Genomic DNA, 72,089 nt, shown 5'->3' with positions numbered 1-72,089 from the left:
GGGTATGTAACATTTTTTGGTTTGTGTTTTTGAGTGTGATGGGCACTTCGGCAGATTCATTGAGAGATTCGCATTGAAATGGCCCCTAGAAAGGTCGTACACCATCTCCCCATGAACATTTAAAAATCTCAGTTGCCATACTGACTTCTATATAAAATCCCTGATCAGGAGTCCTGTACTGTCTTTCTTCAACTGTCTGCAGTTTCCTTTACCTGATTTTTACCTCTGAACACAGAGTTCCACAGCTGACCAATCAGAGAGAAGGGGTATAAGCAGGCAGGAGCTTGCCAGCCACACAGGAAAGCCAGGCCCCACAGGGAGATTGGCAACCCTAGAGAACTTTTAGGGGAAGACTGGGAAGTACATTTTACCTCAGGACACATTCAGTGACTCCCAATAGCAACTGCATACAGTTTAGAATGTTGAGGGTAAGGATCAATCAGGCCACATATGCAAATAACCTCTGTGTTCTAACTGTCTCTGGGGGAGGAATGAGGTGTGGAACGTTGTGAGCCCCAATCAGCTCGCATATGCAAATGACCTTGAAAGACTTGCCCAATCAGGGAAGAGTGGCTGAGCTCGCAGTGGGCTCGGATGCAAGCAGGCAGTAGCCTGCCAGCTGCACAGGGAAGCTGTACCTCTTTCAGAAAACACATTTAACCCCTTTTTTCCCTTAGGGGGCAAATTTCTTAAAATCCCTTCTTAGTGGGTGTTAACATTATGAAAGGAATGTTCTCCCCAAATTTCATGTTTCTAGGTCCAGGGGGTTGGGCTGGGCGTTGATGAGTCAGTCAGGACACTTGTCATATATATAGACAACAAAGATCAAATGTACCCACAGAGCAGACAGGTGCTCATAGCACCACTGTACTTTTCACATAAGACTACAGAGTTTAAACCAAAGACAATTAGCAACTTTTAAACCAAACTGTGAACCCACCCTGATTCTCAGCAGGCAATCCAGTGTTGTTTTTATGACTCTCTCTCACTTCAATTTAATTTGTTTCAAGAAACATTATGGTGCCATTGTATTTTCACAAATATAGTAGATATAGGCAGACTGTGAGCATTGAAGTTAGCAGAGCGATGTGATTGATAGCCTATGTGTGAAAAATGCTCTGATTCTTTAAGTATCAGGTTGCAGCACAAGTAAGTCTGACCCAGGCTCTATTTGCTTCACTAATGGACATGTGGTAACCATAGGAAAATCCTGCAAATGCCAGCTCCTATGTTATACCTACCCATTTAGAAGACCACTTCATATATCTTTGTGACCTTCATAGCTTATTTCAGGATATGTTTGTTAGTCTTTAAGGCACTATAGCGTTCATTGCTAGTCCTAAAAGGTTACACAATTATGGTCTTAGCAACTCTTCAAATTTGTACGAGTCTGGAATCACTTAAAGTCTTATGGTTTCCTGGGAATACTGGGAATTTTAGTTTGGCAAAATGTTGAGAATTCTCTGATAGAGATAATATTCAAAGCTCCCACTCAAAGGACTGCTATTCCCAGGATTCTTTGGGAAGAGGGTTGTTAATCTAGTTTAAGTATGTAGTGTAAATGTGTCCTAAGTTATCTTACAGGAAAAGGAAATGAAGTGTATATCTGATTCACAATATATCCCCTGCTCACAAAGGCTAGCATGTGCATGTACTTTGAGCACACTATGGCTCTTGATTGAGTAATTCAGCTATAGAAATACGTTTTTATAATACATTCATTGAAGCTATAATATTTCAAGTGATTTTCACATTTCCATCTGATTTACGTTAATGATTAAAACAGATCCAGGAATACTGAGACAATTAAACCTTGAACATACTGCTTTTGTTAGAGTCCATTTCTAATAGGAGCAAATTTGATCGATCTCATAGTTTTCAACTATTGCCATTCAATCCCTTATCTTAAATATAAACTCATATTTCTAACCAATTCTGTTATTTTTTGAAAGGAATTTATTACTTCTACTTGTAAGAGAGGTAGCCTGGATTTCTCATCATATAGCATTTCCTTTATGAATTAATTCTCTTTATCCACTTTCATAAAAGCTCTGGTACTCAGTACAATCTTTAATAACTTCAATTTATTCAGAATACAGTAGTTAACTAGGATCTGCTACTGTGAGCACATTTCACCAATATCTAAGGATCTTCATAGTCTCTCAGTGTGTGCTGGGCACAAATCAAGTACTGGCTATGATTTTTAAAACACTAAATGATTTGGCACCAGGGTAGCTGAAGCACTGCCTTCTCCTATGTGAACTTGCCTGGCAACTCTGATCATCTGAGAACCTTCTGTGTGTGCTTCCACCTGCTAAATTTAGGCAAATAGTTACCAGAGAAAGGGCCTTATTTGCAACCCCAGCCGGAATGAAGAGACAGACACAGGCTTGGAACTAAAGGGCCATTTATTAACATGACCATAAACATAAACCATGGCAAGGGCTAACTAAGAGGTACAGGTCAAGCCACAGGATCACCCCTGGACCTCTGCCTTGACCTGTCTGGGCGAGCCCCACAGCCATCCCTGGAATGGCTGCAACCTAGCCAGCCAGGCAAATGAATCCCCCACATCAAACACCTAATGCCCCAGCTGTACAGCATGAGGGAAGGCCTTGTCCCTGGGGATCCCCGCAGGCATCTGCCTGTGTTATGGTAGCCATCAACAAGCATACTGCACTGTTGGCAGACCCTGTTCCCCACCCATGGGGAAGTGCCTCTGGGTGCTCACCGGCCCGCGCCCTATTCCCAAAACTCTCCTACCACCGCAAAGGTCAAGCCTCTGCTTAGACCCTCATGCAACACAGGTGGCTTAAAGCCAACCAAAGCCCTTGGCGCAGGTCATCAAGAAAAATCTCGTTGCCCTCCATCGACAGGTGTACACCGTCACCTTGGCAGAGGTGGGCAAATTCGGCCATAATTCTCAGGTGTGGTAAATAAATTCCCAAGCCATCCCCCAAGGTTTTTTTAATGGCACGATTTGCCTTACACCAGGCCCCCTTGATTGCCCTAGAATCTAAGGCTTCCCACCAAACCCATCTTAGCAGCATCTCAGACCAAAATATAAACACGCCCGGCCATCGGCTGCTTATAACCCGCAGGTCTTCAGCTACCTGTAGTGACAAGGGCTTTCCCTGCACTAAGCCCAAGTCATTACTACCGAGGCGGATGACCAAAATATGTCAGGGAGGACCCGTCTTCCCCTAAACAGAAGTGGCAGTAGGGCCGGCCACCAAAGGCCACGCCATCCCTGCCATTCAACAGTGGCCACAGCCCTCAAGCCCAGCTGGGATCCAACCAGAGTTCTCCTGGCTTGGTAGGCCACCCAGAACACCATGCTGTGTCCAAAAATCAGGATTCTCTTCTTTCCTTGGCCCGACACCGCACCTAAGGAAAGAGCTATTAGTATGACCACTTAAAACTGAGGCAGCGGGTGGATGTAAGTCCTAAATGCACCCAACCTCCACCTGCCCACATGCTGAATCACCCAATGAGGATACCCCATGGCTGCTGCCATAGAGGCAGCCCCAATCCTAAAGGAATGAGTGCCGAATTTGACCCCAGACAAACCAATTCTCTTAAGGACCCTCCTTGTGACAACCCCAAACTGATACTTAGTTAATTGGGTGTGATCTTCATGGCAGAACAGCACACCGTGGCCTTCCCTATGGAGCCCCACACATTCCTTAAGGGCCTTAATGGGGCAAGACTCCTGATCCTCACTGGGGACTATGAAAAATTAGTTTCCTGCTGCCGCTGGTCAGTCTTGGACCGCCGAATCCTAATGGAAACCTTATCCCTCACAAATTTGATTCTTGGGCTGCCAAGGCCCAGCCAGACACATCCCTACGTGATTGGGACACCAACTCACTGAACCAAAGGGGGCCAAGGAATACCATCAAAGAAGCAGCAGAAAAAGCTTCCTCTCCTGCTTAGAGGAACAAACTTCCCCCCAGGCAGCCCCCAAGCCCCTTAAAACTGATGGGGAGATGGGGATGCCTAAGATCACCATGCGCCCCAGCCTCCCGGGCCCATCCTTCTAGCATTTTACGGACCCTAAAATCACCCGTGTCTTCTGGTAGGCCACGCGCTTTGCTCACAAAGGCCAAGGCAGCCACCTGTCCCCTAATGGACCTAACTGAAAGACCCTACTACACAAAAGTGCATAAGGTGTTCAGGTGGAATAGGCCATAACTGTTGAAGCCCAGTCGCCTTTCTGAACCCATTAAGCTGCCCCACCACATGGTCGTAGGCCCAGCACATGCTAGGGACTATGGATTGCCCTGTTTACGTCTGCCGTCAAACTGCCAAAGCTCTTGTGGCATCTGTGTTGGGTGCTGATCGGCCCAAGGGGCAAGATGCCAGAATCGTTCTATCTGTTGGTGAGACAAAACATCTGCCACACCATTGTTAACTCAGGGAATGTGTCTGGCCTAAATAAAATGTTTAATTGGAGGCATTTTAGAGTGAAGGCACACACCAGCCTCATCACCCTAAGGGATTTAGATGGTAAAGAGTTGACCACATGCACCACTGCTAAGTTGTCACACCAGAAGTGGACCAAGTGGTTGGCCAACTCTGTTCCCCAAAGCCACACAGCCACCAATAAGGGGAAAAAAATCCAAGAATGGAAGGTCTTTGGACAATCCCCATGCCATTCAATCTGCAGGCCATTGGTCAGCACACCAGTGGCCCCAAAAGTAAACGCCAAATACCATAGCCCCTGAGGCGTCAGAAGTGACCAAGCATGCTAGACGTCTAGGTCTTAACGCATGCCCCTACTGATCCTCAAACTATGATGGAGCAACCACAAGGTCCCCTTAGCATCACAAAGCTGTCTGAGGAAGACTCTACCTGGGGTGACCACCTTACAGGCAAAATTTAAATGGCCAACTAACTGCTGCAGTTCCAGAAGGGAGACTTTACCCTTACTCCTACAGTACTCTAACCAGGCTCCTAAATCCTCCAACTTTTCAAGGGGCAACCATAAGGTTTGCTGCCCCGTGTCTAATTCAGTGCCCAAAAATGTTAATACCACGGAAGGATCTTCCATTTTCTCATGCCGCAAAGGAACCCCCAGTTCCTCAGCCAACAGAGACCCTCTGGAATGTTGTCATTCACTGAGCTTCCTTGAGGAAAAGTCAAGTGGTGAATAAGACAGAATTCACTAGGCGACTTTAGGAACCACCCCAAAGGAGAAACCCTCAAGGAAATGACCAGAAGGGCATCAAAAGGCCCGCAAACCGTACCTTCAGTGCATTCCTTCAGGATTCTAGTCCGAACCACTTCTTCCATGCCAGCCACTGATCGAAGGTTGGCTGCCATGAAAGGTGTCCTACGGCCCTGAAAGGGGATACGGAAGCCAAACTTAAACCCAAAAAGTAAATATGTGGTGTCACGATGCCTTGGGTCAGCTTGCAGCAAGCGCTCAAGTACCCTCAGCTGTACTGGGCTGGTCCCCTTTTCCAGCTGACTGCTGACTGCCCCCGCTCCCAGAGCGTCTACTGCCCTGCTTGGCCTTGGGGCAAGCTGCATACAGATGAACACCAGCACAGGAAGGGCACTCATGCTTGTATTTACAGGCCTTCCTGTTGTACACCCCTTTGGACATAAAGTTCCCGCAAAGCAGCCAGAATTGAACCTGCTGCCCCCGCAGGAGTGCGGGTACCTGATGCTTGTGAAGCCCAGAAAATCAGGTGACCACTGTCCAACATATCACCTAGATTAGATTTAGCACACAGCTGCTGGTGGATTTGGTCCCATGAAAGGCTTGGGTTCAAGGCCACCCACACGCGAAATTCTTCGTCGTATCCCTTCAAAATCAGTGTATCTCCTGTAAATGATGTTCATGTACTGGAAGAGGAGGAGAGCCCTCCAGGGCTGCACGCTCGCCAATACCCCTGTGTAAATAAGAAAGCTGGGTAACCAATGGGACCAAGTCCAATCAATCTATCTCTGCCTAATCTTTTTCTTGTCCCTCTTATCCAGATTGTCTTTATCCTTCTTCTCCAGCTCCCTTAAGAGAAGGGTGAAGATGTCCACATATTCCCCTTTTATAATCTTGTCCCACGTGGCCTGTGTTAAGTGATCCCCCAGAGGCAACTCCATGTCCCCAAACGGCAATGTCCTATATAAAACCATGCCATACATGGGGGAACCATAAGGAACTGGGCCCCATTGAGGGGCATAACCATAAGGCCACCCTACTGCAGAAAATGGGTAGGCCTGGCTATCCCCACTAGAACAACCCCCTAGGACAGGTGTGAACTGGGCATGTTGGTGACTCAGTGACCCAGTGGTGAAACCAGGCCAAGCAGGTAGACGCACTGAAGGCCAATCCTGCATGGGAGATAAGAATGAAGATGTAGAAGCTGCAGACTCAGCAGCAGCTGGTTGACCCCAAGGCCAGTTACAAGCTGGCTGTGGCAGAGCTGACTTACCCAGAGGTACTGCTGGTTTGACTGCTATAGCCAACTGCTCACTGTCCGTTGGCCACTCCTGCTCGATATCCACAACTCTCTCAGTCGATGCTATTGGCACATGGCTGCTGCTGGCATCACCCGCTGCCTCTCTTGACGACCTGGTAATCTTGACAAATGGGTCCACTGTCAAGTCAACATGACCAGATTACAGCAGCCTAGGCTAGATCTGCTACTTGCCATCAATTGTGTGAATCTGGTAGAAAGATCAGATCACATCTTAGACCAGGGGTGGCCAAATGGCGGCTCGCGAGCCGCATGTGGCTCTCTGAGCCGTACTTGGCGGCTCCTGGAGGTTTGCAACCCCCCCCCTCGCAGGAACGCCAGTCACTCTCCCAAGCATCAGGAAGCACTGAGGTGGGCTCAGGATTTCCTACTTGCCGTCTGCACAGCTGCCTCCTCTGCAGACAAGTTGGAAGATCCCAGCTAGGCTGGCGTCAAGGCTCATTTGGAGCCAGAATGCAGCGTTCCGGTAGGTCTAAAAAGAAGTCACGTGGGTTTTGGCTCCGCCCATGTAATTTCTTTCCCTCCGAGTGCAAACAGAGTGGTGCTGGCCTGGGCTCCAAAGAAAGGCAAGGTGCTTGGATTAATTCTGCTGCACTCTTTTGCTTTCATTTCTGACTGGGGTGGGAGGGAGAAAATGAATGCCGGGTGGGTGCTGGCCTGGGCTCCAAAGAAAAGCAAGGTGCTTGGATTAATTCTTTTGCTTTCATTTCTGATTGGGGGGGGGAGAAAATGAATGCCGGGTGGGTGCTGGCCTGGGCTCCAAAGAAAGGCAAGGTGCTTGGATTAATTCTGCTGCACTCTTTTGCTTTCATTTCTGACTGGGGTTGGGGGGGGGGGAGAAAATGAATGCCGGGTAGGTGCTGGCCTGGGCTCCAAAGAAAGGCAAGGTGCTTGGATTAATTCTGCTGTGCTCTTTTGCTTTCATTTCTGACTGGGCGGGGGGGGGGAAATGATTGCCAGGTGGATGCTGGTCTGGGCTCCAAAGGAACTAAAGCTGCTTGGATTAATTCTGCTCTGCTCCTTTACTTTCATTTGTGACGTGGGGAGGGAGAGAAAATGAGTGAGTGAGTGATGTCACTTCCAGGTCAAAGGTAATCTGATGGCATTCCCTAAGCTCCACCCCTTCCAATGATGTCACTTCCAGCATACTGCGCCAAAACCCCACCCCTTCCTGTGATGTCACTTTCAAGGCACTTCCTCAAACCCGCCTCTTCCTCTGAAGTCACTTCAATGTATCATGTCTGGCAGCTCTCTAACATCTGACATTTATTCTATGTGGCTCTTACATTAAGCAAGTTTGGCCACCCCTGTCTTAGACTATTGTGCCCTGCATGACAGGTTTGCAGGTTTCAGCAGATGCAACAACACCGCATGCCATTAGGTGGTGTGAGTGACGTGAGTGACAAAAACTAAAAGCAACCCTTTCGGCCTACAAATGCTGCAAAATTGAGTGGGGGGGGGGAGGTGGTTTAACCAGCCATGACCCTGGAACTGTAGATCCTTGTTAAGCCAGTAGCAATAATCTGTGAAGCAAGCCACCCTTCAGATGACTGCAAGCCCCCCACCCCGGCCTCAGACAGGCCTTCGCTGCTGTTTCCATAAGTACGCTCTCCAAATAAAGTGAAACAATGGGGTGAAGGAGGCCTAGATAGTCTGGAGGCTATTGCTGCTAGAAATACTCCCTCCCAAGTAACTGTAAACTTAAGGGAGGGAAAAGCCTAGATGGGAGGAAGGGGAGGCTACTAGCATCCACCCTGCTAGGCCAGTAGCAGTCAAGTATGAATTAATCCACCCCACAAATGGCTGCAACTCACCCCTGTGTCCTACAGCAAAGCCTTTTGCTGCTGCTGCTGAAGTACTCTCTCCCAACAAAGTAAAACAGTGTTGTGGGGAGAGGAGTCTAGGTAGGCCAGAGGCCTGCAAGGGCTGGGTATAACCCCGCTTTAGCCCTCCTGACTGATAGACAGCAGGATCCAAATGTAAATATGAAAAAGTCTCTGTCAAACCAGTGAGCCTGGTGCTGGGCCCAGGCTCTCCTCTTGCAGTCTGAAGGTAGCAAGCAGAGGAATATCACAGCTTCTAGCTGCCAAGCCCTGAGGGCCTTCAGTAAAACCAGCCTCAGAGGAGCTCGGCTGAGAAAGCATGAGATGTGCTTTGCTCAGGCCGAGCGTGAAGTAACTGGGGCTGGGGAAAGCGGAGCTGCCTGTAAAAGGCTTCTGGCTCCACCCCCAGCCAAAGCCCCATATGCCTGGGAAGGGAGCCTGTCTCTCCCTCCAGGCGGGGCTGCAAAGGCTGGCTCCCAGCTTATGCAGCTATGCTGCAGCCGGGTGAACCAAATTATAGTGGTACCCCAACTGCAGAACTCCCTCCAAAACGAGATACTCCTGACACCTTGCTTACTTTCCTTTCAGCTGTAGGCAAAGATGTTACTGTTGTTTCATGCTTTAGATGTTCAGTTAGTTGTGTTGTCAGTGGCATGTGCTTTTTAATTTTTAAAATTTAAAATGTGGGATTTTCAGTGACATTTACCCAGGGGTCATTTCGTAGAAAAACAGCTGCAAGGAGTCATTAGCATAAATCATTAGCATATGCCACACCCTTTGATCGGGCCAAAATGGCTGGAATTTGGCTGCTGTCAGACGGGGGAGTGTTCCCCACCTGGCAGTTGCCCAATCAGGCCGTTTTGGCCCCAATCCAGGCTGAAACAGGGCCAAAATGACTCAAAATGATTGGGTCAGAGCCAGGCAGAGGAAGGGTCCCCAAACGTGGCATTGACCCAATCTGGGCCATTTTGGCCCTGATCTGGGCCATTTTAGCCCCAATCAAGGCCTAAACAGCCCAAAATGTCCAAAAGTCAGGTGGGTTGGGCCACCTGACTCTTGGTAGAACTGCCAGAACGGTGTTCCAGCGCATTCCCCCTGGAAATGAGCACTGCATTTACCAGCTTCTTTAGGAAGCATCATTTAGCATCCACAAAAATCAATTCAACAATGAAAAATAAATTTTGCAAGGGGGGAAGAGAGAGAAACACCCATCCAATAAAAAGCCAATGTAGCCAGCTGAATTCCTGAGTCAAATAGATAAATACTTACATAAATTATCACATAGCAGCACATTTAAATAACTGCTAATACATCATGGCAGACTTAATTAGCATTCTACCTCGAAGAACTTCACCAGCTCATGTGTTAATACTCGTGGGCATTTAACCATACCAACTATGGTTTATGAAATTCTCAAGCCAAAAAATATATTCAAAAATCACTGTTTCAGGTCATTACTATGATTTCTTAGAATGGTAATACAATCTGGAATTCTTGGGAATTATGACCCCCCCCCCCGAAAAATCTGGGTGGTCGCGTGTGTGTGTGTGTGTGTGCGTGTGTGTGTGTGCATTTAGCCATGAAGCAGGCATCTTGTTTTACTTTGATTCTGGTGTTTTCTTGGTCAACAACATTTCTCCCTTCCAACTGGATTCTTGCAAAGGATAAGCACAAAGTGTTCCATTACCTTGGGCGACAAGCCTCAGAGAGGGAATTTCCCCAAAAAATTCAAAATGAGAGGAGGTGCCTGGTGCAGAGGTCCTTAAATATGGATTAAGATCCAGAGGAGTTAGCTGTGTTAGTCTGTAGTAGCAAAATAGTAAAGAGTCCAGTAGCACCTTTAAGACTAACCAACTTTATAGTAGCATAAGCTTTCAAGAACCACAGTTCTCTTTATCAGATGCATCTGGCGAAGAGAACTATGGTTCTCGAAAGCTTATGCAACTATAAAGTTGGTTAGTCTTAAAGGTGCTACTGGACTCTGGACTCTTTACTATTTAAATATGGATTAGTATACTGTTTCCAAAGAGAGAGACATTTTGGGTGTCATGGCCATAGCAAAGGATCGTTTGGGTATGCAAATGAAGGGGGAAAGAGTAAAGTGCTACAAGCCTGGGTTGATAGAGAGGGAAAATTGTTTGGATTGGAATGGCATTCTGGTGTTATCTTTATGGATTACATCTTTACATGGTTCACAATAACTTTAAGGTCTCCTTTTGTGATGGACGCGGCTGGAATTTTGGGTCAACAATTATATAGCACTGTTTTCTTTGGGCTTGTCCAATCTGAGTAAAAAAAAAACAAAACTCTAAGTTGAATTGAATTGAGTTTAAACTGCAAGGGAAGTCAGGGGGTTTTTTTTAGAAAATTTTTTATTGGATGGGTTCACATACATTTCAAAAACATTTTACAACAAATATACCCCTTTTCTTAATAAATGTTATCCCACCCACCCCTCCCCTTTCCCCTTATTGACTCCCAACAGCACTCTGACCCCTTTTCCCCTAATAACTAACTCTAGTCTAAGTTGCTTTTCCCCTATTGTTTAAGGCAAAGTTTTATCTTATATTTCTAAATCTCTCAGTAGTTATCACGAGACCAAAACTGATCTTTCACGTCCCATTTCTTTTCTAAATATTTTTTAAATTTACCCCAATCTTCCACAAATTCCCTTGGATTTCGTTCTTTCAATTTCCTTGTTAATTTATCCATTTCCACCATGTGCAACAATTTCTGAATCCTAGGGAAGTCAGAGTTTGATATCACCTCCCCCAAGTTATTTTCAAGGAATTCTACCACCTTCAACTCAGGGTATATAGTTTTCCTCAGACAGGGAAAAGGGGGTACCCCCTATACTCCCACATACATTGGTTTAAATATAGAAAAAAAGGAAGAGTTGGTCATATTGTTTTTGAGAGCTGTACCCACCTAGAAACCTATATTGCAGTACCCCTATGGACACACTTCACTAATCTCATAGTAACTGGATGATTGATTCATCACATGTACTAATACACATACATCCTATTTTTATTGTGGGGTGGGGTTTTATTGCGGGGTGGGGTGAATGATTTTCAAAGATTGCAGAAACAGGATGGGATACAATGAGGAGGGTTTTCTGTGAAAGGAAACAAACAGATCACAACAAGAAAGGAGACAAATGCAAAGTTTTCAGTGGAACACTGCATGGCAGCTTTTTGCAAAAGAGAAAGAGAATCTGCAATACATTTCTCTGCCAAGGAGAAAAACAGTGTGTGTATGTGGGGCAGGGATTCTCTCTCTCTTGCCATCCTGGATTTCCAGCCTCCTGTTATGTGCCCCCCCCCAAGCTTCCAGAGGAAAACCCAAGCCACAGTTAGCCTCTTTCTCTAACTCAATATTTCTCTCACAGAAATGCTTAAAACTCCTCAGGCAGCACACAGCTACTCTCTCTTTCTCTGACTCTCATTCACAGAAATATTACACCTGCTCAGGCAGCACACAGCTGGCCTCTCTTTCCCTGACTGAGTGTTCTTTCACAAACATGCTCAGTTCAGGTTCCACACAGGTTATATTTCTCTCATAAATACTTCAATACACTCAGGCAACACACAACTAGCCTGCTTTCTTCTGACTAAAACCTCTCTTCACTCCCAGTCTAAACTGCATTCACTCCACCCACCCTCTCAGTCATCAACCAATCATATCACTCACTCATCCCTCTCTTTCACCCCCACTCTTCACCTATATCACACCAAGTATTTAAAGATACATGCACACATTTACTTGAAATCATTACACAAGGCTTTTTGAAAGAGAAACTACACTACCTAGGACTTCCCTACCTAGGAAACCCAAGATTACACTATCCAAGACTACACTACCCAGGGAACCTTGCAGGACCCAACACATGAAGAACATGTATCTGGTGTCTCATGTAGTTTGGCTTGTAGTCATCATTATATCTTATTCTCAGCATGGTCCCACCTGCAGATACTTAGTTCTGCAGACTGAGGACCGTTGAAGAGCAGGAAGATTTTCCAACAAACTTAGGGGACCTTCCAGATTTGCAGAAAAATCTGAAAACTTACCAAAACTGAGGACAATGTTAGTCCCTCCAAAGAATTCTATCTGCACTTGCACTGAACTGTTGCCAGCCCTGCCACCATTGCCTCTCCTCACTAGCCTCTGAGGTGGTTAAGTAGTGATGCTGCAGGTGGGGGAGCCAGTGGCAGCAGTGTTGAAGGTGGGAGAGGGGAGGGAACCTCCAGTGACACCAGCCATTGATTTCTCTTCTCACCAGTCTCTGAAGCATCGATGGTGCATGCAGGGGAGGCGGATCTGGTGGTGGTATGGCGGGGGAGTAAGAATCATTGCCTACCATGCCACTAAAAGAGGATCCACCTCCCTCCACAGGACTGCCTGCAGGTGGCATCTAAGTAAGTGACAGGGGAAAGAGGCAGCATAAATGAGAGGGATGGGGAAAGGAGAAATAGAGAGGGGGGGGGGAAGAGTGGCAGTAAACATGGGGGATGAAAGAGAGGGCAAGAGAGAGAATTAATGACAGTAGGCATGGACATGGGGGATAGAGAAAGAGTGGGGGAGAGAAAGAGGAACAGTAGATATGAGGAAGGGAGAAAGAGAGAGAGAAAGAAGAATGACAGTGAGCACAGGGAGAGAAAGAGGACGAAAGAGTAGGAGGGAGTCTAGGCATGGGGCAGGGGAGAGAAAAAGAGAGAGCCTGAGAGAAGGGGGAAGGGGAGAAAGCAGTGGCAAGGGCAATAAGATGGCCACTTCCACAAGTTCCTTGCAGGTCTCTGCTTGCCCTTTTCTATTTCCTGACAATGTTTCAGAAGGCTGTTGGGGCACATACATGCCTATCTGCTCATGGTCCACTCAGGACAGCAAAGTGGAAAGAAAAGGGATTTTTAAAATGTTTTCCGTTACCTTTCTTGGCCATAAATGCCTTCAGGCTTCTGCCTGAGCAAACAGTCTTAACTTTGCCTGTCTGGCCCTGTGTCCTCTTCTTGCATCTGCTTGTTTCCTTATTGGTTTGCCCTCCTACCCAAAGCATTCCTGCCTCCTGCTCTCTCAGATGGATATCTCCATCCTACGCAACACCTGATTTTTCTGGCAGCAACTCCTAGAGTTCCTGAGAAATATTACCTTCTTGGTTTTATTGGTATTTGGTACCAAGTAGGCTGACTACAGCCCTGTGCTAACTTAGGGCCACCCACATTTAGGTTTTACATATCACCTCCTGCCTGTCCAGCTCCCTTCAATGCATAGATTTTTTTTCTTGTACGACACTGTTATTGCTTATGTACTTTTCACGTATCAGGTACCAACTAACTGGTACCTTTCTTTTCCTATTGATTAATCACCAGTGTTTTCGGTCAGGTTTTCTGAGTTTTGCCAGATTACTCAATATTTATATCCCTCTTGCTTATGGAATTTGATTTTTGCATTTAATCTCCAAGGCTCTCAGGGGCTGCTACTTCCATGGTACAATATAAGTCTATACATTTGATCTCTGCAATCACTTTTTACTCTACTATGCCAGTAGAAGAGACTATAACTCTGGCATGATTGGGAAAATAGACTGAAACATGGATAAGTGGGAATTCATTCAGTGCAGCCATTCATCCAGTGCTGGTTCCAGGTTTGGGGATCCTTAGGCAGAGAGTGTTCATCTCTCCCCCCCCCCTCCATGCCCACTACTAGGCTCCCCTTCTTGCCATCACATTCATGTTCTATACCTGTCTGTGTGTCTTTCCTTTGCCCACTCGCAAGCTCTCTCACCATGGGCAGTCACACAGCTGCCCACACTGCCTGCATGCCATGTCCTCAATGGTGCTGGGTGGTGGGTGAAGCTAAGAGTGCCACTGCCATGGCCACCAGGAATGCCGATGCTTTGTGCACCACCCGCATGCCCTTCTCCAGCAATGCTAGGCAGCACATGCAGCTAAAGCAGAGGTGACAAAGCACTCAAAAGCAGGCAGTGAAAGGGAGTGAGTGCAGGCATAAAAAAAAATGCACAAGTAGGAATCCAGCAGCAGTGAGCCTCAGCAGAAGCCATGGTTCCTGGCAACTGCCCTACATCACCATGTACTGAAGCTGGCCCTGGACTCACCTGTCAAAATATGGAACCAGGGAAACTGGTTATCATTATTTGACTTTGCCCAGACACAGTCAATCGCTTAATGTACACCATCAAATCTGACTGGTTTCCATATAGAAACAAGCTTTTGTCATTTCCCCATTGCTGGAGCAGCTGTCGATACAGTGTAGGGGCAATGGGGTTCCACATGGCACTTTCCCCCGCAGTTTCCCTGCCCTAGTCCTCCGCTAGCAACCATCTTTGCCAGGCCACTAGGTCTTTTTCCATTTTTTAAAAAAGTTGGCAATTGAATATCATTATATCAATATAACATGTAACAGGGTTGTTGGATCCCCAGCTTTCATTTTAAAAAGTCATCCCCTAGCCTTTGTGTTGTGGAGAAATGCCTTTCCCCATATATCTTGAGAGCAGAAAAGACTAGATAATTACTTTTTTAAAAATGAAAGCAGGGAGTTCAGATAACCTACTACACAAAACAGGTACAAAAAGTTTTTCTTACATGTAGCCAAAGGCCATGACAATCAAACACCAAAGAAAACCTAACGTAAAACGTGACTGTCATCGTTAAAAATAATCAAATCATAAAATACTTATCAGGTTAAAACATTTCACTCTTCAAATGCAGTTTTCACTTGTATTTTCTTAGCTGCCAGAGTAGAGACACTCTGTATGAGGTAAGTGGGTCGGCATCCGAAAGAAGAAAGATCAGATTCTCTCCTTCTGAGGAAAAGTTTCAGTTCTTCAAAGTATGGTGAGAAATTTGTTCTAGGCTCTGCAGAGAGATATCACAATAGAATGTAATGGGGTAAATCCTCTGGAACTAGAGCACCACATATACAGAAGCGCAAAGCAAATGTTGTTCTAGAGCGGTGACCATCAAGTAAGGCTGTTGGCGTGGTCTGAAACTGAATAGAGGTAAAGGCTATTCTGGAATTGTGGAGGGCGATACTGGAAAGAGAGCAGACTCTGGTGCTGGTTCCCGTGGAACAGTTTAAACCAGAATGAGAATTTGTAGCTGGATATTGACTGTGTATCTAAAGCAGAATCACACTGGAACACCCAGCCACGACGAGCACTGGTGCCTACCATAGAGATGCCCTCCAGCCAAGATGGAGTAGCAGTATACAATATCTTTATAACAAGCGTCTGTCTGCCTCTTCCTGAGACATTGCCTGCAGAGTAGACTAGCCGTGTTGTGCCATGGCTTTATCCAGAATCTAAGCATGATGATGTCTACGTGGGCCCTGATTGAAGGCAGACGAAATTCTGCCTGCATCAGGGTCACTGAGGTGCCTCTGGGTAGAGCTAAAATTCTCTTTAAGAAGTGATTTTAAATGGATTCCAGTTTTGCAACCAGTGATCATTTCATTGCTACACATATTGTTAGAATTGTTATCAATATAACGATATTCAATTGCTGATTTAAAACACACACACCATGGGTGAGGGGAGGAAATGGCCATTGCAGGGACAATGTTAGGGAAAATAGCTGCCATGTGGATGGGAAATCCCTGGGAGGTACACTAACGCACCATGATGTTGTGGGGAAGTTGCAAGGAAAACCTGCTTCCTAGCAGCATCAAACCCTGGGCAGAAAATCTGAGTGGAAATGGCCTTATTCTTAAATACACACACACACAAATGACAAGATTTACTGTATAAATTGCTTAGCAGGTGCATAATTCAGTTCTCTATTCAGTGCTATCAGGAACAAAATATACACTTAAAAGTATGTATTTAGTGTTGCATTCAGTGAGAAATTTGGTTCTAGGCTCTGCATAAAGATATCAGAATAGAATGTAATTGGGTATATCCTCTGGAACTAAAGCACCACATATGCAGAAGTGGAAAGCAAATGTTGTACTGGAGCACCACATATGTAGATGTTGTACTGGAGTAGTGACCATCGAGCAAGGCTGTTGACGTGGTCTGAAACTGAATAGATGTAAAGACTATTTTGAAATTATGGAGAGTGTTACTGGATAGATAGCAGGCGCTGATGTCATCCCCTTGGAACAGGTATGTTAATTACATTTTAAGGATACTACCATTGTGTGTTTATTGATCAAAATTTCTCTTAACTACCGTCTTGGATAAAATGATAAACTAAGAGCTTCCTTCACCTATAGACTTTCCAGATGATTCCTTCAGTTTCGACACAAACTTTAAAGCAGGACAAAACATGTATTGTTTTAAGTTTTCAAAATACTTCCAAAAGACACACAGAGAAAAGCGTAGGTCTTTTTGGCAGCTGAAAAATACCAATGTTTCAGTTCAAACAAAATTATTGTTTCTGGTACTGGTCCAAAGGCTTAAATAGTTTGTCAAAAAGAAAAGAAAAAGAAAAAGCAACATTCTTTGGCATGCTTCGAGGATAGCAGAACGGCAGCTTTTATCACTCAGGCGGCATGGTCTCTTCCTGAAGTCTCTTCTGGCCTTTCCCTAATACCACAAGAGGGCACCTTATGCAGCACCTCTGCCACACCATGTAATCAACCTAAGTCGAAGAGCTTCAGTAAAAGCAAACACTTCACATCATAGGTTTGCATAGAAAGCTTATTTTCTGCAGCGTTTCTACAGGCACAATTCAAGCAATTTTGTGGTCCAAGCAAGGTACACTCATTCCCTCCTGGGCCTTTACCATGATTTGCCAAGTCAAAGACAAGCTTCTGCAATGATGCCACAGGGGCTTGGCCCTCAGTTGATGGCAACATAGGTCTAGGAAGGAATGCCAATCACATATCACAGTGCTGACTGTGGAGGCCTGCAGCGCATTGGTGCCCTTTATTCATTGTGCTACCTCAAAGCAGTCACTTGGGTGAGAACATCTCTGCTTTTCCTTAAAGTTGCAACCCCTCTCCTATCATGCACATACTTGTAAGACTCCCAGCACATAAGACCACCACCCCCTCCCAAAAACAAAGACCAAGCCCTTTTTGGCTCTTGCCATATTTTGGGTGCCTTTTGCATGGCTCTCGTGATAAGAGTGTTGATGAAAATTTAATTCTTGCATCTAATGCAATAATTTAGGGGGAAACAAAACATTGCTAATTGGCATCATTAAAAAAAATTACAGTTTCACAAAAATACCTGGAAAATAACAGTAAGCATATTGTTAATACACAGAAAATAAAAGAGAAGCAATATAAAACTTATATTCTTTTTTACAAAACACTTCTCATAATTTGAGATCCATTCCTCTCTATAATATCTCTTGCCACAAATGGTTTGAAATCCAGTACTGGAAAATGCAGTCATTGCTATAGATTTCTGATAACACACTCCTCGGTTAATTGAAGAGAGTCATATTTCCTAAGTTTATCTCTCCACTATGTATTCTGAGCCTATTGTTACTGTGGGAAACCATCTTTTCCAGTCCTACATATACTGTCACCCTTAAAACAAATCCTAGGGCTAAACCCAAAACCTAAAATAATTCCTTCTTCCAAGCTATCTGTTCTATCCTGTTACTTTTGATATTTTCAGACATTCTGGCCTGTGCTTGCAAGCATACTGTATGCCATCGGTTGTACTTGCAATTCACTTTTCTTTTTCAGACATGCATTCCAGTGTATAAAATACCTATTTTCCCCTGCGAAACATGAAGTATGTGTATGTGTAAAATATTTAGTTTTGTATTTAACACAACGAAAAAGAAATGAAAATCAACTCTGAGCTTCTTAGTCATTCTGTTTTCTTTTCTTTTTTTTTTTAGAAACAGTCAATGAGATTTCAAAGCTTTTCTTAACTAATTTTCATAAACTATGGTTGCCCACTACAGAATGGGAATTTCCAGGAGATCTATAGGCAGAGCCTGGAGAGGGTGAAGTTTGAGAAGGAGAGGGGTTAGGGTTACCAGACCACAGCTGACAATACCCAAGAAGGATTTAGGGGGCTGGGGACTGATGACGCATTGATGTCATGATGGTGAACATTCTAGGATTTCCAAATACTTTATGGTAAAACCATACAGTTTATGGACATCGTAGAGTGTCCCATGATGTCACTTCTGTGTTTCACCAGACGTGATGTCAACATGTTGGAGCAATGCTGGCACAGATTCCCCCTTCCTCCTGTCAGCAGTTCAGGCACTGCTGGATAGAAATGGGCATGATCCGCATTACAATCGAAAAAAAACCACGATAATGGTGATCGCACGATCGGGACCCGGCGGATCGTGCTCGGCCACGGCCACCGATCCAGTGGTCGGGAGGGGGGCTGGATCGGGGCTTGATCAGGGTGATTGTGCTCGGATCGGGAAGCCAGACACTCAGGCGCCAGCAATCAATTCTCCTGGCAACGGAGCCGGGGGAATGCCTGAGCTCTGTTTGCCCTCCTTCTGTTGCCCTGGAAACCCGAATGGAAGCCCAGCTTTCCTTGATCAGCAGGGCTTCCTTCCAACCACGGAGCAGCAAAGCAGTCACCAGTTGGGAGAAGACGGTCAGGGGAGGGAGGGGGAAGGGGGTGTTCTGTAGCCATGGGCACTCCAATCTCATCCTTGCAAACCCTGATAGGCAGCTCTGACGGCCAAACACAGATGACCAAACACAAACACAGATGCCACTGGCACCAGCCATCGTTCCTGTATCGCTGGGAACAGTGGGGTGCCCCTCCGCTTTTGCCTTCACGATCCATGATCCACGGATCTGGAACGGGAGATGATCGGTGTGGATCGTTAATACGATCAGCTTGATCGGTATTTTTTTTTGGATCGTGCCCACCTCTACTGCTGGACATCAGGCTATAACAGGAACCTTAGCAATCCTAGGTGGGAGTTCAGTAGGTATGTTACCAGTTTCTCCAGGGGAACAGATCAGTGCAGTCTGGAAATCAGTTGCAATTCCAGGACAACTCCAGGCCCCACCATGATACGGCAACCATATCATACACCGTTAGATCCAGTTCTTTGCCCTATCTAGACCCTTTAGTGAGTGAAAACGCTAAAGCAGAACTGCTGATGTCCAGGTGGGCAAAATCCAAAAGAGAGTGCACTCACAGGAGCATACAAGTTATAAATTTATAAGTCAATTAATCAAGTGCTTTTGCTACATGTTACTCATAGAGAGAGACCTCATTCATTTTAGTCCATTAGAATCAAGATGAAAAAGTTCAAAAAGTTCATTAAGTGTTGTTCCCTTGTGGTTTCTTCTGTATCAAATGTATCAAATTAAAGCAACAGTGTCCCAAACGAAATTCTTCCCCTTCCTCTTCTCCGGAAAGGTTCCCAGTATATTACGCCGCGGTAGTGTTCCAAATGATGGTTAATGCCCAATCTGACTGCCGGCTGTATAAGCTCAGATTTCGTTCATTTGCTTCCTCAGGGGCATTATATACCGCTGTAAATACATACATATATTCATACAGCTTCCTTAAAAGTTACCTTTGCACCTTCCTTAAAATTGGTCTGTTAGGACTAAAATGTAAAATAATGGAGTTGCAAGTGAAAGAATATTCATACATAACCTTTGTATTATCAATACAGCAAATTAAAAATAATAAATAATAAATACTCCTCATCATTTTACCCATACAGACCTGTTGCTTTCTTGTATTTTCTAAATTCCCTTGGAAAGGGAGGACACTGGCTGCATGTGGATTCGCGCAGCCTCCCTATTGTCCATCGGTGTCTCTTATGCAAATTCTTTAGAATCAACCATTTCATTTAAAGGGACCGTTTCTAATTCTCAAGTAAAACCCTTGTTACAACAATTGTGGATTCATTTATCAGAAAACCATTTACAAAAAACAATTCAAAGAAAGTTCATTATTCAAGCCTGAAGGTTTAACTGTTTGTAATTCATGAATCCAAAAAGCCTCCCTCCGTAAAAGAACAGTTTGATCTGTTACCTCAAGGACCGCAACTTTAAAACATCTCTCATTGTGAGTTCTTTCTGTGAGTGCACTCTCTTTTGGATTTTGTCTATTTGATGTCCAGGTGGGGCCTGAAGTTCTTCCAGAATTACAACATATTTTCAAATTACAGAGATCAGTTCCGCTGGAGAATGTGGCAGCTTCAGAGGATAGACTGTATGCTATACCATAGATTCTAGGCTAAACCCCTTTCCAGATTCCCCCCTCCACAGGCACCTCCCCCGCAGATCTCCCAAAACGTCCCAGGTTAAAGTTGGCAATCCTAGGCTAACAGTGCAATCCTAAGGAGAGTTACTCCAGTCTAAGCCCATTGACTTCAATGAGCTTAGACTGGAGTAACTCTCCTTAGGATTGCACTGCAAGACTCTCATTCCCACTTATTGTTGCTTTCCTGACTAAATTGCCCGAGGCCATCTTATATGGGGATACAGTTACAGATTCCTTAAAAGTATCACAGTTACAGCTTCCTTAAAAGTTACCTTTGCACCTTCCTTAAAATTGGTCTGTTAGGACTAAAATGTAAAATAATGGAGTTGCAAGTGAAAGAATAGGGCTGTTTGATTTGCTGACAATTCCCCTTGAATCATCCCTGTTCCAGAGCCTATGAATGGACCACATGATAGAGTTCAAGTCCCCCATCCCTGGAGACAGGCTAAGGAGAATTTAGACTTGTAGTAAGCAACCACAAGGAACAGTCTCTTGCCAGTCAGCCTTCTGTACTCTGTATGAACTGCCTTTATCTGCATGTTGTGCAAATGTTTTTGGGAAGGGCTTCGTCCTTGTTTCACCCTCTCCTGACCCAGCACTGTCGTGTTCTCTCCTTACTGTGTCTTTTAATTGATGTGCTCTATGGTTTTAATGATTATGTTCAAATGTTTAATGGCTGAAAATGTTTTTAAATTGTTTTATAAGGGTGCTGTGTGAGCCATCTAGGGGACCAAAAGGCAGCATACAATCCTCCAACTACATATCTGCCCTAATGATGCCTAGAGTAAAGATGGGGCTTATTTTAAGAGCAAAACATGATACATGAGTTTCATAATCAGGAGGGTTAACAAGTGGAGGAGCAGCATGGTACTTACCCCCACACATGCAAAGTGAGCATGTGTGCCCATGCCAACTCATCTCTCTGGAAAATGTCATCATTTTCTGGTGTGACTTAGAAACCATGGGTTCTGCTGGGGGACAATTCCCAAACTGAGTCTTCGGGAAAGATTTTTAGGTATTAACCCGCGGCATGACCTGTAACTTCCATGTTGCACTGGAAAATGACACCTTTTCAGGCACAATGAGGATGCATGTGCATGATTTGCATGCTTTTCTCTCCCCCAGGTCCCTTTCTCCCACATTGGCCAGTAGAGCAGAGGCAAAAGAACAGGATCTGGGGGCAGCATGACCCTTGATTCCAGAGGGGATTGGCAACACTAACACACACACAGCCTTTCCATGGCTTCCCTTCTGATGCCTCCCTGATCTAGGTTCTGATACTAGATGTGAGCTGGTTAAGAGCATCTGATGAATTCATTTTTGATCTATGAATCTTATTCCTGCTTTTTCTGTGATTGAAGCAGACTCTGATTATTTTTTATATCCTTCATTATCTATATATATAAAGACAAGTGTCCTGACTGACTCATCAATGCCCAGCCCAGTCCTGGACCTAGAAGCATGAAATTTGGGGAGAATGTTCCTTTTGTGATGTAGAGGCTCACTAAGAAGGGATTTTAGGAAATTCGCCCCCTAAAGGGGTAAAATGTGTTTTCCCGTAGGGATACAGCTTCCCTATGTGGCTGGCAGGGTGCTCCCCCCCCCACCAACTGCCAACTCAGCCTCCCTGAGGTCATTTGCATATGCGGCCTTGATTGGTCATCATCCCAACATTCTAAACAGCATGCAGGACACAATGACTCCCAGTCATTGAATGTGTCCTGAGGTAAAAATACATCTCCCAGTCTGCCCCTCTAGGGTTGCCAATCTCCCTGTGGGGCCTGGCTTTCCTGTGTGGCTGGCAAGCTGATGGGTCAGCTGTAGAACTCCGCATTCTGAGGTAAAAATCAGGCAAAGGAAACTGCAGACAGTTGAAGAAAGACAGTACAAGACTCCTGAATAAGGATTTTATATAAAAGTCAGTACGGCAGCTGAGTTTTTAAATGTTCATGGGGAGATGGTGCACGACCTCTCTAGGAGCCATTTCAATGGGAACCTCTCACATGAACCTGCCAAAGTGCCCACCCCACCACCCCTTCCTCAGTCCAACTCCACCTCACACCTCTCACAGCCATCACCTCTTACTGCCACCAAGAAGCCTTCTGGCAGACGTCCTGCAAAATACACTAATGCTAAAAGGAGGAAGCAACTTAGAGATGCAGCAAGGAAATATGCACGTCCTGCTCCTGCAGTGCATCGAGCAGCAGTGGCCAAGTACCAGCAAGATCACCCCCAAGGAGCACAGAGCAGCAGAGTCTCTCTATGAGCAAAGCAATCTTGGAAGACGAGTAGAGAGGTGCTCACTTCCATGGAAGGTCAAGGCTCACTCAGGCATGGCATATGATCCTGCACTACCTTCAAGCTGCCTCTTAACCGCATCCATGCAGAAACGCCCCTGTTCTGCATCTCAAAACAAAGAAACATGGTCCAAGTGCTGTGGAACTGTAAGCTCATTGTTTGGGATGAGAGCACCCATGGTGCTTAAGGGGTGTTTTGAGGCACTAAGCATAACTCTCAAAGATGTCAGGAGCAATGAGAGAGCGATGCTGGCTGGAGTCACAGTGCTGCTGGCTGGAAACTTCTGGAAGACTCTGCCAGTAGTCCCAAGGGGAACTCAAGCTGACGAGGTTACCGTGTGTGTCAAGGTGTCATATCTGTGTCCCCTCATCTGGGAACTATCACTAAGAAAGAACATGAGGGTCCACTTGAGAGGCGAGGTGTCCGCTGGGGAATTCTCTGAACTCCTACTAAAAATAGGGGATGAAACGTATCCCAAGTCCAAAGGAAAGGTGACCATCCCTGCAGGCCTGGGCACAGTAATGATGACCCTAGCAGACCTAATAGCCACAATATAACCTGATATCGTCACTATCACGGAGAAGTCCATGGACTGGCTGTGCAAGCGTGCCATTCTGACCCCCCAGATTGACAAGGCTGCCATCATTAATGAAACACAACTTAACTCACTCAAAATAGAGTCCAGATCTGTGGACTCAGTGGTGCAAATGGATGATGCGGTCCACTATCCTGTGGATTTCCTCAGTATGCTCAACCCTCCTGGCTTCCCAGCCCACAAGCTTCTCCTCAAAGTGGGGGCTCCAGTGATGCTGCTGCAGAACCTCAGCCCACCTAAACTCTGCAATGGCACCAAACTATGAGTGAAAGCCTCCACAGGAACATCATCGAGGCCAAATTGTTCACCAGCAGTGCCTGTGTGTGTGGGGGGGGGGGAGTTGGGGTTCATATCATGTATACCACTCATACCATCAGAGAACCCTTTCAAATTCAAGAGACTGCAGTTCTCCCTCAAGGCCTGCTTTGCTATGACGATCAACAAGGCCCAGGGGCAGACACTGAAGGTGGCAGGAATTGACTTGTGGGAGGACTGCTTCTTACATGGGCAGTTCTAAGTGGCCTGCTCCAGAGTGAGCTCACCCAGCAGCCTGGTGATCCCAGCACCTGAGGGGAAAACCACCAATGAGGTCTACAAAGAGGTCCTTCGGTAGAAAAAAAAGTTGTACATATTTTTCACTTTATTTATTGCACTACAATATTTTCCTTTTAAAATTTCTTCAATAAATGTTACATTTCAAAACTCACTTCATCAGTTTTCGGCATCAACATGCTTTGCTTTATTCAAACACCTTTGTGAAGCTCAGGTACTATGCTATTATACTACAAAACCAACTCAACCCCCTCCCCCCAACCAAAAAATGTTACATATCTATAAATATTATAACTGGATTTAAAGTAGTTAAATACCATAGTGAAGCACGAGCATCAAGCTAGTAAAAAATAAAACCTTCCTTAATATATAACAGGGAGATTTGTCTGTCTCCTATTGCTGTCTTCTGACAATGGGTGAAGGTTTTTTTGTTTTGTCTGGCATACCCCTCAATAACAGTAATTGACCTTCCTTCTTGTTCTTATGTTGGGTGTTTATTAAATTGCTTTTATACTATTTGAAATGTTGTTTTCAATTTTAAAATGTTTTTAAAAGTTTTTTTTAAATTGTTTGTTATTATTTTGATGTTTGCCAATTTGGGTGACCCTATTTTGGGTGGAAAGATGGCATATAAATGTTTTTAAATAAAATATAAATATATCAAGAGCTGAAAATGGGATAGATCTAACCAGCTTTTTTTTGCCATCTTCTGGGCATGGAGTAGTGGCCACTGGGGGTGTGGGGAGGGGAGATAATTGTGAATTTCCTGCATCATGCAGGGACTAGATGACCCTACAGGTCCCTTCCAACCCTACGATTTTAGGAAATGTCCCCTTTGATCACTTGAAAAGGTTACTCCAGGACTAGATGACCCTACAGGTCCCTTCCAACCCTACGATTTTAGGAAATGTCCCCTTTGATCACTTGAAAAGGTTACTCCAGGTATCATAGAATCTGCACAGACAAAAGCTGTGTGGGATGGGCCTGTAGTAGGGAGGGGAATTTGGTAAGACTGAGTGGAAAATTTGTTTGGATCCACCCCATTACTGGCTTTTGCCTCTTGATATAATAAAATCATGATATATTAAGGTAATTAAGTCTTTTTTTTTACAATTTAGGAAATAAAAAAATAAATAAGATTGGTTGATGAATCTAGATACTCTAAAAAAATAAACTCTCTTTTTCTGTTTAAGGATGAAATATAATATTAATGCCTGTTCTTTGATAGCAAAGAACAGCCCCAAGATCTATAACTGTAATCAGCATAAACAGATGGATCTCTTCAACAAGGATTACCAAAGCCTATAGCATTTGGCATTTGTCTCAGAGTACATGTAACAGCAAGAGGCTAAAACAGAGTCTGTTCCAATCATTATGTTCTAATTGTATGTAAAATACTGCATATATCTTTAAAGTGCTTTTACTACTGCTTATATCCTGAAGTCTAAGCATTGTGCTCACTCTAGGAAATAAACTGATATTGCATCCATTAAACATCATATTATTTAATTTACTCCTTCAGAAAAAAATAGCATAAATCACTCATCAAATATCTAGCATCAGTCTACTTGATGTGATTCACAGACAGATATCGGTTTCTAATAAAATGTTATTTTAAAGTTCCTCACAAAAAGTTTACATGGTATCTCTTGAGTCAAATGATATCTAATCAGATTTCTTGTAAAGCTCTTAAGTAACAACCATATATTGAAGTGTGTGCTGATGAGCTGTATGGCATCATTTGTCAGAAAATAAATCTTATTGTAGTAATAATGTGAGGCTTTCAACATATAGTGTTAAGGAGTTTATTAACTTAAGAAAGGCCAGTTGCAAACTGCAGAAAGTTTCTCAACTTGTCAAATAGCAATTCCAGTAAAGATATCTCCTGAATATGGCAGCAGGGTTAGTTTTGTTCACTGTCAATAAAGTGACAAAAATGGACATTGTCTGGCAGACTGTGAGAGGTTTCATATAAGGCAACTTCAAAAAGTGTGTGCCTATGTAGGAATTTCTCGCGTGTGGAAAGTCTTAGGGATTCCTTTCCTTGCTGAAAAGAACAAAAGACATGAAAACAAATCTACGTAAGTTCTTGAGGCACCTTAAACAAAGTAGTTAGTTATTATTAGTTCAGGTGATACTGAAATATAAAATATAAAAACAAATGGACCTTTATCTGTAATACAAATCTGTACAGCAATGGCATAATGAAGTAAAAAAATTATTTATTTACTTTGTTTATACCCTGTCTTCCTCCCCAAAGGGGACTCAAAAGTGGCTTACACCATTCTCCTCTTTTCATATCCTCACAACAATATGAGACAGGTTAGGCTGAGAGCGTGTGACTGGCCCAAGGTCACCCAGCCACCTTACATGATGGAGTGGGTCTCCCAGATCCTAGTTCAACACTATAACCACAACACCCCACTGGCTAAAACAAAAACTCCACTGAACTGCAAGCCAAGGTGCTCTTTGACAAGCGATTATCTGGAACATTCTCCTAAAAGATCACTGGCTAGGTCAAGTAATGGTCACATGGATAAAAAAGCATTTAGAAACCAACAAATTGCCCCAAGTGAATGCAAATGGTTAAGTGTTATTGGGCTTACTTCTGAGTAAATATATTTAGGATGGGGGGAGCAAATCTTCTTGCTAGAACATTGCTTTTCTTTCTCCATGAGTGCATCAGCTGCAGAATGCTGTCTCTTGCTCTGTATCTTGAAAGCCTGAATGTTCTGATTTAGAATTTCAGAAGGCTTTCCCATGTCAGTGACAATCTTAATAGAGTCCAATTAGTTCCACAAGGCACTTTCTGATGCTCAGGCCTCTGGCTTGATTGCGGTGACTGGTGGGTATTTCCTGTGTTTAAGCCCACATATGGATTGAGTAAAGCAGTGGCAGAGAGACTACTGTTTTTCCTTCACTACATCTTCATTTCTTTTTCACAGGCTAAGCCTCTCTTGTTTTTCCTGGCTCTGTTGTGAAAATACTGACCAGAGTTTGGCTCATGGTATGGGGACACTTGGCCAAAATAATCCTTCGAAAACCAGTGTGGCAAAATGTATTTTAATCTATACATTCACCACTCAACCATGTGAATAACCACACCCACTGACCCATTTCGTGGTTTTAAAACAACATAGGTTTGCCCCCAGAACTGTTTGATTTATTTGACAAGGTTTTGCAAGCTAGGTCTATCAATGTTGAAAATATTCTGAGGCTTGGTTTCTGGCATTGCATGTGTAGCTAGCATTAACTGGCTCTAATCATCTTCTGCCTCTATTGAACTCGACAAGGTGGATGCATTGTGCCTTCATCGAGACTTCTTTAAATAAATCATCAGTTACATTAAAATAAACAGATGGTACTTTGAGAACCAATTTCTGCAAAATGATAATAAAGAATTAGGACATTTGACAATCCCTTTTCAGTATCCTTCTGTAAGAAGCGGGGTGGGGTGGGGACATACAAATGATTTAAAGTGTGTGGAACTTTTAAAAATGGGCCTGTTTGGTCCTTACAATAATGTTGAGGCAGCCTGTCTACTGTGCCCTTTTCCTGTTTCATAAATGGAAAAGGCTTTCATTTCACCTATTTAGCACACTTTTCAAGGTATTGTTATATTTTCTGCATGTTGGTGTGACGGACTGCAGTTACCAGCAGGTTTCTGAAGTGTAGCAAAATAAGAGAGCTGGGAGGGGAAGGGTTAACTATTTCATAGAATGGAGAGCTTGACTGACAGGCTGCTCCCCCTTCTCGGTTTAGTCAGTTAGAACCTGTCTGAAGACAGTAAGTTGGTTTTCTGACAGGATTTGGAGTCAGAGAAGCCTTTAGAGTGAAAGCAGAAGAGTGCTTTGCCGTAACTGTAGTGTTACTGTCTTGAGGAAGAATTCTATCTAAGAATTAGTACACTTTACACAGACACCAGAGAACTGGGAGTGTGTTTTGGTGAGAGTGATTGAGTGGTGGGTTGAGACTCCCTTTCAACCCAAAAAGAAGAGGACATATCTTCTAAGGAGAAGAAGATTAATTCCAGCCCACTGTCAAAAGGAGTTTGGCTCTAAGGAGGACCCCAGGTCTGTTGTGAAGGGAAAATGGTTTTAATCTACTCAGGAGATAGAAATACCCTCTAGTTTCAAGAAAGGAGTGAGTTAGGTGTATAAAGAAAGTGACTAAATCTAGAAAACCTGAATTGTTATAGGAAACTTTCTGAAGAAATGTTGCTATACCTAAATTACTAAGTTAAACACTTCCCACTGTTAAGAACCAAGAATATATGAAAATAAGCTTCAAGAATGCTATTTTGCCTATTACATGAAATGTATAATGTAATATCAACAAAATGTTACCTCCACATTTTCATCCTCTGACTACACTTAATCCCTGACTGTTAAATAAAGTTATTTCTTTTTGAATGTTATACAGTCTCCAGTGTCATTTCCAACAAAAAGGAAGAGGGCTCCTCATTCTCCTCATCAAGTTCCTGGGCTAAAAAGCCAAAATTATATCTGCAAGTCATAGTGGGACAAACAGACTTTCAAAACCACAAATATTAACACTCTATTTGGGGTAGCTTGGTCAAAGCAGGGAAATTGAATTTTGGTGGGAAAATCTGCCTCACAGTGGGGAGAGTGAAGGGCAATGGTCCGTCATAGTTGGTTTCCAACGAAAGAGCATCAGTCATTGCCAGGACCTACACAATACTTCAAGTGAATGTATTGTATTGCACAGTAATCATTGTTCTTCAGCTGACTCATGAGAAACCATATTTATGGGATATCCTGGCCAACAGAACATCAAGGAACATGACAACATTTTTCCAGTGTCAGGTAGCTCCAGTGCAAATATTTAGGGATGGAGTGCCAATTAAAAATAAACACGTTCTATGTATAAATATATATGTATAAAGTATATGTCTGTCATAAACTGTCTTGTATTTATTTATTTAAAACACCTCTTCAGAAACCTGCTTGTGGCAGCTACTCTGTCATCACCAGCTATGTAAAATTTGGTAACTACATAAATGGTTTTCTCATAAAATCAAATACATGAAACAGGATATTTAAATGGGTCAAATTGTAATGGTAATTAGGAATGCTGCAAATTTTGCACCAGCCAATTCAACAGATAAACTTAGAATGTTTGAGTGTTTCCATTAAATGACTTGAACATGAGCTTAATAGGGTTGCAATGGCTTTTTTTCAAAACTGTGCAAGTGCCGATTTTGCTCTTGCAAAATTGTGCACTATCTGTGTGATATCTGAATTCAGAGCTTTCGTTTTTTAAAAAAGTAAGCCTTGTTCTTGAGGCTATACCTCTCCCCTTATAACTCCAGACTTTTTTAAAAAAATGAAAAATATCTCATAAAGCTAAATATTTCTTTGTTCATATTTTTTTTCCCTTTTTCATTTATTTGACATTCATGTTAGTAGATTGTTAGACTGCTCGTAAATAATAGCAATTACTGTTTTTTTGTTTAAATCTCTCAAAAATCTCTTGTGTTGTGCAGCAGGGAAAATGGAAGTAATAACTGCAAGAAAAACTGATTGCAATTAGGAAGGAATACTGTGATGCAACCTGCCAAACAGCCATGAGCCAGTTAATGAACAAACTAACAGTGCATTGAAAAATCATCTTTTTGTTCAACACTGGAAAGCAGGATGTAAGCTAAAGTAGGCAAGTGTTCAAGCAACCATAATGATTATAGCATGACAAGCTTAAATAATATCTCATAAATCTAAATGTCCTTTTGTTCATATTTTCTACCTTTTTGTTCATTTTGCTCTGCCGCATGTGCTCATAAATTCAACCAAATGTCTTTAATTTAACCCACATCAACCCTGATTTGAATGTATTTAGCTGTTTCTGTCATAAACTGCCTACCAACTGCCTCCCTTGAGATGAATAGACTATATTATGCTTGGACTAGATTTAAATGCCCCACCTGGAATTACCACCCAAATACATGGCATGAGCTACTAAATACTTCAGAAAATGCTTTCAGCTATTAAATAAAATATAACGGCTTTAGACCAATACTCTTTGGTAGTAGGTTCTGCAAGAAATTTTGCAAGTGGGAAAGCTATTTGTAAATATAATGCAAATTTTACTTGTTCCTCCTTTTATAGCAAACATATCCTTAATTATGATATATAGTGCTTTATAACAGGTCTGTAAAAGCTCTGGTGTCAGAATGCTCATTCACTACTAGTATCTCTTTTCCGTATTCCCTTGCCATGTGTACACATTCACATAAATAGTGTGTAAGACAGGCTCAGCACTTATTTCATTGTAATACCATGACATGCTTAAAATGTTATTTCATAAAGCTAAGCATTTTTCACAGCTGTATTATAAGAAAGGGCCTAGGTGCATGATCCCAGAATCTAGTGTTAATCTTTCCATCACTTATAGTGAATAACACTCTCCAAATTAACAGCATTTATATTCATAGAATCATAGGGTTGGAAGGGACCTCTAGAATCATCTAGTCCAACCCCCCGTACAATGCAGGAAATTCACAACTACCACCACCACCCCTCGACTGTCCCAGTGACCCCCGCTCCATGCCCAGAAGATGGCAAAATACCTCTAGGATCCCTAGTCAAACTGGCCTGTGGAAAATTGCTACCTGACCCCAAGATGGTGATTGGCATTACCCTGGGCATGTAAGAAGGCCACGAGAACTAAGCACTGATGTAACCCATTCTGCCCTCTCTTTCATTATCTGTCCATGTTCACAGAATCAGCATTGCTGTCAGATGGCCAACTAGCCTCTGCTTAAAAACCTCCAAAGAAGGAATGCCCACCATCTCCCGAGAAGCCTGTTCCACTGAGGGACCGTTCTGTCAGGAAGTTCTTCCTAATGTTTAGCCAAAGGCTCTTTTGATTTAATTTCAAACTGTTGGTTCTGGTTCAACCTTCTGGGGCAGCAGGAACTGTGCACCATCCTCTATATGACAGCTCTTCAAGTACTTGAAGATGGTTATCATAACACCTCTCAGTTGTCTCCTTTCCAGGCTAAACAGTCCGATCTCCTTCAACAGTCCGATCTCCTTTTCTCATACGACTTCGTGTCCAGATCCCTCACCACCTTCGTTGCCCTCCTCTGGACACGTTCAAGCTTGTCTGTATCCTTCTTAAATTGTGGTGCCCAAAATTGGACACAGTACTGTAGGTGAGGTCTAACCAGAGTAGAGTAGAGTGATACCATCACTTCTCATATGCTTCTGTTGATACAGCTCAAAACCACATTTGCTTTTTTAGCTAACATATCACACTGCTGACTCATGTTCAGTGTATGGTCTACTAAGACCCCTAGATCCTTTTTGCACATACTACTGCCAAGAAAAGTCTCCCCCATCCTATAATGATACATTTGATTATTCCTTCCTAAATGCAGAACTTTGCATTTAACTCTGTTGAAATTCATTTTGTTTTAGCCCAGTTTTCGAGCCAAGATCATCCTATATCCTTACTTTGTCTTCGACCGTATTTGCTACCTCTCCCAATTTAGTATCATCTGCAAATTTAATTAGCATTCCCTCTATTCCTTCATCCAAATCATTTATAAAAATGTTGAACAGAACAGGTCCCAGGACTGATCCCTGAGAAACACCACTTGTCACTCTTCTCCAAGAGGATGAAGAACCATCAACTAGAACTCTTTGGGTGAGATCTGTCAACCAGTTACAGATCCACCTAATAGTAATAGTATCCAAACCACATTTTACCAACTTGTCGACAAGGATATTATGTGGAACCTTATCAAAAGCCTTACTGAAATTGAGATAAACTACGTCTACAGCATTCCCCTGACCCAGCAAGGTAGTAATTTTCTAAAAAAAAAAAATTTCTAACTTGTTCTTGAGAAACCCACACTGGCTCTTAGTAATCACAGCCATCCTTTCTAAATGCTCAAGGACTGATTGTTTGATGATTTGTTCTAAGACTTTTCCAGGTATAGATGTCAAGCTCAGTATTTACATGCCTGCCTCCAATCTTCTGGCACCTTGCCAGATCTCCAAGAATTCTCAAAAATAATGGACAGAGGCCCAGAAATTACATTTCTGAGTCCTTTTAGTGACCTTGGGTGCAATTCATCTGGCCCTGAGGACTTAGTTCCATTTAAAGAAACTATGTATTTATGTATTACCTCTATGCTGATCCTAGGCTGTAACTCCCTTCCCTCATCATGTGTTCTGTTACTGCCATGTTGAGCACCATTTCCCTCGCAGGAGCAGACTGAGGAAAAGTAGGAATTGAGCAGTACTGCCCTCTCTTCATTGCCTGTTACAATTTCACTTCCCTGTCCCTGCAAGGTCTATCATGTCCTTACTTTTTTTCTTGCTTTGAACATAAGCAAAGAACCCTTTTTTGTTGTTTTTAGCATCTTTCTCACCTAAGATCATACTGAGCTTTAGCTTTTCTCCCTACAAGGATTCGTTATTTGTTTATATTCATCCTTGGTTATAAGGCCCTCCTTCCATTTCCTAATTGAGTCTTTTTTATTTCTCAGTTCATTCTAATGCTGTTTATGAAACCACTGTGGCTTCTTCAAGCTCCTCCCATTTTTCCTTCTCATAGGAATCGTTTGTGATTGTGCTTTCAATATTTTGCTTGTAAGAAACTCCCACCCTTCTTGAACTCCCTTCTCCTTAAGTATTTCTGACCATGTGATTATACCCAGCATAGCTTTCAGTTTGTTAACATTTGCTTTCCTGAAGTCCAACCTATGTCTGACTATGTTCAGCTTTTCCCTTCCCCAAGACTGTAAATTCCAAAATTACATGGTTACTGCTACCCAGGGTGCCCACTACTTTCACCTCATCAATGAGTTCTTCCCTGTTGGTGAGTATCAAGTCCAAGATAGCAGAACCCCTTCTTTCCCTCTCTACTTTCTGAAAAATGAAATTGTCAGCAAGATAAGATAGGAATTTATTTGACCTTTCATTTTTGGCAGAGTTTGACTTCCAACAGATATCCAGGTAATTGAACTCTCCCGTTACTACTGTGTCCTGTCTCTTTGTGAATTGTGTAATTTGTTCTAGGAGTTTCTTATCCAAGTCCTCTGCTTGGCTTGGTGGTCTATAGCAGACCCCCACCATAGTATCACTATTATTTCTTATTCGTTTTATTTTTACTCATATTTTGCTCAACTGAATGTCCATGCTCAGATACATATATTTCCTCACAAGTATATACATCCTTCACATATAATGCTATTCCTCCCTCCTTTCTTACTTGTCTATCTCTTCTGAACAAGTTGTATCCCTCAATCCTAGTATTCTAATTGTGAGTGTCATTCCACCAAGTTTCAGTAATGCCTATTATGTCATAGTACCTTTCCTGTATTCGGACTTCAAGTTCCTCCTGCTCATTTCCCACACACTTTGCATTAGTGTAGAGACGTTGTAAGCCATGAGTTATATGCCCTGAGGTTTTTTTTCTGTGCTTACCTGCAAGTTAATGTTTCCTAACATATGTTCCACTCCCTATAGGTCTTTAGGTTTCCCTTCTTCAGTTATAGGCTTTGAATTTTTGTCTCTCTCTCCTATAGGATTTAGTTTAAAGCCCTCCTTATCACTTTTGCAAGGCCCTTACCTAACACATTTTTTCCTACATGAGGTGCAAACCGTCTCTCGATAAAAGAGTTTCATCTTGAAAGCGTAAGCCATGGTCTAAAAAACCAAACTGCTCCTGATGACACCATCTACGTAGCCAGTCATTTATTTGCAGCATTCTTCTTTCCCTTCCTAAACCACTGCCTATGACAGGAATAACTGTTCTTCCAGGTCCTTAACCTTTTTACTAGGGGTGTGCATTTCTGGTGTCCAATTCGGGTAAAATAACCGAATTGGGCCCAATTTGGAAAGCTTCAGGATTTCCAAATCGGGGCCAGAATGCTGGAAATCCCAAAGCAAAGCTTTCTGAAGCATTCGTAAAGGACAGGGCCTTAAACTTACTCATTCCCTCCCCACCCCTCCCCACCCCACTTACCACTGGCACCGTGCTGGAGGAGGCAGCCTCCCTCCTCCCCACTGGCTTCTGGCGGTGACAGCAGCAGCCCTCTCTGCCAGGAAGCTGCACTGGCTGCATCTGCACAGCAACAGTGGCAGGGAAGGCCCTCCCTGCTGGCCAGCTGCACTAGATGCGGCTGCATGGCGACGGCAGCAGGGAAGACCCTCTCTGCCAACTAACCATGCAAGCTGTGTGGCAGCGGCAGCAGGGAAGGTCTTCCGCACCGGCCAGTTGGCCAGTGTGGCGTTAGGCAGCTCCAGCCTTCAGCCTGACCAGGTAAGTGGGGTGGGGGGTGGGGTTTAACAGTGGGGGTGGGAGTTTAAAGGTGGTGGTGGGCCTCTCCTCTTCCCCCCTCCCCCGTCAAAATTTGTGTTTGTAACAGACTACACGCCCCTGATGAAGTAGGGATGAAATCTGCATTGTGTAGCCGGCCCCGGATTGGGCGTGGCACCGAGTTCTTCTCTTCCACGGACGACTGCTTATTTACATTCAGAGGACTGTGGAAGACTATAAAGAAAGACACTAGAAAAAAGAGAAAAAGAGATGAAAAATGTGGAAAGAGGACTCTTTATTATACTCGGATATTTGTTGAGTTGGATCAGAAATTATTTCCTTGTTATTTATTTATTGATGCATGTGGATTCAAGCAATATGAAATAGTCAAGCAATATGAAATAGTTATAGCACTTGCACTTTAATACACTTTGTAATTAATTGATACTGTGCTTATTTCAGTTTTGTTTCCCGGGAGGTCTCTCTTCTTTTTGCTTAGTGGTTACGGGAACAGCCATTTTGTTTGCTCCATGCTTCTGGTAGTCAGCATACTTCTCAAGAAAAGTCAAGTCGGCACACTTTACCCTCTACCCTTCTTAGTAGGGAGTCCCCAGTTACCAGCACATGCCTTCTCCTATACTGAGGAATGGAAGCTTGAGTCTTTTTATCCACAGGGGCCTAAGAAATTTCTTTCAAGGTTTGAGGCGTCTGGGGGAGTAGCTCTTGATTCAGTTGTCCAGAATCAATATCTATGGGGAGAACTTGGATCCGGTTGCTTCGCATCAGAGGCTCAGGATGTCTCCTGATTATCCTACTCCTGTGAATTACTTTCTTCCATGTACCCACTTCTATTGGGTGCTCCTCCAAATCCTGAGATACATTTCCCTCCTCCTCATGCTGCCCTCTGAAAAGTGCTTCATGTGTTCTGTCCATGTACTCTTCACCTCCCCTTATTAAATTGGGTGTGGATAAGCATGCCTCAAGTTCCTGTATTTTCTCCTCCAGTAGGCTACCAACTTACACTTGCTGCAAGTATAGTTGTTGTTATCCTCATGTAAGAATACAAACATGCCACAGACTGTACATATCAATGCCTCAGCTCTCTCACCAGCCATGCTGCTGCAATCCATTTCAGAGGTAGTTCAGGTTTTATGGTACTTCCTGATAATTCCTCTGCCCCCTACTGGCACCTCTTTGCAGCAGGCTCTATGCACGCACACACCCACAAACACTGTCCTCCCACACAATAACCTCAGTTAATTCCCCTCCCCCAGTAGTTAAGGAAAGCAACAGAAAAAGACTCAGCACTCCAGCAGTTCTCTTTCCTGCTCCCTCAGAGAACCCAGATGGCTGTGATGTGCCTCTGGTGAGGAGAAGCCTAATTCAATTCAAGGCTCACTCAGTAGAGGGTGGGGCCAGCAGTTAGCCCCAGGCAAAACAGACACTCTCCTATTAGCAACAATCACCCTCCTCAATTAGTTCCAACCCAGGCAAAAGAGACAGAAAAAAACACTCACTCCAACTGGCACCACTTTGCAGCAGGATCTACATTCTCGCACACACCCAAACACTATCCTCCCACACAGTAACCTCAATTAATTCACCTCCACACCAGTAGTTAAGGCAGGCAATTAAAAAAACCTCACCACTCCAGCAACTCTCTTTCCTACTCCCTCTCAGAACCCAGATGGCTGTGACTTAATACAATTGTTCGTGTTTAATACAATTCAGTTGCAGAGAAGTCATAATAATACTCCTTTCTTCTGTTAACTGTATTGATAAATAGTGATATTAATTGTAGTTGCCGTTTGTATAATTTAAAGGCTTCTAGGTATATTATTAATAAAATTAATAAAATATATTCACTTTGCCTTGACAATCAAATACTCCTTTGGCTGGAAAGGAACCAAATGGCTTGTTTTATTTCCAGACTTGGTTGAGACTCCGTTTCTCTATTATGGCCTAGTGCTGGCACCAGCAGGTATAAATATATCTGCAGTATCTATTCCAGAGATGATTTACTCTTGCTTACAAATTCTTCTTTCAGTTAGGAAAAATACAAACTTGTGACAAGTGGTTCATGGAGCCATGTAGTCAGGGGCAGAGAATTTCAAGCTTCAACAGCACCATCCCTTCCAAAGCAAACCATGTTCTACTGGAATGTATTTGTGACCACATGTGATGTTCCTATTTGTAATAGCAGCTAAAAAGGATATCGCAAGCAAGGAGCTGTTTTTACAATCTGTAGATCCAAGGAAAAGGAGAGTAGAAGGCAGGGTTTCATGAAGTATCCATGTAAATGGCTTCGTTTTCTCTTCCAAAGAGCGTAACTTCTTTTATGACCAGTGATGTGTGTAAAGATTTGTCCTGGAAGTACTGGCTATCAGGTTACAAAAGGCTACATTAATTTAATTATGCTATTATGATCCATGAAGGTCTGCAAACAGGAAAAATGTTTTTGTTGTTGTTTGAGGAGTTGTGTAACTTTCAGTCTTTGCATGTACTAATTTGTTTGACATTAATGAATTGCTAATAATAAAATGTCTGTGCTTGGTGCTAAGATAATATTAAATGATAGATTAGGATGAAGATATAAAATGATCACAATCTAACACAGTATTAGGCATGCTTCAGTGCACAGGAATTGGAACAGGCCTAACTTCTTGTTGGATTGTGGCCAATAAATGCACAACTTTTGCCAATCCTTTCCACATTTGGGTTTAATTCAAATGGTATAACGGAAAAGAATTAAGTGCATCTACTAATAATCAACAGCATCGTTTGCAAAGATATAGTAGACAAACAAAATGGTTATTCCAAACGGAAAGAAAACACAATTTCTTTCAAAGTGGTTTAGAGGGTGGACAGCTGGGCATATTCACTTTCTTACAAGGAAAGAGATTGTAACTGAATCACTTAACATTATTGAGAACATGAAAACATGAAACAAAAGTATTGATCTAAGAATTCACTGAAGAAAATAATCCAAATACATATTGGTATGTTTGATTTTTTTTAAAAGAGTACATGAGTTGTTTATTTGGGGAAAGCTGAAGCTTAGCACTTTAGCCTTGGCATGCACCATTCAAGCATACATGAAGGCAAGTGTTATTTGTGTTGTTAATTTTACATTATGCCCACTTAAATTGCATCAGCTGCTAAAAGAGAGTCAGGAATAATGGCATTTAAAAGGAAGATTGCAATAATCTTCAGCAGGCTTCTGTATAATGGAGGGCCTAATTAATTTAACCATGCAGCCTTCCATAATGGCTGCACTTTATCATTTCCACAGACAGAGCTTGAAGGAAATGCTGGGGGCGGGGGTCCTCCAGAAGACGTCTCTGCCTGTGTTTAACCAATGACTACTTGCTTTTTAAAGATGCATTGTTTTGCAAAGACAATCATTTTAAGGGCTGATGGAACTCCTACATGTTTGCAGAATGAAGTTTTGGGAGACCTGTGTTCTTCAGATTTGTCAGCTAATGATGCAGAGCTAAACCAGAGTTTCATCTCAGTCTTCACAATACCTTAAGTTTGAAATCCTTGTACAACTGTGTCAGTGACACTCAGGGACAGGCTGACCTTAGCAGAAACGTTCCTAGTGGGCTGCTGATGTCCAGACTAAAGAGATCAGTTCCTTTGGTGGAAATTGCTGCTTTGGAGGAAAAATTCTATAGCATTATACCTTGCTGAGGTCCCTGCCCTCCCCAAATACTACTCTCTCCAGATTCCATTAGTAAATCTCCAGGAATTAGTATCTCCAGATTCCATTAGTAAATCTCCAGTGATGCCCTACTGGTACTACCAGTAGTGCTGCAGAGGTGTCCTTGACTTCTATGCAGCTGGTGGTGGAATGGGAGGAGATGACAGGTAAGCCTATGTCCACTGCTATAGACTCTGCAGCCCTGGTCCAAGCAGAGTGGCCCATGAGGAACTGCCAGCACTGCAGGGATTGCTGAGCTCAGCTTGCTCCTTGACTGTTTCAATGTCACAATCCACTCCCAGCCTCACCATCAGTTTCTGTTTTGCTTTGTGAAAAATATGGATGTCGTTAACTTAGCTGGTGTTTTCTATGTATTTGCTTGCACTGTTAGGATAGGAAACTAAATACTAAAACTGGTCTATTTCTGTGGGGCGGGCGGGAGGACACGTACACGTGTGAATACATACTGAGAGGAGTTAAAAATAAATCAGCCCTGAGCTCTGGTATTTGTACTGGCAGCTTTCCTGCTGCAGATATCACCTGCTGTTTTTTGACAATTGACTAGTTGACAAACTATTACCTTCAGTTGTGAATATTTGTGTGAACTTTAAGAACCAAAGACTTAATTGCTGAAAGAGAATAAAACCCTAATCAGAAAAAGTTGCCAGCTTACATTTTTATGAAGAAAAAGTCAGAAGCATTTATTATTATCTTACAGTGTATCTTAAGAGGTAGATTTTCATACGATTTTTTAGATGATGGTAGGGTTTTATACTACTGTGAATGGAAAAAGTTTACAGAAGTTATTTTTGCCACCATCTTCTTTTCAGTGCTGCCTAAACATCACAAAATGCTCCTGAGTATTATGGGACCTTTAGGAATCATACAGGAGAAAGGGGTAATAATCAGAAACTGCTCCTCCACTTCTTGTGTGAGTCATGAAAGAGCTAGTTTAACAGTTGGTTCAACAGTTGTCTGTCTGGCTGACAAATATGTAAACAATTTTACATATTGGGTGGGATCCAGAGAGCCTCTTGCAAAAACAGAAGGCTTTTTCACTCACTCAAGAGTAGAGTCTCCAATTTCCATGGATATTTCTCCAGCTTCAGCCTCATACAAAAATAAGAGCCCTGCTGCATCAGACCAGTGTATCATCTACTCCTACATCTTGTTTCATTCAGCATCTAACTAGTTGCCTTGGTGAGCCAACAAACACACCATATAGGGCAAGTCCTTCTCCTGATATTGCCTCTAGCACCGGTATTCAGAAGTTCACTGCATCTTACATTCTGAATGTACCTTACCCTCTGATCCAATGTTCTTGAGGGCCTTGAGGTTGCCAACTCCAAGGTGGGAAATTCCTGGAAATTTGTGAGGTGGAGCCTGGAGAGGGTGGGGATTGGGAAGGGGAGAGACCTCAGCATGGTATAATACCATACTTTCCACCCTCCAAAGCAGTCATTTTCTCCAGAGGAACTGATATCTGTGGCCTGGAGATCAGTTGGAATTCCAGGAAGTCTCCAGCCATCACCTGGAAGTTGGCAACATAGGGAAGAGCCACAGAAACTGCTGCATGAGGGATAAAAAATCACTTTGGCAAGCTCACTATCAAATTGGAAAGAAGAGATAGGATTATCAGAACTATTAACTGAGTTCTACTTGTGAGGATAGGCGGCTTTGTCTCCTCTGCCCATTGTAACCCACTTTGATCTCCAAAAAGTTTCTCCTGATATTCTTAAATTGGAGACCCTCTCTTATGAGAATGAAAGCTCCTTCTGCTCTGGATCCTGTCCAATGTGTAAAACTGTTTAAACATTTGTAAACTGTAGTGATAGCTGTTGAACCTACTATAGGCTCATAAGCAGTACAGAGACATTTTAAATTTGTAATTTATTTCCATGTTTATATGGTATATTTGTGTCCATGATCACTTATGGCTGGTGCCCTATTTCACTTAAAATATCCATAATCCACGTTTTCTTCTCAAATATTAAAATGTGGGATAATTCCTTTAGAAATCTTGCTACATTTCTAGAGATATAGAGAATTTGATTTACTTGTCTCATAGTTTCCTTATACAGTGCAGTCACTGTTTACAACTTTCTTTGCAACTATGAGCTATAAAAACTTTTTTTTAAAGAATTCAGACAACATTTTTCAGATTCTGATGGCAGTCAGAGTATAACACAAAAATGCTTTAAAGCATGCAAATAATAGCGCAAGGGCAAATGTTGTCCACCCTGAATAATGTGTTCCACTCTAGGGAATGTCACACCCTCTTATTTCCTCATTTGGGTGGCTATTATGCAAAAAATACTTCACCCACTTACCTACACTGAATGATTTGCTATGTTCCTGCTCACCCACCAAGTTTAAACAGATCCTTCTGGAGCTCTTCACAGTCTGCCTTGGTTTCCACTATCCTGTATAATTTGGTATCATCTGAAAAGTTGGCCATTATATTGTTCACCCCCAATCACAAATCCTTTATAAACAAGTAACCTCTCACTGACTTTTATACAGAAAGAATGCAGTTAGTTTTCTCTTCCCTTTAATGAAGAGGCAATAGAGGTTTTTTTCACTCGCGCAAGTAGTTTCATGACAGTTTTTCTTTTTTTCTTTTTCTATTTCCTCTAGCCCAACATCCAATTGAATCATCTTCAGACTCACCACAAGTGACAGAAAAGGTTGCTCATTATGACATTCTAAGTAGTGTTATATCCTTTTAAATCCATTTTCTTCACTGGACTTAGAGGAAAATAACTATGCTTAGGACAGCATTGTAATTTGCCTAATTTGCTAGGTTATAGATTTCTGGACAAGGGGACGGGGATTTTTCCTTACTATCAAATGCAACTCTGTGAATGACAATGTTCTTTTAGACATTTGTATCTGTGGCATCATTCACAGTCACAAGTAGTTCTGAACAAGTTAAGATTTATAAACTGTTTTCCTTGATTAAGTACAATGGGCAGATATTTGGAACTCAAATGATAAGTGTTTTCAGGTGATGGTACTGCTATTCTGATCAACATGAAGCCCCTATTATTATGTATTACTGAATAAGCAGATTTTTTAGGTCTTATATCATACTTGTTATAAAAATAGCTGAATAATCACTAAAATCAAAAGTTGTCGTGCTCCTGAGAAGCACAATAATAGAACCCAATGTTGTAAATATAGGTTGCAATTCTAATGGCACTTTCCCTGGGAGCAAGCTCCATTGAATAACATGACATTTACTACTGAGAAGAGTAACTGCTTAGGATTGCTCCCAAAATGTTGAGCTTCGATGCGGGTAAAGCAGGTTCAAATCCCTACATGGTTGTGAAATATTGTGGATGAAGGTGGTATATGATCCTCTTTCCCCTTTTGTTCAAAAGTGTTAAATTCCAGCTTAAAAGGTTTGAAGTCATCACGCTGGCTTTGCCCAGAAGGTATAGCAGTTCTTTTATGAAAAGCCCTTTTCTTAAATACATTTGCTTCTCTGTAGTGAAGGGGATTTGCTTCTCTGTGGTGACAGCCCACAGGAAAGTGGTGTTTGTGATCTGTAGGATATTGCTTGTCCATTGATCAGCATGCAGTCTCCCAAGCAATTTCTGATTAGTCCAACCCATGATAATAGTCCAACATACCTGTTTCCAATTTTCATATATCACTGCCTCAAGGGAAATCACCACGGAGAAGCTGTTTCTACTAGGGGTGTGCAAAATGAAACTGGAAATGCATACAGAGATCATGGTTTCATTTTGTTAAAGTGGCTTCTGGAGATGTGAACCAAATCTAGGAAAGCAAGTTATTATAAGCACCCTCCCACCGAAAAATTCATGTGTTTCTTTGTTTTGGCAGCAGCAGGTAGACAAGTAGGTACTAGGTTGGCAGCATCTTGTTTTCCTTATGGGCACTGTACCAGTTAGATCCCAGGAAGAGAGAGCCCTTATGTTATATCACCTCATTAACTTCATTGGCAGGAAGGGAGAATGTAGGTGTCACAAACCCTCATCTCACTCTTGGGCTGACCTACTTCTACCCTGAGGTGAAAAGTCTCCTCTCTAAGCCTATGAAGCTGAATACTGGGCTGGGAAGCCTTTAGTAGCATGATGGATGTTTAGCTTCAACATTCTTTCTTGTCCCATCCTTAGGAACATATAAGTAGAATGGTTACCCAGCCAAGTCCAAATAGGGAAAAGATCAGGGGTTTGCGCTTCCCATAAACAGAAACTGGCACACAAGGCTTGGGGAGATTCAAAGTGTAACAGAAGGTTTATTTACAAGTAGGTAACATAAGAAGGCAGGTAGGCAGGTGTTTGAACTGAAGTAATGGAAAGGTTTTTGTACAGAAACTTCACTGGTGTGAGGCACAAAACACTTGGTATGATTCTAAGTTTCTGGCTTCTTTGAGAGATGTTGATGTTATTAGACTTAAACATGTTAAAGTGAGTTCTTTCAGAGGTTGGCACTGCTTCACAAATGCTCCACTTTTAAGACATAGACACAGCACGACTTCCCTTTCTCTCCAGACCTTAGGATACTCCATTGAGTCATACCTTTTTAAGATACTGTGCAGGTGTTTTATTTGTTTGTTTAATAATAATAACATTCGATTTATATACCACCCTTCAGGACAACTTAATGCCCACTCAGAGCGGTTTACAAAGTGTTATTATTACCCCACAACAATCACCCTGTGAGGTGGGTGGGGCTGAGAGAGCTCCAGAGAACTGTGACTCGCCCAAGGTCACCCAGCTGGCTTCGTGGAGGAGTGGGGAATCAAACCCGGCTCTCCAGATTAGAGTCCCGTGTTCTTCTTAACCACTACACCAAACTGGTTTATATTCCACCTTTCTCACTGATATTTAGGCAAATTACATAGTGTGAGATTAGTACAATCAATGGCAAGGACAAGGGCGGGCATTTCTATACAGGGTCAAGAACATTTCCATAAACAATGTCATACGGACCTCTTAGCTGAGAAAAAGCCCTTTTTGAATAATTCAGTTTTGCATTGTTTGCAGAAAGCCAGGAGTGTGGGGACTCTCCTGACCTCCTCAGGCAGGCTGTTCCATAGGGTAGGGGCCACTACAGAGAAAGCCCATGTACAGGCTGCTGTTGATTTTGCTCATGTACAGGCTGGCACTTGCAGGACACCCTGTTCAGATGAGTGAAGCTGCTGTGGAGGGACATAGGGAGAGAGGCGGTCCCATAGATATACTGGATCAAGGCTGTGAAGAGCTTTGTATGTAATAACCAATATCTTGAACTGAGCACGGTAGCTGATAGGTAGCCAATGGAGTGACTGTAGGATGGGAGTGATGTTCAAGCTTCTGCTTGCTCCTGATAATAGTCGAGCCACAGCATTTTGCACCAATTGGAGCCTCCTAGTTAACTTAGATGGGAGACCAATGTATAATGCATTACAATAGTCTTGATGTTACCATAGCATGGATCCAAGTGGCCAGGTCGGCTGTGTCGAGATAAGAAGCCATTTTCCAGGCTAGAGTGAGACTGTAGTAAGCATTTTTTGCAGCTGCCTTAACTTGTTTTTTCTAGTAGTAGCACTGGATCCAGTATAACCCCTAGTCTCTTAACTGAGTCTGCAAGGTCAAACAAACTCCATCAAAAGTGAGGAGTACAATGTTTTTCAAGATCTCTGACTTCTCAACAAGCACCACTTCTATCTTGTCTGGGTTCAATTTTAATTTGTTATTTTTCAGCCATTTCACCACAGCTGTCAGGCAGCGATCTAAGATTTCTACTGCATCCTGTGGGGACCTGGATAGCGAGATATAGAGTTGGGTATCATCTGCATATTGATGACATCCAACTCCATAGCTGTGAATGAGTTCTCCTAAGGGCTTTACGTAGAGGTTGAATAACATGGGAGATAAGATTGTGCCCTGTGGAACCCCTCAAGATAGTTCCCATTCTGGAGATAACTGATCTCCAACAGCAACCCTTTGAGTCCATTCCATGAGAAATGATTTAAGCCAGTCCAAGGCACATCCTTTGATGCCCACTTCTGTTTCTAAATGCCTCAACAGGATGGCATGGTCTACTGTATCAAAGGCTGCAGACAGATCCAGGAGGAGCAATAAGGAGGCATGGCCTTTGTCTATATTCAGACGGAGATCATCCACTAATGCTGCTAGTGCTGTCTCTGTCCCATGCCCTGGTCTGAATCCAGACCGGAAAGGGTCTAGAGTGGTAGAGTTTTCCAAGAAGATCTGGAGTTGGTCAGCTACTGCTATCTTAATCACTTTGCCCAGAAAGGGCAGGTTAGAGACGACAATAATTGGCCGCATCAGTTTTGTCTAGAGATGTTTTTTTTTTAATTTGCGGACGGATAACTGCCTGTTTGAGTGGCCAGGGGAAGGTGCCCTGAGTTAGCATTTGAATTACAATAGATCTCAGTGGTTCACTTATGTGATCTTTACTTGATTTTAACAGCCAAGATGGGCAAGGATCAAGCGCACAAGTAGTGGCTTTCATAGATGCCAGGATCCTGTTAAGGTGTGTCACTGTAATTGGTTCAAAGCAGTCCAAATATAGGCCAGATGGTGTATTAAGCATTTCTTCTATCTTGTTTGTATTGCAGCTAACATCTAGATCATGTATTTGTGCTATTTTATCAGCAAAAACTTAGCAAAGGCCTTGCAGCTAATTGTCTGTTCTTGGGTCTGTAAAGGTTCAGATTTAGGGGTTAGAAAGTATCTGGATACCATTAACAATTGGGATGGTCGTGAACTAGCTGCCGCAATGGTTGTCAAGAGGTAACAGTTATGAGTAGAGATGGGCACGAACAGCAATACGAACTAAAAAAAGCCACGAACAGCCCAATCAGCTGTTCGCAAACAAGCTGTTCGTGAGGCCCCATTCTAAATGAACAGTTGGTCGTTGCAAGCCTTCTTCATTGATGTTCATTGCTGTTGGTCAAGCCAGACAATCTGGCACCTGCAATCAATTCCCTTGGCAACCGGAGGCAGGGACTGCCTGAACTCTGTCTGAACTCCTGCTGTTGCCCTGGAAACCCTGATCTAAGCCCAATTTAGCTTCCTTTCAAATGTGGAGCTGCACATTTTTTACAAGGAAGCAAAGAGCAGGGGGGAGGGGGGCTCCCAGCTCTGGTTTTGCAGACAGTGAGGGAGAGACAATTGCTGTTGGCATTTTGAAAGAGAGACAGGGAGAGTGCATTGGAGCTTGAATTTTCTTTGTGTGTGGTGGGATAGGTATCTACCTCTTCAAGTTCCAGGGCTGCTGCCAGGCTCTGGGCCAAGCTATTATTTATTATTGGTACATTTCATGCTGCCTGTTCAGGTAGGGTTTCTGGGAGTGGTGTAGTAGGGATCTTGATGGCTGGAGGAGAGCCTGCTGGCCCCCACAAACAATGAACAATGAACATGTTCGTGAACAGGTCATATTCGTCAATGTTCATTGTTGTTTGTGGATGGCAACGAACAATGAACACCATGCTCGTTTTTTTTCTGTTCATGCCCATGTCTAGTTATGAGCTACAACCCTGTTCCTGGTGCCAAAGAGGAGACTCCTTTCTACCCACTTCCTTGTCCCACTGTATTTCCCAAATCTCTTGAGTCTATGCAGGATTTAGTGCTGTCCTTCCCAGGTTAGTCCAAGGACTAAAAGTGCTTCCTGAATGTACTGATTTCACTTTAAGGGTACAACTTCACTTCCTTCCTCACACATAGAACTTTCTGGTTGACCCTCTGTGGTCAGAAGCCAGACTCCAACTCCCTCACTCTTTTGCTTACTCCAACTGTCAGTCCCTCAACATTCCATCCCCAACTGCCATTTCAGGCTAATCATCCTCTTTACTCTCCGGCAATCTCAGCATTTGAAGCTGAGTCCGTCACCTCATTAACTCCATTCACAGGAAGGGAGAATGTAGGCAATACATCTTTTGTTGCTACCTGGGCAATGGCATTGGGTCCTTGTAGGCGGAGGAGCACAGAACCCTCCCCACCTATTAGCACTGGACACATTTCTTTAACTCCATTTGAGGGAAGGGGGAATGTATAGTCTGACAACAAAAGCTTTGCTTTGCACCGGGGAAGGAAACCAGCAGACCTGGTGTCATGGACCACCATCCCTTTCTTTGTGCTTTTATGCACAATGTAAGGAAAGGCCAGCAACCAATGTCTACAGCAAAGTCTCATTTTATGTAGATTAGGGTGAAAATTGGAAATAATAAATTATTATTAAAGGAGAGCTGCATTAAGGAGGATTCAGGGATGTGGACATTCAGCGGCCTTCTGCTGCTGTTCTTCACTTAGGTACCACTAAGTGCCACATGTGACTAAAGAAATCCTTCTAAGATATAATGGGTCAAGGAGTACCAGAAGGAACTTCTTCCTGCCTAGAAAGACTTAGGTCTTTTATGTGCTCTTCTGCTTTTAACCCAGTATTAAATGTTGAGAGACAGCAGGGCTGTGCACAGTTGCAGGCACACACCCAAGTCTTTCCAGATCAGTATTCCAGGTGGATAACCAATTTGGTTAAATTAATTTCATTGTCATTGGCATTCATTTTGCCTTCAGTTCAACTCCTTCTTCTTCATTTAACTCTGGGTTAATGGTTTAAGTCATAAAGGAAAACTGGATGAACTGCCTGGTCTCCTACCTTTATTAGTAAAAATAGAGGAAAAAAGAGGCCATTCCTCTGCTTTCCATTAAAAAATAAGAACCTCCACTCCTCCCAATCTAATTTACATATTAATGACAACAGCTGCCAACATCTGTCTGTCAATGGGCCTCACCACCTCTTCTAGCTTCTTGGAGACTCTTCCTCCTTCTTTGGAAGGATTTGCCTCATTGTGGGAATGAATATGCAAAGCACAAGGAAACATGGCAATAGCAGGATGCAAAGATTATATTTTATTGGCACTTAATCATCCTTTAGAAAAAGAAAAAAGTGAATATAAAGCAGGATCTTTAAAAATGTTGTTGGGGAGCACTCTCTTGCTTGAGTGCCGCCTCGCTGCACCGCTAATACTTTGCGAGTTTCCAGCCATAGTTAACACTTGCCTTCTTCAGGGTCTGTTGTTGTGTGTATTTGTAGTGTACTTGAGGAAAAACTTGCAAGATTGATGGTTTAGAAGGAAGATGCATTTTTTTGGTTAAGTGTGAAAATAGCTGACCCAGAGCCTTATTTCTCCAACCCGCCTGGGAAAGAACAGAGTGTGCATGTGCAGCCAGCACTTGACCCTCACCTTGATACCTTCCCCAAGCATTCTTTGGGGGCCATAAAAACTGAACCCCATTGTTGTGTTTGCTCAAACTCAGTGGGTCAATGATTTAGAAGGAGGGCAGAATTGTGTGATTTTGGTGCCAGTAAGTGCAACAAAGCTGCCCCCAAGAGCCTCAAAGGCATCATTGCAAAGACTAGGTCCAAAACTCAAGATAACAAAAAACAAACAAACAAATCTGAGCCCAACTGGCAACACCCCACCCAGAAACCACCAATAATGGTAAATAGTTTGTGTCAGGGCTTGCTGCAGTCACCACTGGGTGGGGCACTGGCATGCCTGGCCCTGACATCAAAGGGGAGTCAGGGATACTGCTCTGTGGAAGGAGGGGCAGTATACATCACCCAGACTCCCTCTCAGTCCACTCACTGGCCTACTCAACCTGACCCAGTCCTCCCCCTTGGTCTCCTTCATCCACCTTCCAGTTCAGCTCCATCACTCCTACTCAACCCACCATGCCCTGTGGGAAGGCTTCTCTTTTATCCCCTCAGCCTTGCCATGCTCCACCTGCCAACCACGCCCTCCTGCTGCCTTCTAACCATGGCCCTAGCTGGCTTAGGCAGCTGAACCTGTGCTCGTTTGGCTGGAAGCACCGGGCTGGGCCACCTGTGTCTCATTGGCTGGCTATCCAGCCTCTCTGGCTGGGCTGATGGCTGAAGGCAGGTCCAGCTGAGCCTCCTTTGCTGACTGGCCATCTTCTCCCACAGATTGCCTCAGGCAGCTCCACCTGGTGTTGCTTCACTCCTGGTATCCCCTGGGCTAGGTTATTGCTTTCAAGCTGGGCTGCAGGCTGGGGCGTGGCTCTAGGTTGCTGAGGCTGCTTCTCCTCCCTGGCTGGTAAGGCTTCAGTTTGGTCAGCTGCTGTCTATCTGTCCCCACTGCCTTTTCCCTCTCCCTCTGCTCTGGCCCCTTCTGGGCTGACCCCAGTCTCCCTGTCTGAGCTCTTAGACTCCCACTGGAGGGCGGGACTAGCTGGCCTCCACCTGCCCCTTCTAACCCTCTGAGGCTTGGGTGCTTCTTTCTCTCCCTCCTGTTTAGGTAGGTTCTGGCCCTGGGAACCTGCTGGGCAACTGGGTGGCTGTCTCCTGGCCGTCTCCCATCCCCTCCTCCAGGTAAGTCCGGGGGCTGGGCTGTGGACAGTTTGTTCAGAAACCCAGGATTCAAAACTGAAATGAAAATTTTCTCAGTGCACACCTCAAGTTCTCACACAACTTTATATACATAGAATAGGGTTTAATCCTATATTCACAGGGTTAAACTTTGTGCTCCTTTTCATTACTAATTAGTATTGTCCATTTGCGTGCAATCAGTAACATAAAGGGTGAACCTAAGAAGAGGTACTTCTGTTCACTGATTTCCATTGGCTTAAACCAGAGTAACTCTGCATAGAATTGTATTGATAGTCTCCATGTGTCTTGACCACATTCCTGCTGATCTTGACGAAGGCTGCTGCTGTTGTCTCAGAACTGTATGACTCTAAGAATACTGGAGGAGCTGAAGGGTGTAATTCTCAGGAAAAAAAGAATGTATTGCTAGTGTGTAGAAGAGAAATAGGAATGGCAGTGGCTTCAGTGGAGCAAACCAATGAAGTTCATGAGGGAAAAAAAACTAGGCAATCAGTTAGTGCTTGCTATTTTGGATTAGCCTGGTGGAGCAACAGCATTGGCTATTGCCATAATAGCTTCTAGGAAATTCCTAGGAAAACCAGCATAAGAAAGTCTGAGTTCTCCATCTTTTAACATCTTCAATCCCTAAAGCAAAGGTGGCCTAAATCCAAAAGGAACGACAAACACTCTGAGAGGCATGTGAGCTCTATCCATTCCTGCTTCCCTAGGATTCATTTAGATCAAAATCTTTTCAAGCAAGTTGGCAGGGGTCATGCCCATCTGCAGCTGTCTGCCACTCTCCATTTGATTTCATTCTAGTAAGCATTATTCAATACAGTGCTATAATTCAGAAGAAGAAAATGCTGCTTTTCAAAATGTGGCATCTCAGAATCAGTAACATAGTCTTGCATCTTGGAAACAGGAGAAACACTAGCTATTTTTTTCTTCAAAAACTCAAATCTTTTTATGTTAAATGAATAAACTTTATTGGACAAGTGTGTCTTTCTAAATGACAGACTATTTCAATCTCCTATGAAAATTAATAAAAAATAAGAAATCCTTGACAAGCCATAACAACCGATGTTTATCTACCATATTATACTCCGTCCTCATTATCCACCTAACTAGAAAACCCCCATGACTTTATGGAGTTTATAAAAGCCACAGGCATTTTGGCATCTCTTCTTTTTTTTATTCCAATACATTCATGGATTGGCAATAGACTGACTGACTCCAAAACTTTTTAAAAGGCTGTTTTTGAGGACTAGGTTTGTATGTGGGAGAAACTATAGTATGCCAATATTGAAAATGTGGGTAAACATTAAGCTTTAGGTCTATAACATGCATACAGACACATTCATTACAATATATGTAGATGATACCTTATTGTCTTTAGTTTGAACAGTAAACTTTCATCTGGGGGATACATGGTTTCCCCGTTTCCTGAGATGCAGAGACCTGGGATTGAGGTAATGCATGAAATCTCTGGTAAGTAGGGAATGAGAAGAATCAAACTTAATGTTATCATGTTAGCTAGCAGTACTTAGTGAAAAGTCTGGAAGAAAAGAAGCCTAAGACAATCTCTCTCCCAAAGGCCAGCCATCACAAGTGATCCAAACACAGTACAGAATCACCATTTATTTAATCAGTGGAGCTTTTCCTACAGAAGAGCCTTCATGTCATCATGAATATTTCCACTTATTTATTATTTACCTGTTGTTAGCATATTGGTGACCTTACCCATAAGCCATACTCATTAGGGGTGTGCACCAAAATAATAATTAAAAAAAACCCAGGTGATCTTGACCGGCATTTCAGGGATTTAAAAAAAACCCTTGGAATCTCTGAAATCCTAGTCAGATTTTCTGATATGGTTAGAGAATCCCAGTTTTAACTAGGGCTACATACCATTATAAAGCAATCCACACCAAATGTGTAGGCAACTGTGATGGACTCAGCTTCAGAGGCTGAGGTTTCCAGTCAGTGAGCATATGATTGACATGTCCCCCCCACCCAAGGTGGCTAGCTTGAAATGGCAGTTGGGGATGGAATGTTGAGAAGGCTGTCAGTTGGAGTTGGAGAGTAAACAAGAGAGTGAAAGGGAGTTGGAGTCTTGCTTTTGACCAGAGAAGGTCAGCCAGAGAATCCTCTGTGAAAGGAAATAATGTTTGTGAAACACTGTTGGTGCTCAGGCTAAAGTGGGAAAAACCAGCACTAACCCCTGCTTAGACTTGAGAGATCTGGAAATTATAGTGGGGCAAGGAAGTGGGTAGAAAGGAGTCTGCCCTTCAATGCCAGGAACAGGGTTATAGCTCATAACTATAATGCCTGCCCAGTATCTAGGAAGGGTTTGTCTCAGGGTAAGAGTAAGTCTGGAGAGGGGGGAAAGTCGTGCTGTGTCGGTGCTTTAAAAGGGAAACATTTGTGAAGCAGTGTCAACCTCTGAAAGAAGCCAGCAACCTAGTGTTAATCCAAGAGTTTTGTGCCTCACACCAGTGAAGTTGCTGTATAAAAACCTTTCTGTTACGTCAGTTCAAACATCTGCCTATCTGCCTTTTGATTTTAACCATCTGTAAATTAACCTTCAGTTTCGTTTTGAACCTCCCCAAGCCTTGTGTGCCAATTTCTGCTAAAAGGAAGTGCAAACCCCTGATCTGTCTGTGAGGCCCCGCCCTACCCGCCGCCGGCCCCCCCTGCTCTGCCGTACCCATGGACCCCGGTTGGGGTGGTGGCAAAGGAGTTCCCTCGGCCTCAGACTGGGCAGGGGCAGCAGTTGAGCCACTGGCTTCTGCCTCCTACCAGCTGCCTGGAGAGCCTATGGCCGTTTCCCCCCTCTCTCTCTCGCTTCCTCGCTCTGGCCGTATGCGCTCTCCCCGCCAACTTCTCCTCCTCGGCGTCCTCGGGCTCTTCCCTTTTGTGCCACCGCCTCAACCCGCTTCTCCCCTCTCCCCCAATCCGCCACCGTGCTCCCTCCTTTCCCCGCCCCGTGCTCTGCTGTCTGTCTTGTCACTGGTGCCTTCCCTTGTCTGTTCCCACCCCTTTCCTCTCAGCTCGCCTGCCTCCTCCGTCTTCCTCCCTTCCCTGCGCTCCGCCGACCCCCTCTCCTTCCCCCTTCTCGTGCCAGTCTCTTCATACTGGGGAGCCCTCCCAACCTTCTGCTCCCCAATCTGGCTCCGCACTGCCCCGGGTGCCCGCCTCCCTCCCGCTGCTCGCACCCGCGCCCTCCCCCTTCCCGGCCCGGGCCTGGCCCGCCCGGCCGCCATGTCTCCACCCAGCCGCCTCCTCGGCGGAGGCCTCTCCAGGTTTTCCCCGCCCACCGCCGCCCACGTTGTCGGGGGCGCCGGTCTGGTGCCCATCTGCGGGGGTTGCGGCGGTGGCAGCCCGGCATTCCCCGGCCCGGCCGCTTCCTCCAGCCTGCGCCGCGCCCGGGCACTGCTCCGCCGCCGCGCCCATCGGCGCTCCTTCGAGCCGGCTTCCCCCCGGGTCTTGAGGTGAGCGCTGGGGGTCTGGCGAGCGGGGGGGGCATTGGCGGGGCCTGGCCTCGGTCCGGGGGGGGCCCTGGGTGGGCCCAGTCCGGGGTGGGAAGGTCCCGCTCCGGACACTGTCCCCTACTAAGACTTGGCTGGGTAACCATTTTTAATATTTCTTAAGGGTGGGACAAGAAGAAAAGTTGAAGCTTAACATCAACCACGCTACCAGAGGCTTCCTAGCCCAGTATACAGCTTCATTGGCTTAAAGAGGAGAAGTTTTACCTCAGGGTAGGGGAAGGTCAGCCTAAGCCTGAGCTGGACGTGGGTTTGTGGCAGCAACCTACTCCTGACTGTCCACTAAGATCGCCCCAAATTTCAGGTGGATTGGACAAGAGGGTCCAATTCTATGGGCCCCATCCTTGCTTGGGATAACTTCTTTGCAAGCTTATTGTTGTTGAATCAGAGAATCCCATAGAGAATCTCTTTACTGAAGCAGGTTGAGGCTTGCTGAGCCACAGAGTTTAAAAGGCAGCGACTGTCCACAGCTTGAACATGATCTTTTGGAGCTTGTGGGGGGCAGAATCCACTCTGCCAGCTGTCTTCTTAATCTGAAACTTCAACCACTCAATCACATTGGCTATTGTGGGGTGGCTGCTGTTTAACACTAGCAAGCAGCTGGGTAAGTCATACAAGTTGCACAGTAGCAAGTTGTTAGTGGTTGCTGCTGGCCCTGGCCCTGATGAGTCCTCCATGAAAAGCCAAAATAACCCAGAAAAAGGTCCTGCCTTTATTGACAGAAACCAAGACTTCAAGGCTGGCAATACTCTTGTGGTTGCCTAGCGGACACCACAATGGCTACTGAGACATTTGTTTTTTAAAAAAGCTACAGACACTTCTGTTATTTGAGAGGGTTTTTTATTTTTTTTTTATTTCAGATTCTTCTTCAATCTGTGGCTTTTCTCAGTTTTATAGAAAGATCAGTCTTGTCAGTACATGGCCCCAATCTCCAGATTTAAGTATCTATAGATGAGGGCATGTTGAGAATCAGATATATTGATATGATATAGGGATTTTTAAGCTGTCTTCATCATAGTCCTCTGATTTAGGTATCAGTAACAACTGATGCCCTGTCCTCATTTCACAATTTGGTTTGAAGTGAGAGGACATATCTTTTTTAATCATGATGAAAATCAGCAGCATATTTCTTAAACTCTTATAGGGATTCACGGCTGAGTTTCCTAGTTAGAAAAATTAACCTTTTTAAAAATGTACTTCCTGTCTTTCAGAAGAAAGGGTGTACTGGCCCATCATTGAGTAAGGGAAGGGTAATATTTCCATCTCTGCAAATTGCTGAAAGGTAGGAAGAAATGGTGGTAATACAGCAGATAGGGTGCCTCAGCTTGACAGAACCCCAGAGGTCTACATCCAATAAACCAGGCATCCAGAAGAAGGTAGATCACTACCAACTGAAATGCTAAGTCAGCAGAGCAATGCTCCTAACATGCTGAATTTTAACATTGCTTTCTAACCACGGCATGAGTTTTTGTGAGGCAGGAATTATCAAGGCCCCCCCTGTGCCTTTCCCTTGTAAGCCCAGCTCACTTTTCACTTAAAATCAGCTATCCACTTTTGATCTTTACTATGGCATTCCAGGTTTCCCAGTGAAGCTTCCTGAACACTGAAAAACTGATTTAAATTCCCATGGACTGCCTGTGCTGTAATGTTGAACATATGCATTTGTTAGCTTTTGCCTGTTTTGCCACCAGTTGAAATAAAGTCTTGAGTAGAAAAGACCTGAAGTTTTAGGCAAAGTGTGAAGGTTGTTGAGTTTGCTGGCTTCATTGACTCTTACAACATGTTGCCATTTATAGTGCAGCCAAAGTGTGATTCTATTAAAACACTGACTAGTGCCTGCAAAGACAATTTACATAACTTCAAAGCTCTAGGTTGCTATTACTGTTGGCAAGCACTGTATACAAGTGACTGCAATAGCCAGAGGGATCAGATAAATGTTTTCTGCTCATGTTTGATATGTATTAAGAGGGAGTGACTCATTCTTCAGCTGAACAGGCAGTTTGCACAATTTGATCTTTTTAGGTCTTTCCCTTGCAAATAAAACTTGCATGATTTATGGTAATGTTCATACATCACTTCAGAGTCAGAGGGAATAGCAAGAAGATTAATAAGTTCAGAAACTCTAACAAATTAAACATGATATATCCATCATCATAAACTCTTTTGACATACTGTGAATCTGAAAAAAAATATTCACTGCTAAACCCTAGATGATGTTGGATATAGTTGATCATTGAAAGAACTGAATACGTGGGCCAAATCCCTCATGGTATAATTTCCCTGATTTTATTAAATTATATCAATGTTGGATATGTCCACTGGAGATGTGTTTGAAGATCTGGAATGTAGTTTTAGTGTTTGCCAAATCAAAAACATGTTGGGTTATAAAATATCAGACGATCATCATGCTGTTTAGATGTAACCTTTCCTGAGGGAGTGATCAGAGTTGGCCATGCATCCTCTCCCCACCTCTCTCCTATTTCTCTCACTTTGAGAAATGATCAAATCATTTCCTGATTTGGTCATTCATGTGTCCCCATGGAGATTATGGGTAGCAGTGCACAAGGCCATGTGACCCTGAGACCTACTTCTTCTCTCTCACCCACTTCATATGGCTACACAGTCATGTGGTGCGAGCAAAATTGTTTCCAGGAGCTAAAAAGCAAGCAAGAGGTTTATAGTGAAAGAAAAAGTGATGCACGAGTTTTTTCTAACAAATATAGGATATAATAGTGTAGTAGTTGCAGTGATCGACCAGGAAGATTGAGCTTCAAATACTTGCTCATTGTGAAACACACAGGATGACCTTGGCCCAGTCACTTTCTCTCAACCTAAGCTATGCCACAGTATTTTGTGAGGATAAAGTGGAGAAAGAGAACCCTGAGTTCGTTAGAGGAAGGGTATGATAAAATCATAAAAAGAAATCACATGACAGATTAAAACCATAATTATATATTTCTGTTCATATGCAAGTACATCATTAACTTGATCCTTTGACGGAACAACCAGAAGTTGGTCACATCTTCTATCCCTTACCTGCTCATACTAGTAAAGTAACATGATGGGACCTCCACATATTAGGCCATACTCATACAGGCTTAATCAACACAATCTTTCTCTTCTTTTCTGGGGAAGAAAAATCACATTTTTGAGTGGTTGTGAAGGCACACAAACACCTACCTGAAGCTGGGATGCTATTATGCTGAATGGAGCCCACAACACTGCCAACTGCCAGTACATGGCCAGTCATCAGCCAGCCTCTGATCAACTGGGTTGAAGTGGTCTTCTAAGTGTTTTCCAGGAACCACAGGATTCATGAGACACTAATTAGAGGTGCCTCAATGAGAAGATAAAAAATCACAGACAAGCTTCTCTAAATGGCGGTTTGCTCAACAGCAATAATCTTTCAAACAATGTACAGGTGCATTGGAGTTTTGAGGTGTTCTAGGATACATTCTGACTATCCTAGGATATGTAAGACAATACTCAAGTACAGTTTGCCTGGACACTGCTACACACAAACAAATTGTTTCCTAGAAAATTCCCAGAATCCTTGACAAGTTGAAATGAAATACATTACTTGAAGGTATTAAGTTTGAAAATATTACGAGTGTATACTTTTGTAAAAGTAATCGGTAACAGAACAATACATCTTACAATGTATATGCAAGAACACCATAGCAGGATTTGTATAGTCACAGCTGAAACACACTTGATTGAATGACCACACAGGTACCAACGTATTACATTTACTTCATAGATGGTGTTTGCTTTTAAAAAAATCATAATTGTTAATGAAAAAAAATCTTTTACTTAACTTTGCCCATTACTACAAAACTTCTTGCCAAGAAACTCATTTGTTTGAATGTTTGCATCATAAAAAATCCTCAATGGTTTAAAATAAAGTTTTTTTAAAACAGTTAAATAAATATTTAGAAAAACCTTACAGAATGTTTTTTTCAACTTTACTTAACATACCATATGAAAACTTTCTGTATCCACAAGTTAGACTTTAACATATTAAAATGTTTTTTATTATATTTTGTTTGATTGCATTGAGCAAAATGAAAGTCTCTAAGAAGCTCGATAATTAATATTTGCTAGGAGCTTTGAAGATGAAAAAAGTAATATGCTAAATCCTTTTTCTGTTCCTTGCTAATATTACAAATATTTTCATCCATCAAGTACTAGTTATTTCACTCGTGCGATTAATTAAACATTTGCAATTTGTTTATTCAATAGGGAGATGGATTCAGTCCAATTTTGAAGCAGTACAAATGCATAAAGAACCAGAAACTACCAAAGTCACTAGCAGAGGGAAGAAGATATTAGGACATAGCAACATGGGATACTGTGATGTGAGTGACCAGATTTTCCCAGAGTTTTCAAAATGAAAATGTGGGGTCGCCACTTAGACCAGGTCTGAAGGGGGGAGGCACAGCTGAGGCACAGCTGGCTGGGACCAGAAAAAGTGCCTTCTCTGCTATCACTGCCATATAGGGAATACCTTGCCTTACCCCCCCCCCAACACGTGAGAGTAGCCAGTTCCCTAAGGGGCTTTCAGACAGGCTTGAAGATCTGCCTGATCTGGACAACCTTTGATTTCTTTTTAAAATGCTAGTTCCATTTTATATTTACATTTTTATTCATAAAACATCTTATTCTATTCTTATCCATCCTACAGTGATTAATATGATGTACAATCTTCTTTAAGGTAAAAGCACAGCAGGTAACATACCCTAGTACAACCAGCAAAAACAAAACCCATTTTATTTTAAAGCAAGCCCATTCCACATGATACGCTTTAAGCCAGCATTTCTGAGTGTTCACACCAATTGATGCTGAATCAGCCTGGGCTCCTGTCATTCTGCACTGCATGACCTCAAGATGATTTGAGGTCTGCTTTCTTATTCCAGATGAGTTGAGATGTGTCTGTTTGAAGTCGGCTGGAGCGAACATCACTTTTTAAAAATTTCAGCACGTGTCTTAATGTTGCCCAAGGTGTCCATCCAACTGTAGCCAGTTTGGTGTAGTGGTTAAGAGGAGCAGGACACTAATCTAGAGAACTGGGTTTGATTCCCCATCCCCACTCCTTTGCTTGAAGCCTGCTGGGTGACCTTGGGTCAATCACAGCTTCTAGGAGCTCTCTCAGCCCCACCCACCTCACAGGGTGATTGTCATGTGGATGATAATAACATACTTTGTAAACCAGTCTGAGTGGGAGTTAAGTTGTCCTGAAGGGTGGTATTTAAATTCTGCACACGCAGAAAACACATCAGTGGCAACTCAACAGTGGTTTCAAAAAAGTTGCCTTACGTGTGCATGGAAAAGCCAGGGAAAGGTCAATTCTGCTTCTCACACCTCATTTCTTCATACGGAAATCTGGAGATTGAGGGAAGCAGAACAGAATCAGAATTGCCCTAAATTAACTGTGTGGAATGGGCCACACTCTTTGCTTATCAGTGGAAACTATATAATGAAGGGCAATAAGGGCCATAAAGTGGTCTCCAAAAGAGAGGTCAGTGGAATTGAACAAGACGTCTTTGCAGGTTTCTTGATACCATTGTGAAAGAGAACTGAGTGGGAAGATGTATCTCCTCTACAACAGCATGCCCAGTCATGACTTGCCACCAAAGGGAAACATTTCTGTGTCAAAAGCTAGCTCTAAACACTTCTGTACTGAAGTTCAGCACAACATAAGGTCCATCAGTGTGAGACCTATAAATAACACTTTGTTCTTTAAAGCTCTAATGTGCTTGGTTCTTGAATATTTATACTAGAAAATAAAATTACAATAGAATATCACAAGAAAAATTAATAAAAACCATATTTATCAAAACCACATTGAAAATGAGGCAAGATTTTAAAAGAAAAGTTTTCGCTTCCATTTCAAAGAAAGTAGAGAGGAAGACAAACAAATTTTGCAAAGACAGCTGTTCTGCAAATCCAGAGTGTAGCAGAAACGGTCTCATTTCTTGGGGAGGCTAACGTTGCTTTTTCAAAAGGTGGAAAAGGGAGGCAAGCCCTATCAATAACGAATAGTCGGAAAGAAGCAGGCATTCCCGGAGATATTCAGGAACCAAACCCATTAACTCTTTAAAGCCCCTTGATTTGGAAGCCAGCATAGTTTTTTTTTCAAAACAGGTGAAAAAGAAACATTACTGACTCATCATGATCAATTTTACTTCTTGATTAAATTTCTGGACTGTGGTCAGTCCCACATAGACAGCTTGCCAGAAGTCCAGTCTGGAGGTCACCACAGCATAAACAGGGGTGGCCCAAACACTAGGCAGCCCTAGGCAATTGTCCAGAGCACCAGAGGTGGATGATGCCAGGAACAGCAAGTGGCAACTCTTGGCTGCAGCCCCAGTGCCACCTTGGGCCTGTTCACCTAGTCTGCTTTCCCATTCCCATGAAAAATGGAAGAAAGCAAGAAGAAAGAGCAGGAAGTCACACCACTCACCAGCTCTGCCATTGCCATCACTAGTCTTCCCATGTACCTGTCTTGCAGTGTGGTTGTTATATATTGGGTTAAAATAGGGCTTAGCAAAGCCTCTGAGAGTATTGAGTATTATGCACTGTGTTGAGCTTCAGGTTGAGTCAAGGTTCTTACTCTTATTGGTTACATTCTGCAGGCAGCAGACAATCAGTCCTCTCTAATAAAGACCAATCACTGGCCTGCCGATCTAATACATTGTATATAGTTCATGCAAATGGTAGGATTGTAGAGAACACTTTTCTATTGATTACTGGTTATTATCAGGGCATGGTTTGTATGTATATATTGGCTCACATTGAGCTTCTGAGTCTGTCTGCTGACGTCTGTTCTGGCTTGCAATAAAGCATGTTGTCTTGAGCTGAAACCACTCTGGGCTGAAATCATTATGAGCATCAGGCTCAATATTTAATAGTGGTGGTTCCTCCTCTCCTGGGTCTGAGCACACCTGGCTCAAAGGCTTGGCTCTGTGTGTGGCAGCTGTCTTTGCACCCAGGCCACAGTGAGTATGGTTGGTGCCCAGCCAGCTTAGGGTGCTGAAGACTTTTGGGACAGCACTGAGCATAAATAGCGGTGACTGTGTCTCTGACTTCCAGGAGTACTTGCATCTGGCAACAGCTGAAGGTAACAAAAGGCTCTCTGGGCAATAGTAGTTTCCTGAGAATCAAGGAGCAACCCAGGATCCAGAAGTTTTTCCAGTTTGTGAAAATTATCTGCAAAGCAGGAGACATGCACTGAAGCAAGGCAAATGATAAGAGATAAACTGTGTGCTTAAGATTATCCTTAGATGAGTTCTTCAGTGCTTTTGGAAGTTATAGTGCAAGATTGTGCAAACAGTAAAGCATGGAAAGCAATGGACAGCAAAGTTTAAAGCCCTTCACCCACCCACTCTGTTTCTGATATGTTAACGAAGTGATTCCCCTCCATGCTGGATGGGCATATGAAGAAATTTCCTCAGCCACATCTTGTTTGGCCCTTTCTATGCCTCTACTGCCTCTAAAGGCCTCTACTATGCCTTTCTGAGAAGGAATTGCAGAAGGAATGCACCATTTCTGAATGTGGAAATGGCCTGTTCCTTCTGTCTGTGCAACTTCCTTTCCTTACATTACAGAAAAGGTGCAATAGGAGAGCTTGTCTGAAGATTTGCAGTACGTTAGAGGAGGGGGAGAGGAAGGGAACAAGCACCTGGGAGCAAACCATAATCTGACACAGCTGCAGATATTTGAGTTTTGATTTGCCAAGCACGTTACAGATCTGGACACCTGTGAACTGAGTAAAACTTATTATGACCAAATCATTGCCCTAACAATGATGATGAAAGGGATAAATATGGAAAGAAAGCACCACATCCTGCTTCTGCCTGAGCTGCTGAGAATTCTATCTGCTGTAAACTCCTTGCAGGAACAACACAGAACTGTAATTCTTCAAAATGTTGGCTGATAGTTGATCTTGGAAACAGAATCCATTCCTTGAAAGAAACCAGGCCCTGCTGCAATCCTAAACACACTTGCAAAGGAGAAGGATTCCCTTTTCATGTTGCTGGCAAAGTTGCCTCTGTCACTCCTGGCCAGGCCAGGTATGTATAAATACTTTCATCCCCATAGTTGGGCTTCGATTTTTGTTCACAAAGCAGACAAACTACAGGAATGGGCGGTGTGCCCTTGTATGTCTTGTAAAAATGCCAGGAAGCCAAACCACATGGGTGGAAGTTTTAATGGTTACCTGGACAGTGATCAGTGGTGAAAAGGGTGTGTAAAAGGAGCCAGGGGTTAAGGAGACTGCCTTACCTGAGCATAGGGTCTGATGAAAATCAACATACTGCACAACCAAGAAAAAGATGCAGATACAAAAGCCAAAAGATTGTAGTCACTGGTTGACGTAGATATATACTGCACTTGTGATTAACACATTTTCATTAAGAATCAGTCACTTTAATATGAAGATGTGTACAGACAGCTCTGCAACATCTGAGGATGTCGGAGATCATTCCAGCTAGCATCTGGAATTAATTATGTTTGAGGATCTGGCTCCTTATATTCTCTCTTCAGAGAACTGGTCCACTGTGCTAAATCTGAGCACTTTAAGCCAAACCATACTCTTTTTAAAGGAAAGCTCTGCCATTCATAATAGAAATACTTTTTCGTACGTCATGTTTGGATTTGATGTCATTTTGACTCTACCTGCAGCCCATATATATATATATATATAAATATATAATACAATATAATATTGACTATTAATAATATAAAAGTATAAATTAATATGAAACTCTGCAAAGTTCTATAAATAACAAGACGGTTGAGTCTCTAGCAGCATAAAATCTAAACATTGGCAGAGGGGGCTCAATAGGGGAAAGGGAGAGGCAAGGATAGCATTCAACACAGAGGATGGGGGTAACACAAGGACAACCACCTCTTTGTATGACCCTTGCCTTTCCTGGCTATTTAAATCTGCTGGAGGGGGACTGGCTGACTAGGTCTGAGAGGCAGTTAATGCCTCCTTAGGAGAGGGGGTGGTCACCCCAGACTTGAAACAGACTGTGGTGTATCCCCTACTAAAGATGCCTATCATGGACTCAGGAGGAGACCTCAGTAACAATCAATCAGTGTCAAACATTTCATTCTTAAACAAAGTGATTGAATAGGTGGTGGCTGGAAAATTTCAAGCATTCTTAGAGGAAGCGAATTATTTGGATCCTTTCCAATATGTTTTCAGGCCTGGTAATGGGACTGAAACAGCCTTAATTGCCATGGTGACCTGCGCCTGGAGATGAAGTGCAAATCTATTGACTGTCCTGGAACTTTCATCAGCTTTTGATACCATGATCATGTTTTTCTTCTGGGAGGCACTGTTTTGCAGTGGCTCTGGTCAAACCTGGAGGGTAGGTTTGCAGCAGGTGGTGCAGGATGGCCCCTTGGCCTTTGAGGTCCCACAAGGTCCATCTTATCCCCTATGCTCTTTAACATCTACATGAAACCTCTGGGTGAGGTCTTGCAGATATTTGGGCTGGGTTATTACCAGGGCTTTTTTTTCAGTGGGAACGTGGTAGAACGGAGTTCCGGCACCTCTTAAAAATGGTCACATGGCCAGTGGTCCCGCCCCCTGGTCTCCAGCCAGAGGAGAGTTTAGATTTTCTTCCGTGCCACTGTCTGGAGATCAGGGGACGGGGCCACCAGCCATGTGACCATTTTCACCAAGGGCAATTTAAACTTTAAAAAACTCCCCCCTTGTTCCAGCTGACCCAAAGTGATATTGTGCGGTCTTGAGTTCCACCATTGAGTTCCACCACCTCTTTTCCCAGAAAAAAAGCCCTGGTTATTACCAACATGTGGATGACACTTAGCTCTACTTTGCACTTCCAGCTGATTCCAGAAAGGCTGTAGAAACCTGAACTGGTGTCTGGAGACAGTTTTGGAGAGGGTATGGGTGGAAGTGCTACTGGTGAGAAAAAGTCTGACCTGGAATTTGTTTCATCCATTCTGGATGGGGTTGTACTCATCTTGAAGGAACAGGTCCATAGTTTGGGGGTGCCTCCTCCAGGCGCTTCTCCCAGGCCTAGAAACCTCCGAGAAGCTGCCCTCATCGCCACCAAGACTCGGACACCCCCACCGCCGAAACTCCGCTGCCGCTGTCTGAAGCCAGGCAGGCGGAGACACCTGAAGAGACTGTTGACTCCACCCACCCAGCAAAGCCCCAGATGCCCAGGAAACTGCTCTGCTCTCCCTCAATGCACGGCCCCCTCCTTGAGCAGCTAAAGCTGCCTGGAGGTATGGCCATATTAGTATTAGTATTATTACAAATGCAGGTGCAGAGCCTACAATCTGAATCAAAAGACATGCAAGGGGAAGCAATTCTTTATCTCTAGCAATTTCTGTGACAAATCACACTCTGAACTGCCTTTTTCTCCTGAGGTGAAAATATTGCTATCTGTATCTTTCCCTCGTGCAAAGAAATTTATCTGGCAATCTTCAGTGAAAAAAATATATGAAATGAAAAGGATTAAGTCCCTTTCCATGCTAGTCCTTCACAACTAGCATACACCAGGGAAAACTATTTGTTTCCAATCCTTGTCATTAAATTAGTATTTGTTTCTGCTTCTCAATTCTCTTTAATCATCTGCACTGGGATTTGTCTCCAATTTAATAATATTCTATATATTTTAGTAATTAATTTCTCCTCCTTATCTATATTTCAAATTAATTCTTTAAATTCAGTTAATAATCTGTTTAATTGATCTTTAATTTCCTTCTTTTAGAGAAAACTTAAAATTTGATGCTTTAGTAGCCATTTTATCCCTTCCAGAATCCTTCCTTCATTCCAGAATTGACTGCTATTATTTAATAGCGTCATATTTGGTGATTAAGGTGATTTGATTGAAAAAAGAGTATCTGTACCATAAACCATAACTTTTAACTGAAACAAATTTTGGATGATACAAAATGAGGGAGAGGGTCAATGAGGAAATCCCAGGGTATACTACCCTTTTCCATTTCCTCCATACCAAAATAGGGCCGTGAAGTGCTGACAACAAATTCAGCTTTAATTTTTTACACAAAGCATTGTCATAAAGAGAGTTTAAAACCCTAATTCTAACCAACTTACTTCCTTAAAAAAGTATAAACAAGGGATTAAATGTCTCAAATTATATGCATCATATTATAAAGAAATGTTTGGAATGCCTCACCCCCCTTCTCAAATAGGGTGATACCTTTAAAGTTTTGCCATTCTTGGGTTTTTAGAGTTAAAAATAAATTAATCTAATTTTAATTGCCTGTCCTTCAAAATCTTGTATGGAGATGTAACACATAGAATAGAAAAGATAACTTTGGGAGAACAGACATTTTAATCATTGGAACTCGAGTAGTCAAAGCTGTTTTCAGTTTTGCCCATCAGATCCATTTTTATCTACCTCCACAATATTTTATAATTATATTGATACATTTTATGTAAGTTTTTTGGAATGGATATTCCAAGATATCTAAAACTTTTCTGTATTAATAGTGTATTTAAAGTGTGAGAGCCGTTCAATTGAAATGTAGAGAGAATTTTATGGCGTAGCTCATATCATTGAATACATGCAATTAATAGGGGTTAGGGTGGCAGAGTTCTATAAACTCTACAGCTGCATCTTGCTGCATCACAATATCAGCTGTTGCCACATGCCCTTAAAGGGACAGCCCACTCACAGAATGCTGGCGATGTCTCTGCAAAACGTTTGTGGGCCATTTGGCTTCCATTTTTTTGGCACCTTTTCTGTGACTGTGGAAAGTGCATTCTCAGAAAAGGTGCTGAAAAAATAGAAGCCAAACAGCCCATAACCAAACAGCCCATAACCGACATCTGGATTCCTGTGGAATAGTCGCCAGCATTTGGTGAGTGGGCCATCCCTTTAAGTGGAAATGGCTATCATCTCCAGTTTGTAATGAGGCAGGAAGAGATGGAGCTGGTTTAGGTAGTTTTCTCTGTACTGCAAGTATGATCGTACCAATGACAGAGTAGGATGTCACTAAAGATATTTGAATTAAACATGCAATGAAATTTCCCTGCTCTTCCTAGCATCTTTGTGAACATGGAACAACTCCAGTTGGCTTCCCTGCCTCCTACCTGCATTTATATTTCTGTGCAGCAGAACCAGCTTTGTCAGCAGTATGTATCCTGTTCCCTTTGAAAATGCAGAGGTGATGTCTATTTCTTTAAGAAAACATGAAATCAAACCATTGCAAGAGGTTTGAATTTCACTTTATGTTGTCTGTCACCTCACCTCCCAATTCTTTTCCTTTATCAAGCCGATTTTGTTAGTTGAAATTTGCTCATGTCTATTTTTTATTTATTTACATTATTTATAGTCCACCCTTCTCACTGAGACTCAAGGCAAATTACACAATGTCCGTTCAGTCAGTTTCAGAGACATTTCAATAAATGCAAATTTGCAAAGCTTTAAAATTATTAGGAATCTAACACAGAGTCGAAGAAATTCTAAACAGAGCATAAGCAATTCTAACACTGACATGTTAAACAACATATAAACTATCCAATAAAATCATACTTACAGCAATATACAATACCCAGAAGTAAAGTCTATAGCCCCTATCCCTTTACTTATGCATCTTTTGGGGACTACTTCCTTACAGTACAACCTGCCTCTCTGAATAAAAAGCCCTATTGAATATTTCAGTTTTGCAGCATTTGTGGGACGCTGTAAAGTGGGAGTTTTCCTGGTCCTCTTCAGGTAGGCTGTTCCATTGGGTGGGGACACAGAATGCATGTGTATGGACAGCTGTTTTGCCATGTGTAAAGTGGCCCCTACAGAAGACCCTTTCAGATGAAAGAATCACTGGTGGCTGGTTCTGGTTTGAAAGCTGTCCATCATCTTTCTACTGGAGAAGTCCTCTGAAGCGTGAAGCAGGAGGGTGGGAAGTTGAGAAGGAAGCAAGAAAAGAGGGAGAGGCTATGGGGCAGGGAAGGGGAAAAGAAAACAGTGATGAAGGGGAAACGAGATATCCCCTGCAAGTTATTGTGGGTGTCCACTTGTAACATTCTATTTCTGCATGTGAAATTTCCACAGAATTAAAGGAATTCGTATGGCTCCAAAAACTTCAATTTATATTATTGTATTTCTAATAGTTCTCCAAAGAAATTCATTATGCATGTTTTTTCGAGTGACATATGAGAGAGCTGTTGAGAATGACAGGTGTGATAGTGTCTGAGCCAGTATTTCTTGATCGTTTATGATAATGTAGAGCAAGCAATTTAATTGCTTTGCTATTTTGCAATGTTTTAATTTCAGGTAGAAATACCAATACTATGAGCTGAAATAATCCAAATACCTGTAGGGCTGCTTTTTGTATGGCATGAGCCTTTTCACTGCTATTAGCTCTCTTAAAGTATGCAAATGCCACATGTCCTGTGTTTATACTTTGTAGGCATCAGGAGGACTATGACCTAGTATGAACTTGGGAGAGTTCACTAACAGTGTGAGCCTGAACAGAGTTACACTTTCCTATTGAAGTCAATAGGCTGACAAGGGAGTAATACATTTTAAGAGTGCTTTGCAATTTCCTTTACTTGTAGTAATGTTTAAAAAACTGTCACATTTTTTATCCTAGCTCAATCCAACAATCCTATTTCTTTGTTGTTATTTTTATGTTACTGACATTGATAGATGAGACGACAAAAACAGTGGTAACCAAAAAAAAAAAGTTTCCCTTTCTTGTGCCATGGGACAGTTACAAAGGCTTTCCTGGCTGCCTTTCTGTTCAGTTCCTCTGTTGACAACTTGAACCAGAGTTGCTTCCTGCATTTGGCTCATGCCAGTTGTCATGATCAACCGAGACTGAATATTTGTTTTAAAGATCAGTTTAATTCCTTGAAGATGAATGCTCTTGACATGTGTGCACATGTTGTTCCGTGGAGAACTGCACGTGCAAAGATCTGCTCTTCATTTCAAGCCAACAAATTACTACGACTATGTGGTACTCTTTCCTACAGGTGTTCATGTGCTGGGATTGTTTGAAGCACACTGTAGCTTAACACTGAACATATAATTTGGAAGAAGATATTTTCAGTGGAATACCCTCTGGGGATAGATGGATCGACTGTAAGTAAACAGCATGTCACCCCTGAGGAAAGAATTACTGCCATTAAAGCAGTAATTATTTTTGTCATAACGGAGTGGTTGGAAACTCCTTAAAGCACTGTCCCACTTTTAATGATCTGGAGCTTTGGATTTATTATACCAAGAGAGGTTAAAGGCTACATCAAAGCTGAACTGCAAATATGCTTGATTTTAAAGGGATTGCTATGTGCAAGGAGTTCAAGAAAAGTAACTATGCTACTGCCAATGAGTCAGTCAATATTTTAGCATTAAACTAGCTGAATTCATTACTTTGCATTGCTAAACTCTTCGTGGGTGGTTTTTATTCCTTGTTTTATTTCCTTCGAAAGTGTTGGCTCCTAAGCTGACAAAACTTACAGGCTGCCTCTCCTGCCAATGGAGTTCTATGAGAAGCAAGGGAATGATTTCACCTGATTTCTCTCTCTTTACTGCAGTTTCCCAATTTCCCTGGCTTTGGGGCCACATGCCTCCTGTGACTCCATGCATTGTCTTTCTGAGCAGCTGCTTGGGGAAGGGGAGCTTTGAGAAATCTATGTGCGACGTGCTGGTGGTTGGATACAATCCATTCATATGAAGGGTACTAATTCTAGGGTGGTAAGTAGGATGCTCTGTTGCAACAAAAGCCTTAAAGAAGAACATGTTCATTTAGTGTAAACTTTCATGAGCTGTTACCCTAAAATGGGGTCTCCTTGTGAGTTAGGGGAATTAGTGTTATGTATTGAGCTAGCTTCAAGGAGAACTAGGCTCCTAAGGTAACCAATCCTATCAGGAATTGGGATGTCAGCAACCAATCGTTATTCCTTGGACAGGAGCCAATTGCAATCAAGTAAACAGGATGTCTTTTGTTGTGTGCATGCAAATGAAGGATCCTAAAGCCCACGTTCTTATTGGGTTGTTATGGATATGGGGTGGAGTTGGGAGTGTATATATTGTGGCCCTTTCGGGGCCAGTTGTTCTTCTCTTGTACAATAAACTATACTATGAGCTGAAGTCACTGCCTGGCTGAATCACTTGCGGGGCCTACCCCAGTACTTAATACTGGTGACGAAGGTGGGATACAGCACGGGTATGCAGCCCCGCAAGAGGAGTGCCCAGAGCGAAATCACTACATGCGGATAGGCAGCCCCGCGCTGAGAGAAATCACGACATGCGGGTAAGCAGCCCCGCGCCACAGAGCTGAATCACGCCCAGCAAGGAATTGTCGCCTTGTCCAGCCGCACTCACTCGCCCCTCCGCCAGCGCAAGGGGACAATGGCTACCGCGGGCCACTTTGGGCTTTTTGACTCAGCCTCCGAGGACTGGGAGTCCTACATTGCGAGGTTTGAATTCTACCTTGAAGCAAATAAGCTGAAAGACGCTGAGCTGCAAAGGGCCACGTTCTTCAGCATCTGTGGGAAAACCACGTTCGAGATCGCCCGGGCGCTGGTAGCGCTGGCACAGCTCCAGGCGTTGGCGTTCAGCAAGATCAAAGACAAGCTCCGAGACCATTTCTCACCGCAGCCGTCGGAAGTTGCCAGCCGTCACGTCTTCCACAAGCGAGACCAAGCACACGGCGAGTCCGTTAGCAATTTTGTTACCGCCTTATGGAAAGCAGCAAGGAAATGCAACTTCCCAGACCTCGAGAATACTCTGCGAGACAGACTGGTGTGCGGTCTGCGGGATGAGAAGCTGCAGCGGCACCTGTTTGCAAAGAAGACACTCATGTTTAAAGAGGCCCTGGAGGAAGCCCTCACGGCGGAGACGGCCGAGCGGTCCACCAAGGAGGTGTGGCAGTCGAGCAGCCCGACCTTGGCCAAACGAGCAGAACCCATTCACCACGAGGGCCTCGCAAGTGACCCCGAGGAGGATGACGAAGTCAACCGGATGCAAGCCACCAGATCCCGGCGCTCCGAGCAGCAGCAGTACAGGGGGCCTCCATGTGCCAGTTGTGGGGGGACCCATGAGCGGTGGTACTGCGCATTCAGAGATGCAGAATGCCAAGCATGCAGGAGGAAGGGCCACATCGCACACGCCTGCAGGACAGCCAGGAAGGGAAGCTCCCCGCCGCCAAGACGGCCAGCAGAGAAGGGGCTGCGCCGGTCCAATGAGTGCAATGCCATAGAGGAGCACGCAGTCAGGACGTCCTGAGCACAAAGGCGACAGTACAGCCAAAGATACGCGTCACAGTGCAGATCGAGGGAACGCCATGTGAGATGGAAGTGGACTCCGGGTCAGCACTATCCATCATCTCGAAGGACCTCTTTGACCGAGTGTGCACCGGCAGGAGGAGCAAGCGCCTAGAGCCAAGCGACCTGATCCTGACGGACTTCCAGGGACGACGGGTTCCAGTGGCAGGAGTTGGCCTAGTCGAGGTCAGCTACAAGCAGTTCCAGGGCCCCCTCCGTGTGGTTGTAGTCAAGGGGCTCCTCACCAGTTTGCTGGGGCTTGATTGGTTCGAGGCGTTGGGCATCCACGTCACCGGGGTCCAACAAGTCAGCCAATCAGGCATCCGTGCAGTCTGCAAAGAATTTCCCGGCGTGTTCGATGGGTCCCTCGGCTGCTACAAGGGTCTGCCCGTCTCATTCAAACTGAATCCAGCTGCAGCGCCAGTCCGCCTCAAGGCACGCCGGGTCCCCTTCGCCCTCAAGCCGCGCATAGGAGTTGGACCGCCTGATCACACAGGGAGTTCTCGAGCCCGTGTCGCATGCCTGCTAGGAGACACCAATCGTCACGCCCATCAAGGCCAACGGGGATGTGCGAATCTGCGCAGACTACAAGTCCACTATCAACAAAGCACTGCAACAACACGCGTACCCCGTGCCGGTGGTCAGCCACCTTCTGGCATCCTTAGTGGGGGGACGCATATTCACAAAGATCGACCTGGCACAAGCATACCAGCAACTGCCAGTGGATGAAGCTACCGCGGAGGCGCAAACCATCGTGACCCACCGCGGAGCGTTCAAGGTCAAGAGACTCCAATTTGGGGTGAGCGTAGCCCCAGGCATCTTCCAGGGACTCATGGAGGGGTTGCTGCGGGGAATCCCGGGCATCATTCCGTACTTTGATGACGTCCTGATCGCGGGATCCGCCCCCTCCGAGCTCTCCGACAGGCTCCGGGAAGTGCTGCGCCGCCTCCAAGACGCGGGACTCAAGGTAAAGAAGGAGAAGTGCCAGTTCGGCATGCCCAGAGTAGAGTTCCTAGGATTCCTAATCGATGCAGACGGAATCCACCCAACGGATAGCAAGGTGCAAGCCATCTCCCAAGCTCCGCCACCTCGCTCCAAGAAGGAGCTCCAAGCCTTCTTGGGGCTACTGAACTTTTACCACACCTTCCTACCGCACAAGGCGTCGCTGGCGGAACCCTTACACCGCCTCCTGGAAAAAAACGCCAAGTGGACGTGGGACCGCAGGCATGCCCGTGCGTTTACAGCGGTCAAGGAGCTCCTGTCATCCGAGGCAGTGCTGACGCATTTCGACGAAAGCAAGCTGCTCATCCTTGCCAGCGATGCTTCTCCATATGGGATCAGCGCTGTGCTGAGCCACCGGATGCCAGACGGCCGGGAGGCGCCGATCGCCTACTTCTCAAGATCCTTGTCACGAGCTGAGCGGAACTACGCACAAATTGACAAGGAGGCCCTGACACTGGTAGCAGGACTCAAGAAGTTCCACGACTACGTCTACGGGCGGTGGTTCGAGATAACCACGGACCACAAGCCGCTACTCGGCCTATTAGCGGCGGACCGGCAAACGCCGCAAGTAATGTCGCCCCGGATGCTGCGCTGGTCGGTGTTCCTGTCTGCCTACGACTACCAGCTGTCCTACAGGCCGGGGAAGGCCATTGGGCATGCCGATGCCCTCAGCCGCCTGCCATTGCCAGAGCCTGCCGACGACCCCTCACCGGCCCACGGGGTCATGCAGATCGAGGACTTGCCACAGCCCCCCCTTGTGGCTTCGGACATAGCGGCACACTCTGCCAAGGACCCCACTATCTCCCGGGTCCTCAACTGGGTGTGGAGGGGGTGGCCAGCTGGGGGAGCTGAACCTGAGCTCCAACCATTTCACTCCCGCCAACTTGAGCTATCAGTGCACAAAGGGTGTCTACTCTGGGGGAGCAGCGTCGTTGTTCCCCCCAAGCTGCGACAGCGGGTGCTAGAGGCGCTGCATGTGGGGCACCCAGGAATAGTAAAGATGAAGGCGCTGGCCCGCAGCTATGTGTGGTGGCCAGGAATAGACAGGGAGGTGGAAGGATGGGTCCGGGCTTGCCAGCATTGCCAAGAAGCCCGGCCCGAAATGCCGCAAGCTCTGGTGCGTGCCTGGGAGACAACGCGAACGCCATGGTCGCGGCTCCACATAGACTTTGCGGGCCCCTTCCAAGGACACACTTTCCTAGTCATTGTGGACTCATACTCCAAGTGGCTGGAGGTAGTCCCGGTATCAGCCATGACGTCGGGAGTTGTCATCCGCGCCCTTCGGCGCCTAATTGCAACACACGGGCTGCCGGACACCATCGTGTCGGACAACGCCGCCCAGTTCACGTCGCGGGAATTTCAAACGTTCCTGGAGAACAATGCCATCCGGCACGTCACATCGGCGCCGTTTCATCCCTCCACGAACGGGCAAGCGGAGCGCATGGTGAGGTCAACGAAGGAGTCACTGCACAAGCTCGGCCGGGGGGATTTTAGCCAGTGCCTGCTGGACCTCTTGCTGCGTCAACACATCACCCCCCATGCCACGACGGGCCGGAGCCCAGCAGAGCTGCTAATGGGATGGAGGTTGACCACACTACTGGATCGGCTGCACCCAGACTTCACACCCGATGCCAAAGGAGAGACGGAGGCACCGGACCCGCCCCGAGCGTTCCAGCCAGGCGACCAAGTGTATGCCCGGAACTACGGGGCCGGGCCAGTCTGGATACCGGCAACCATCTCCAGGACTACTGGACCCGTCTCCTACGAAGTAGCCGACTCCGAGGGCAAGATCTACCGCCGGCACATCGACCAGCTGCGGAAACGATGGCCACCGCGAGAGCCGGAACGGGACGGTAACTTGCCCCCTTGTGTCACAGAGACTAGAGAGGTAGCTGGCGCAGCAACCGGGAGCCACCCGGGCGGGCCGCGGGGGAGCCACGACCTGCTACCAATGACACACGGCGCTGCCGGCGCCGCCGAGACAACCCCCTCCATTCCTGCTGGGGAACCGGCAACCGATAGCGAGGGACCGACCGCGGGGAGCCAGAACACAGAGGGGTTGCGCAGGTCCCAACGGGTGCGCCAACCACCGGCCTTTCTGGGGGACTATGTTTGGAGCGGGGCGCCCCAAGCTTAGGGGGGAGGGGTGTTATGTATTGAGCTAGCTTCAAGGAGAACTAGGCTCCTAAGGTAACCAATCCTATCAGGAATTGGGATGTCAGCAACCAATCGTTATTCCTTGGACAGGAGCCAATTGCAATCAAGTAAACAGGATGTCTTTTGTTGTGTGCATGCAAATGAAGGATCCTAAAGCCCACGTTCTTATTGGGTTGTTATGGATATGGGGTGGAGTTGGGAGTGTATATATTGTGGCCCTTTCGGGGCCAGTTGTTCTTCTCTTGTACAATAAACTATACTATAAGCTGAAGTCACTGCCTGGCTGAATCACTTGCGGGGCCTACCCCAGTACTTAATAATTAGTATGCAAGGAGAGGCAGGGAGAGACAGGTAACTGCGTGATCTTGTCCACATACGTATACGAGGATTGTCCCTTCTAGAGAACTCTATCAATAAACAAGCAGGTGTTCAATCAAAAGGAGTTTTAATAAAAATTAATAAAGATCAATTGCACACAAATAGACGTAACTAGAAAGCAGGGAGGAAAATTGGAGAAAGTTGCGGGATTGGATGATAGTTACCAGTCTAGAAGAGGGCATGCATAAGACAGAGTACTGAGCAACCAGTGCTTCAATGCAGGAATGGCGCAGATGGAAGTCTGAAGGTGGATGCTGGATTCAAGGGCATGCACACAACTATGGTAGAGGGGCAGTCCAATTATATTGTAGACTGTACCGTGGGGCAGAATTACATCTTTTGCCCCCCAAACAATAACTTTATGGTTGTCTCTAGGTTGAGATAATGAATTGGAAAGCTATGTCCAGGGTGAGACAATAAAACTGGAGAGATTTGATAAAGT

General features: G+C 44.0%; 1 pseudogene; it reads left to right on the top strand.

Moving 5' to 3' along the window:
- Positions 1-67,196: 67,196 nt before the first annotated feature.
- On the top strand, positions 67,197-71,249 carry LOC129333958 (uncharacterized protein K02A2.6-like; annotated as a pseudogene).
- The last annotated feature ends 840 nt before the right edge of the window (positions 71,250-72,089 follow it).

The sequence above is a fragment of the Eublepharis macularius genome, chromosome 7 (assembly GCF_028583425.1).
Source record: "Eublepharis macularius isolate TG4126 chromosome 7, MPM_Emac_v1.0, whole genome shotgun sequence".
NCBI classification, from domain to species: domain Eukaryota; kingdom Metazoa; phylum Chordata; class Lepidosauria; order Squamata; family Eublepharidae; genus Eublepharis; species Eublepharis macularius.
Note: the sequence above shows the minus strand (reverse complement) of the source record. Positions and strands in the feature narration are given on the sequence as shown.